At 39.5% G+C, this 66,462-nt stretch overlaps 1 protein-coding gene across 3 annotated transcripts; it reads left to right on the forward strand.

Annotated features, from left to right (window-relative positions):
• The first annotated feature begins 19,836 nt into the window (after window positions 1–19,836).
• Window positions 19,837–38,086, forward strand: SLC17A2 (solute carrier family 17 member 2). 3 transcript variants are annotated; one of them, XM_055263893.2, is made up of 12 exons: window positions 19,837–20,251; window positions 24,686–24,796; window positions 26,653–26,864; window positions 29,465–29,698; window positions 29,784–29,871; window positions 32,281–32,367; window positions 33,763–33,881; window positions 34,004–34,165; window positions 34,984–35,116; window positions 35,206–35,353; window positions 36,169–36,259; window positions 37,389–38,086. In XM_055263893.2, the coding sequence occupies exons 2-12, from the start codon at window positions 24,769–24,771 to the stop codon at window positions 37,521–37,523; spliced, it is 1,437 nt and encodes a 478-aa protein (XP_055119868.2). In that variant the 5' UTR covers window positions 19,837–20,251; window positions 24,686–24,768; the 3' UTR covers window positions 37,524–38,086. The 3 variants fall into 3 exon arrangements, with proteins under 3 accessions (XP_055119868.2, XP_055119869.2, XP_055119870.2); XM_055263894.2 differs by lacking the exon at window positions 35,206–35,353; XM_055263895.2 differs by lacking the exons at window positions 19,837–20,251; window positions 35,206–35,353 and having other exon boundaries at window positions 36,169–36,294.
• The last annotated feature ends 28,376 nt before the right edge of the window (window positions 38,087–66,462 follow it).

Raw genomic sequence — 66,462 nt, forward strand, 5'->3', positions numbered from 1 at the left:
CAAATCAAACCCAAAGCAAGCAAGAGGAAAAGAAAAAATTTTAAAGCAGCCAAGAACAAAAGGCATATTATGTACAGAAGAACAAGTATATAGATCACATATTTCTCGTAGACACAATATAAGCAAAAAGACAGTGGAGCAAAATTATTTAGATTAGTGAAAGACCTACAATTCTGTACCAAGGAAAAAAACTCCCCCAAAATGAGGATGAAATAAGACAATTTAATACAGAGAAAAGAGGAAGGAATTTATCTAGTCATATGTGAGAGTTTTATGATACATTTTGTACTGTATATGTGGATGTTTTCTATTTCATTTAAAAAATCAACTGTGCAATTAAATAGTAGGTTGTCTTGCTTCTTTTTGATTGACACAGTCGTTAACTAAAATATTGTAGTATTTTTTTATCTCCCTGCCTAAAGGCAATAAACATCTAATCAGCAGACTAAAACAATAAAAAATATTTTTTAAAAGTCCTTTAGGCAGAATGATAAAAGTCCATTAGGCATATTGAAATTCCTATTTATACAAAGGAATAAACAGCACTAGAAATTGTAACTATGTGAGTAAATAGATAACATTTTTTCTCCATAAAAGGTGGTTGACTATTTTCACAAAAATAGTTAACAATGTAATGTGTGATTTATAGCATTTAAAAGTAAAATGGGCAGGGCACAAAGGCTCGTGCCTGTAATCCCAGCACTTTTGGAGGCCAAGGTGTGCAGATCACTTGAGGACAGGAGTTCGAGACCAGCCTGGCTAACATGGCAAAACCCCATCTCTACTAAAAATACAAAAATTAACCAGTTGTGGTGGTGCACGCCTGTAATCTCAGCTACTCTGGAGGCTGAGGCACAAGAATCACTTGAACCCAGGAGGCGGAGGTTGCAGTGAGGCAAAATTATACCACTGTGCTCCAGCCTAGGCAACAGAGCTAGACTCTGTCACACACACACACACACAAAAATAAAGTGTATGACAACAACAGTGCAAAAGAAGTGGAAATGAAAATAATATTATTTTATATAAGTGGTATAATTTTAGATGAACTGTGATAAATTAATGATGTATACTTTAAACCCTAAGGCAACCACTGAAATTACAAAACAAAGAATTATGGCTAAGAAGCCACAAAAAGAAATAAAATAGAATTAGAAAAAATATTTAAGTTGTTCAACAAATGGGAAAAAAAAGAGGAAAAAGAGAAAAAAGAACAGATGGGACAAATGGGAAAGTAATAGCAAGATGATAGACTTAACTCTACCAATATAAATTATCACACTTAAGGTAAATGATTTAAATACTCCAATTCAAAAGCCAGAGGTTGTCAGATTGAATTAAAAAAACAAAACAACAACAACAACAGAAAAAACAAAGGGCCACTGTATGCTGCCTACAAAAAATTCACTTTAATATAAAGACACAAACAGTCTAGAACACCATCACTTTTAACCTTATTTATTCAAACCTCCTAACTGATCCCTATTTATTTATTTATTTATTTATTTTTGAGACAGAGTCTGGCTCTGTTGCCCAGGCAGACCCTATAGACCCTGCTACTAAGGAGGCTACTAAGGCGGCTACTAAGGAGTGCAGTGGCACCATCTAGGCTCACTGCAACCTCCACCTCTCGGATTCAAGCGATTCTCCTGCCTCAGGCCTCCCGAGTAGCTGGGGCTACAGGCGCATGCCACCATGCCCGGCTAATTATTATATTTTTAGTAGAGACGGGGTTTTGCCATTTTGGCCAGGCTGGTCTCAAACGCCTGACCTCAGCCTCCCAAAGTGCTGGGATTAGAGGCGTGAGCCACAGCACCCAGCTCCTCTTCGTTTATTCTTGCTACGTTTCCTCCAATCCATTTTGTGCATTTGATGATTTTGCCAGTAACTTCTTCATTGTTCTGGTAAAATTACTTATGGGTCACTGAGGACTGGGATGTTCTTTCTTCTAGAGGAGGTTTGTGTCTGCTTTTGCCAGGAAGCTGGGGTACCACCAGTCAAGTATTCCTTTAAACTCAATTGATGAATCGAGACTTTTTTTTTTTTTTTTTTTTTTTTTTACACAGAGTTGTACTCTGTCACCCAGGCTGGAGTGCAGTGGTGTGAACATGGCTCACTGCAGCCTCAACCTACTGAGCTCAAGCAATCCTTCTGCCTCACCATTCTGTATAGCTAGGACTACAGGTGTGTGTCACCATGCCCGACTAATTTTTAAAATTTTTTTTTAGAGATGGGGCTCACTTTGTTGCCCAGGCCGGTCTCGAACTCCTGGGCTCAAGTGATCCTCCACCTTGGTCTCCCAAAGTGCTGGGGTTACAGGCATGAGCCCCTGTGGCTAGCCAAGACTTTTTATTTTTAGCCTAAATGTGTATAAAAGTTCGCTTATAGTTACAACTTATCAGGATTGAGGATCTCTCTCTCTCTCTCTCTCTGTCTCTCCCCGCCTCTCTCACATCCCTTGCTCTACTGAGAAGCAGAGCAAATATTCTAGCAGTTTCCAGAGAGTAGGATGGGATTACTTCTAGTTTACTTTTATCATCCTTTGGGATCTCAGTATTACTGGGAGAACATAAGTATCTCTTATTAGAAATACCACCTTTGTAGAATCTGGACTTTGATTTTAGACTTTATTTGTTTTCTACTATAAGCAATTTAAGTTACAGATCTCTCTACACACTGTTTAAGTTGCATCCCATGAATTTCGATATGCTTTATTTTCATTATTATATAGTACAATGTATTTTATAATTTTTTGTGATTTGTTTGGAGAGATTGATTAATTAGAATGATGTTGTTTAATTTCCAAATATCTGTGTTTTTTTCCTACATTTCTTATTTTTATTGATTTCAAATTTATTTCCACTGTAGTCAGATATAATAATTCGTTTATTTTTATTATTTTCATTTTTTTAGAGACAGAGCTTTTCTGTGTTGCCCAGGTTTGTCCCAAACTCCTAGTCCCAAGCACTTCTCCTGCCTCAGCCACCCAAAGTGCTGGGATTACAGGCACGAGCCACCTGTGCACAACCAATAATTCATTTAAAAAGTGGGCAAGTGAACTGAACAGACATTTCTCAAAAGAAGGCATGCAATTGGCCAACAAATATATGAAAGAATGCTCAACATCACTGTGTTAGTCTGTTTTCATGCTGCTAATAAAGACTTACCTGAGACTGGGGAATTTACAAGAGAAAGAGGTTTAATGGACTTACAGTTCCACATGGCTGGAGAGATCTCACAATCATGGTGGAAGGCAAGAAGGAGCAAGTCACATCTTACATGGATGGCAGCAGGCAAAGAGAGAGCTTATGCAGGGAAACTCCTGTTTTTAAAACCATCAGATCTCGTGAGACTCATTCACTATCACAAGAACAGCGTAGGAAAGACCCACCCCACAATTCAGTCACCTCCCACTGGGTTCCTCCCAGGACACACGGGAATTGTGGGAGTTACAATTCAAGATGAGATTTGGGTGGGGACACAGCCAAACCATATAAATAACTAATCATCAGGGAAATGCAAATCAAAAACACAATAAGGTATCATCTCACCCCAGTTAGAATGACTATTGTCAAAAAAACAAAAAATAACAAATGCTGGTGAGGATGTACAGAAGAGGGGACTCTTATACCCTACTGATGGAAATGTCAATTAGCATAGCCATTATGGAAAATAGTATGGAAGTGAGGTAGGTTACATAGGGTGGTCATAGCCTCCCTTGAAAGGAAACAAGAAACTTGTCAAATTGATGGAGAGAACAAATGTCTTGACATTACACAAACTGCATCTGGGGCTAGTGGTTAGAATATCCTCAATCAAGGAGGTAGAAGAGCAGGAGGGAAAATCCCTAAGTTCGTGCAAGTGCAGAAACCCACAAGCTGTGTTCTCAGGTTGACATATACTCATTTTAATAGTAAGAACACACCCTTGGGTAGAGAATTAAAATGCTAATAATACATGTGATGTATGTACTAGCATGTATGGCAATATTGCATGCACATTCAAGAGACCACCCAAAACATGTTTAATAACAATCCTGTTCCCACCCCCTCATGGATAATTATGTAGGACTCCCATAATGGGAGTTTCTTCAGCGTCAATTGGTGCTGAAGTAGCCAACTCTGACTCTGCTATCAGCGTGTACTTTCACTTTGCAATAAACTCCTTTGCCTACTTTTACTTTGGACTGGCTTTCAAATTCTTTTGTGCAGGGAATACAAGAATCTGAACCAGCCCACTGACAACAGAGGTTTCTCAGAAACCTAAAAATAGATCTACCAGATGAGGCAGAAAATCTGCTACTAGGTATTTATCCAAAGGAAAGGAAATCAATATACAAAGAGACACCTACATCCCCATGTTTATTGCATCACTCTTCACAAGAGCTGATATATAGAGTCAATCCTAAATGTTCATTAACAGACAGATGGATAGAAAATGTGGCATATATACACGATGAAATACTATTTGGCCATGAGAAGAATGCAATCTTGTCATTTGTGGCAACATAGAGGAACCTGGAGAACATTATGTTAAGTAAGATAAGCTAGTATTGGAAAGATAAATATTACATGTTATCACTCATATGTGAAAGTTGAGAAAAATTTTTAGCTCATGGATTTAGAGAATAGAACTGTGGGTACTGGAAACTGGGAAGGGTAGCAAGGAGGGGAGGATAGGGAGAGGTTGATTAATGGTGACAAAATTACAGCTAGATTGTAGAAATGAGTTCTGGTGTTCTGCACCATTGTAGGGTGCATGTGGTTAACCCTAATTTATTGTATATTTTCAAAAAGCTAGAAGAGAATTTCGAATACTCACAACAAAAGAAATGATAAATGTTTAAGGTGATAGATATGCTAATTACCCTGATTTGATTATTACACATTGTGTACACATATAAAAATATCACTCTTTATCCTGTATATATGTACAATTATTACATGTCAACTAAAAATAAAAGAAAAAAGAATATGATCTATCATGATGTATATATCATGTGTACTTGAGCAAAATGTGTATGCAGATTTTGTGTATAATGTTCTATAAATCAATTAGCTCAAGATAACAGATAAGATTGTTCAGATCTTCTGTGTCTTTACTGGTATTTTGTCTAGTTATTGCATCATTACCAAAAAAAGGGTGTTAAACTCTCCAAATGTGATTGTAGGATTGCCTATTTTTTCTTTTTTTTCCGTTTTTACTTTATGTATTTTGAAACTCTGTTATGACATTTTGCTATGTATTTTAAAACTTCGTTATGTATTTTGAAACTCTGTTGTTAGAATCATACATTTATGATTATTATGTTTTCTTGATGAATTGACCCTTTTTTGTTGTTGTTGTTTTTGTTTTTTCTGAGATGGAGTCTCACTCTGTTGCCCAGGCTGGAGTACAGTGGCACAATCTTGGTTCACTGCAACCTCCACCTCCTGGGTTCAAGCGAGTCTCCTGACTCAGCCTCCAAGTAGCTGGGATTACAGGCATGTGCCAGCATGCCTAACTAATTTTTGTATTTTTAGTAGAGACAGAGTTTCGCCACGTTGGCCAGGCTGGTCTCGAACCTCTGACCTCAAGTGATCTGCCCACCTCAGTATCTTTTTTTTTTTTGAGACAGAGTCTCACTCTGTCACCCAGGGTGGAATGCGGTGGTGTGATCTTGGCTGACTGCAACCTCCGCCTCCTGGGTTCAAGCAATTCTCATGCTTCATCCTCCCGAGTAGCTGGGATTACAGGCACATGCCATCACGACTGGCTAATTTTTGTATTTTTAGTAGAGATGGGGTTTTTCTATGTTGGCCAGGCTGGGAACTGACTCTTTTAACAATACAAAATATCACTCTGTCTCTGGTAACACTCTGTCTTAAACTCTATTTTAGCTGTTATTATTATAGCCATTTTAGTCTTTTTATGCTTTCTGTTTGCTTTTTAATATGTTTATTCTCAAGTTATCTGTGTTTTCATATTTAAGATGTTTCTCTTCTAGCCAACATGTTTGGTTCTTGCATTTTTAAGTCAATTCTAACGATCTTTGCCTTTCAATTGAAATCTTTACACCATTAACATCTAACATTAACATTTATTTTTCTTTCCATAGTACACTGGCTAGCATCTCCCATACAATATTGAACATAAAGTGTGATAACTGACATCCTTATTTCATTCCTATTCTGGGTGGAAAGGGCAGGGGTGGAGAAAGCATTCAACAATTTGCCATAATTATAATGCTTTTTGTTACACTGTTTTCTTCTGCATTAAAAAATATCATTACATTTTGCATGAATTATTAGGAGAAAATATTTTCCAATTTTCCTGGAAAATGCCATAACCGTGTCTCTCAATTTTGTTTCCGTCTTTCTTCCACATTTTACATAACCTACATAAGAGACACATTATCAAGTATATTTTACATGGCTTCTCAGTGTCTTCTCTGTCTGCTAACAGGTTTACCAATAGATGGCAGTCTTGTATTTCTGGTGGCTATGTCCATATTATTTTGCCTTTAAGACAGCGTAACTACTTCTTTCATCAGTATTAAAGACATGTACATTTGATCTGGTTCTTGTGGATGATTTTAAATGACTCAAGCTAATAATCCTAATTCTACCTAAACACTCCATTATTTTAAAATGTATTCCTTTATGCCCACAATAAACATTTATTGACATTAGGCTTGACTTTAGGCTTCTCTATGGCAGACATTAGGCTGGACCCTAGCCATATATCTATTGAGGGAAAAAAAATTATTTTCTATATAAGTTTCCAGAAAGCCAAGATGTGTTTTAAAAACAAAACAAAACAAAACATTACATTCTAAATGCTGTAACAAGATAAGAAAAAGTGTTGAGGCTGAGAGAAGAACAAAGCAGCAAGCAACTCTGGAAGAAAAACTGCTGCAGAGGTAATAACTGCTGAACCATGTTTTGGAGAAGGAAAAGGTCACCAAGAGAAGGAGGGGGTCCAGGGTGTCCAGAAAGATTGTATGCATAAAGATCAAGGGTAATAAAAAAAATTCCGTATTACGTAAATGTGACGTTCCAGGACCATGAGCTTGGAGAGCATGAAGTACAGGAGGAGGGTTGGTTTCAAATAAATCTGGGAATGAAACAGTGAAGCCTCTGGCAGAACTCACATCTCTTTCCTCTCCTCTCCCTTGCACATTCCCTTTATGGAGTAATTGCAGGGATGGGAAAAGTTCAAAACCACCACTGAGCCTGGGAAGTGCTAGGGTAAGGTGGAGAATGAACCTGCGTGGTTTGCTCATCCTTAACGAGGTTCTTCTAGGAGAGCCCTTCCCCATCAAATCTGCCTTCCTTGAAGGGGACCAGACAGCCTAAGCTCACCTCCCAAAGACCCCTTACTTGCTGAACTGAATCTGATTCTACCCAGACATGGCCTAAAACCCTTCCATAACTCTATAGCCAAATTCAATTTTAGACAGGCCTCATACCAACCTTTCTTCCTCTAAGTCTGCCACCCTAGGTAATTCTCAACAATCTCTACACACTTTAGGGCCATGCATATGCTACCAAATTTCCAGACCTACACCTGATGGAGCAGTGCTGTAATGATATGACCACTGGCCTTTGAACCAGACCCTTCTCTGTGGTTCCTATGCATCTCCAACCTGTTTTGAGCTCTGCTGCCAAGACATCTTTGGCAGTTTGTTGTGAAGTTTTAAAACTGAACTAATCTACAATACACCTAAACTGTACTCTTTAAAAATTCATTGTCATTCATATCATGAAAGATAAAGAAAGACCAGGAAACTGTTCCAGGTTAATAGAGACTAAAGAGATAACAATCAAATGCAATTTGTGATCCTGGTTTGAGGGGCATAAAGTGTTGTGAGAGACATGATTGGGACAGCTGGTAAAATTTGAATTTGAAATTAAAGATAAAGTATTGAGTAATATAGGAAGATGATATCTGCAACTTTCAAATGTTTCAGTAAGTATATATATATATAAAAAAGAGATATAAAGACATATAAATAAATAGATGGATAGGTAGAGAAAAAGCAAATGTATAATATTAACAATCTAGGTAAAAAGTATATGAGTGTTCTTTGTACTGTTTTTCTGTTTTTTTTTATGTTTGACATTATTTTAAAATAAGAAGGTTATTAGGTTTTTTGTTTGTTTGTTTTTTGTTTTTAGAGACAGCATCTTATTCTGTCACCCAGGCTGTAGCACAGTGGCCCGATCATTTCTCACTGCAGCCTCAACTTCCTGGGCTCCAGTAATTCCCCCTGCCTCAGTCTCATGAGTAGCTGGTACTTCAGGTGTGCACCACTGCACTCAGCTAATTTTTATTTTTTAAATTTTTGTAGAGATGGCGTGTTGCTATGTCACCCAGGCTAGTCTCAAACTCCTGCCCCCACTTCGGCCTCCCAAAGTGCTAGAATTATAGGCATGAGCCACTGCACCCAGCCCCAAATAAAAAAGTATTTTATTTTAATTAATTAATTAATTTTGAGTCAGAGTTTCACTCTTGTCACCCAGGCTGGAGTGCATTGGCATGATGTTGGCTCACTGCAAACTCCGCCTCCTGTGTTTAAGTGATTCTCTTGCCTCAGCCTCCCGAGTAGCTGAGATTACAGGCACCTGCCACCATGCCCAGTTAATTTTTATATTTTTAGTAGAGACGGGGTTTCAGCATGTTGGCCAAGCTTGTCTCAAACTCCTGACCCCAGGTGATCCACCCACCTCGGCCTCCGAAGGTGTTGATGAGCCACCACACCCGGTCTAAAAAGTATTTTAAAACCACAAGTCCCACTCTACCTTGTCCTACACTACCAGGGGCCAGGATCACCCCATGTCTTCTAGGCTATGAGATAGAGGAATCCAAGGAAGAAGATAAGCTACTTGGTTCCTCTATAGGGTCTTGTGTGTGCTCTCGTGTGCTCTCTCTCTCTCACACATACACACACACACACATGAATACCAGAGCTATCACTTTCCCAGTCTAGTACTCATCTCATCCCAAGGGTTTTGTGTTGTAGTGGTTTGCTCATTTGTTTGTTTCGTTTGTTTGCGTGGGTTATTCTTTTTCTCTTTTTGCAGCTGAAGGGAGAATTTCCAGGCCAGCCCTTTGGCCATCAGAGTTACAGTGCCTCTATTCAGGCCTCATAGAGAGAGCTGGGATTCAGTAGCGGGGGGCTTTTATCCAGTTCAAAATAATGCATTCTCACCAAGATGTACTTTGAAATAAAACAATACTAAAACACAAAATTTTATTTATGCTGAACATTGAATCACTTTTTTCTGTATTTTGTGTAGAAAGTTATACACACACAAACACATTTGCTCCTGCTTTGTTTATTGGCCCAGGGGTATGTTTGGTAATACTTCATCAGGCATGAGTAGTATGTCTTGGAAGGTGTGGTCTAAAGCCTAGACTCCTATCTGCTTCTTTCAGCATTCTCCAGTGTACCTGTCTTCTGTCTACCTTAGGATAGGGGTCTCCAGAACTTTCCACATTTAGAAGAGGGCAGCGGTTTTCTATGGAAAATACGAACTCTCATTCATCTCTATTCCTTCTTCTAGCTATGGTCCAGCCCAGCTGTTTGGAATAAAGTATCTATATGAAGTCTGTGAATGGTTCTCAGACTGGTTGAACATGAGAATCACCTGGGTACCTTCTAAAATTCTTATTACCCAGGGCATACCTCAGAATAAGTACCACAGGGTAGGGATAGGATTAGGGATCATGATCTCTGGAGTCTGGTTTAGGCACTAGTGCTGTTTAAAACTACGTTCGTGAGGCAGAGTTTGCAGTGAGCCAAGATGGCGCCACTGCACTCCAACCTGTGCGACAGAGTGAGACTCTGTCTCAACAAAACAAAACAAAAAAACCAACTACCCTTGTGATTTGAATGTCCATCCAAAATCGAGAACCATTAGGTAAGGCCAAGCTGTACAATTAAAGAGCAGTTTTCATTTGTCTGGTGTGGTGGCAGCTTTTTGATAAGGGAAGTATTGTTGCCATCCACATACCTGAGCCTCGCTCCTGAGAACACTGGTGTGTATGTTGCTAAAATTCCCCAGGTAATTCTGAGGTTCCTTCCTGGATAAAAACCACTGACCCTGGGAATGTACCCACTGCCAATCTCCTGTGTAAACCTTGGAAACTGGGAAGACTACAGTTGAAAATATTGGGCTTGAGATCCTGAAACAAATCTTGTATTTCATTAAGACTAACATTTCATACAGTGTAGCAAATCAAGGGAATTTTGGAGGCTGAGTTCTTTTGGAGCTTTTGCATTGAAATAGGTTCAGGCAGCAATAAGTTAAAACTACAACTTCAGCTAAAGGATTAAAAGACACGTGAGCTGGGTAGGATGAGGTCTAAGGCTGGGTGTGGCAGCTCACGCCTGTAATCCCAGCACTTTGGGAGACTGAGGCAGGTGGATCACTTGAGGTCAGGAGTTCAAAACCAGCCTGGCCAACATGGTGAAAACCCATCTCTACTACGAATACAAAAAAATTAGCTGGGCGAGGTGCCAGGCGCCTGTAATCCCAGCTACTGGGGAGGCTGAGGGAGGAGAATCACTTGAACTCAGGAGGCAGAGGTTGTAGTGAGCTGAGATCGCACCACTGCACTCCAGCCTGGGTGACAGAGCAAGACTCCATTTTAAAAAAAAAAAGAATTCAGACATATCCAGGCATCAAACAGATACCTGGGGCAGATGAATAGTCTTGAGATTCAAGTCACACATGAAATTTAGGTGGAAAATTACATTGGAGAAATTTGAGATTATGATGAATGGAAATTTTTCAAAGAGGAATTTCAGGCTCTGTTCTTGAGGGGATAGATGGACTTCCAACAGCAATAACACAGGATTAATGAGGACTTGGGATGTTACATAAATTAGAGATGTTACATGGACAAAGAGATAAAACTACTCTCTCTAAGAACATGGGACCAGAGATAGGCTCACTTCTATCCATCAGACATAACTAGCAGACTAAACGGTCTAAAAATAAAAATCATGCCCCACTCCTGCTTAAAACATTTTAATTACTCCCAGTCACTCTTCAGTTTTTCTACTGTGTTATCTTTAACTACGGGGTTGGTCTGGGTGTGCAACACAAGAAAGCCTGGCATATACATGGATTCAAGCCATGTACATGTATTCTTTCATGTACTAGTTCATGTATCCTTTTTCACATCTGTTTTTTCCTTCATTGAAGTCAATGGCTGATATTAGATTCTACTATTCATGTGTACTAGTTATATATTGTTACAAAACAAATTGGCAAAAACTTAGTGGCTTAAAGCAACGCACGTTTATTGTTACCTAAGGTGTGTGGATAGAAGTTCTGACATGGCTTAACTGGGTTCTCTGCTTCAAGCCTCAGGTGGCTTTAGTCCAGCTGTTGGCTGAGTCTGAATTCTCATCAGAGGCTTGATTGTGGAAATTTCCACTTCCAAGCTCCCTCAGGTTGTTGAAAAATTCAGTTCTTTGCACCCGTAGAAGTTTCTTGGTAGAGGCTGATTCAACTTCTAGAGGCTGTCTGCAGTTCCTGTCACCCAGGGTGGAGTGCAGTGGAGCAATCATAGCTCACTGCAGCCTTGACCTCCCGGAATCAAACTGTTCTCCCACCTCATCATCCTGAGTAGCTGGGACCACAAATGTGTGCCATCACACCTGCCTAAAAAACAAACAAACCAAAAAAAAAAAAAACCCCAAAAAACTCTGTAGAGACAAGCTGGTCTGGAACTCCTGTGCTCAAGCAATTCTCCTGCCTTAGCCTAAAAGTTCTGGGATTATAGGTATAAGCCACCATGCCTGGCCTATGGCAAGTCTTGAGCAGGACAAATAAGATGATTTATGCCTGTCTTCCATGGTATTCTAGGTTATTGTTGAGATGGTCCTCTATTGTCTTGTTCCATCTGTTGATTGGATAAAATGTTGTTCCTTCTGTTATTTTTCAACAGTAGCTTTTATGTGTCTCTCTTTATCTCAAAATTCTAACCAAAGAGCTGCTCTTTTCTTAGTGTACTTTACCTTTGGTTGATCCTTCTTAACCTCTTCTTGCCCTCTGGGGCCTGAGATGAGGGCTGTTATCAGATGTGAGTCTATGGGAAAGCAAGCAAGAGGTTCTTCAGCCTCCGTTCAGCCTTGAATGTCTAGGTAGAAGTCAGTCATGGCCCTTCCAATGTGGTGCAGACCAGATTATAGAGACAGGGGTCTCAGCCAAGGTCTTGTGGTCTAAGCCCTATAGAAATAATGAGTGTTTACTTACTTGGAGAACTCCCTTGGAATATCTTTTTTGTGAACCTGAGGCAACTTTTGGTGATTTCTTGACGTCTTGGGAATCTTGGTCTACAGCCATTTCAACTTGATTTCTTTTCACGTCAGTAGCATTTTGTGACCAGATAGTAAATAAGTTCTATGATGTTCACTCAGAGAAATACAATGACTTATGATGTGAAGCTTCTGTGGTTCAGCTGTTACTTCATCCTCATTCCCGCTTATCTGCATCTGTCTCCTGCTTGGGAACAAAAGTCTGGCTTCATTCTATGACCCCCACATTGAGTTTCTTAGTAGCACTTACTTTTCAATTAGGAGTGTCCTCACTTCTATCCATCAGACATAACTAGCAGACTAAACGGTCTAAAAATAAAAATCATGCCCCACTTCTGCTTAAAACATTTTAATTACTCCCAGTCACTCTTCAGTTTTTCTACTGGGTTATCTTTAACTACAGGGATGGTCTGGGTATGCAACACAAGAAAGCCTGGCATATACATGGATTCAAGTGTATGCCATGTGCATATATTCTTTCATGTATTCTTTTTCACATCTGTTTTTTCCTTCTAAAATTTATTTCCTTTTAAAAATGAAAATTTTGCATTTGACTAAATTTGTCAAATTTAGTCAAATTTGTTTAAAACCATTTTTAAAATGTTTCCTGAAGTTTTGAGTGAAGTTAGTACTTCAGAAAAACTGTTTTGTATTTTTCCTGTGACCTCAGTGCACTTCTGTGCATTTCCATTTCTGCGTCCACACACATTTGTTTTGAGGAAATATAGGAACCACAAGATAAAGTTCAAGCTCCTGGACATTGCATAAAAGGCCCTCATGACCTGGTCCTGTTGATTTCTTCCCTAGATTTCCCACTATTTCCTAAGTTGAGATTTTTGGTTTGGATGCTTTGTGTTTCCCTAAAATCAAAATAGGTTTTTGCCTTTTATGATTATACAGTAAATAAATGCTATTTGTGTGAAACTTTAAACAATACAAAAAAGACCTAAGGAAGAAAGTCAGATTCATCTAAAAATCCTTGTGGCCAGAATTAACTTAGTTATTATTTTCTCTAACTCTCTCTCTCAGTGTATATTTGGTGTGGGTATAGGGGTGTGTGTAGTGTGTGTGTATGTATATATCTGTTTCTATTCCTGTATGTGGATGTGCACAACACATCCTGCTTTGTACACTACAGTACTAGCATTTTTCTAATGTAATTCAATTTTGTTGAAAACATTTTAAAATAGCTTGTATATATATACACACACACACACATGCATGTATATACATATACACATACAGACAAAAATGTATCTACGTATATTCACACATGTATACACACTCACACATACATAGAGTTTTACATCCATAGTTTATAAATGTTGCTTTTTTTATGGTCACCTTTTTGCTAAGTCTCACCCTTTTTTTTTTTTTTTTTTTTTGAGACGGAGTTTTGCTCTCATTGCCCAGGCTTAGTGCAGTAGCGTGATTTCACCTCACTGCAACCTCCACCTCCCGGGTTCAAGCGGTTCTCCTGCCTTAGCCTCCTGAGTAGCCGGTACTACAGGCATGCACCACCATGACTGGCTAATTTTTGTAGTTTTTTTTATAGAAGCGAGGTTTCACCATGTTGGCCAGGCTGGTCTGGAACTCCTGACCTCAAGTGATCTGCCTGCCTCAGATTCCCAAAGTGCTGCGATTACAGATGTGAGCCACTGCGCCCGGCCAAGTCTTACACATTTTTTTTTTTTTTTTACCACTAAACTGTTTACCCAAACCTGATAACCCAAGTCAACAGCTATTATGGCTCACGCAGTCTTATGTAAACAAAGATACAAATATGTAGAATTTTCTTGATTAATATTCAGAGAAAAATGGAGTCCCTTTATATGTACTTAGTATCTGCTTTACTCATTTAAAAATATATTACATTATATAAAAGTATCCAGGTCATATGTTATAGATGTGATTCATTCTTTTTAACTGTGTTATTTTTCTGCAATGACTATGTATCGCAATGTACCCAGCCTTCCACTGATGAAAATTTGGGCTATTTCCAGTTTGTCTTCCATTTTTCCTTCTTCCACTTGGATTTTTCACTCAGTGTGTTTATTAATTTAGGAAGAATCAATAGTTTTTATGGTATTACTTCTCCCATTCAAGAAAAGAGCATATGGTATAGTATAGTAGAGTACTTAGTTCAATTTAGCCAGATCCTGTTTTCTGCCCTTTAATAAAATTCTATCATTTTCTGCCTTTGAGTCACATTTTCCTTGTTCATATAATTCCTAAAAAAATGTATAGTTTTCATTCTTAGGGAACATTAAAAAAAAAAAAAACTTCTTTCTATTTCTATTCCTGTCTAGTTAATTCTACTATTGGGAAAAGTGACTGTTAAAAAAAATTCTCATCTTTCCAGTCAGTTCACCACATTTCCTTTATACCTTTGTACTTTAATCCCCAGTCATGTTGAACACTTCTTATTCCTCACACCAAGCCTCAACGGGTTTGCTCTTTCTGGAAGGTGCTTCCCCTACATTACTGACTTATTCATACCACACATGGAGACTGGCGCATCCCTGTTCTGCCTGGGAAGCCTTCCCCTGATACCCCTAGTTGGCAGGGGTCTTCATTTGTTCTTTTCTATTCACCTGTGCAAGTTTGTATTGTTCATGTTTGTCACCCTTCATCCTAGTTGTCTGTCTCTGTGTGTAGTCTCATTCAGTGGACTCTAAACTCTTATGAAGTCATGTCATGGGTCAGATCTTAATAAATTAATATTCTCGGAAGCTAATATCATGTCTAGAATACAGCAAATTTATAAAAAAAAAAAAATATGTTGGCTGGGCACAGTGGCTCAAGCCTGTAATCCCAGCACTTTGGGAGGCTGAGGCAGTAGGATCACATGAGGTCAGAAATTCAAGACCAGCCTGGCCAAAATGGTGAAACCTCATGTCTGCTAAAAATACAAAAATTAGCCGGGCGTGGTGGTGCACACTTGTAATCCCAGCTACTCAGGAGGCTGAAGCGGGAGGATCACTTGAACCTGGGAGGCAGAGATTGCAGTGAGCTGAGATCGTGCCACTGCACTCCAGCCTGGGTGACAGTGAGACTCCATCTCGAAATAATAATAATAAATAATAATTGTGTGGAGTTAAACAGCTTTGATTGGGAATAGCTGTTTCTTAAAAAATTACTATTATTTTTTAAGTTCCTGGGTACATGTACAGGATGTGCAGGTTTTTTACACAGGTACATGTGTGCCATGGTGATTTGCTGCACCTATCAACCTATCACCTAGGTATTAAGTACAGCAATGCATTAGGTCTTTTACCTAATGTTCTCCCCCAGCCCCACCCTATCCTCCCCCAACGGGCCCCAGTAAATGTTGTTCCCCTCCCTGTATCCATGTGTTCTGATTGTTCAACTCCCATTCATAAGTGAGAACATGTGGTGTTTGGTTTTCCGTTCCTGCCTTAGCGGTTAATGTCAGGCCAGAGAGGCTTAAATCTTTAAGGATCTCTGGTCTTTTCTTCTACATTACTCTTAATGTTTATAAATGTTACAAGTTCTTTAATTTCATTAAATGTGTACCTTATTGAGTTGATTTAACTGAGTTAACTTTGTTATATGAAAATCATGATTGGGAGTGAGGGGGTTAAAGCAGCTACGGAGATCTTGATTGTTGGTGGTGAAGCAATGCAAGAATTCATTCAGTAAACTAATGTTTATTAAGTGTATACTGTCTTAGTCTATTCAGACTGCTATAACAAAATATCATAAACTGGGTGACTTATAAACAACAAAAAATTTATTTCTTACAGTTCTGGAGGTGGGAAGTCTAGGATTAAGGCTCCAGCAAATTTAGTGTCCGGTGAGGATTTGCTTACTGGTTTACAGGTAGCCATCTTTTTGCTGAATCCTAACATGGCAGAAGGGTTGAATAAACTCCCTTGGGTTTCTTTTATAAGGACACTAATCCTAGTCATGAGGTTTCTGCTCTCATGGCATAACTTATACTGCCCAAAGGCCCCTCCTTCTAATATTATCACTGTGTGGGTTAGCATTTCAACATAAATTTTAAGAGGATCCAGACATTTGGATCACAGCACATGCCATAGGACATTGTGCCAGGAATTGTGGATACAGTGATTCTCAAAATTAACAAGATCCTTCTGGAGAGCTTGTAAAACCCAACTATAAAATTATGTTTTTTAAACAAATTGTGCAGTTTGAAGAATCTGCTCTGAATCTTACTCAGGGCATTTAATACTTTCAGCCACTCTTACCTTATTATATTAAATATTTACTCTTGTTTAGGGGATCCAGTCTCAGCTTTTTCTACCAAAACTAGTATCAGCTTGTGTCTGGAATTGGTGGGTTCTCGGTCTCACTGACTTCAAGAATGAAGCCACGGGCCCTTGCGGTGAGTGTTACAGTTTAAAGACGGTGTGTCTAGTTTGTTCCTTCTGATGTTCGGAGTTCCTTCTTTCTGGTGGGTTTGTGGTCTTGCTGACTCAGGAGAAAAGCTACGGACCTTCGCAGTGAGCGTAACAGCTCTTAAGGCAGCACGTCTGGAGTTGTTCATTCACTCTGGGTGGGCTCGTGCTCTTACTGGTTTCAGGAGTGGAGCTGCACATCTTCATGGTGATTGTTACAGCTCATAAAAGCAGTGTGGACTCAAAGACTGAAAGAAAAAAAGATCCCACAGTGGGGAACAGGACCCAACCGGGTTGCCACTGTTGGCTCGGGCAGCCTGCTTTTATTCTCTTATCTAGCCCCACCCACGTCCTGCTGATTGGTAGAGCCAAGTGGTCTGTTTTGACAGGGCGCTGATTGGTGTGTTCACACACCTTGAGCTAGATACAGAGTGCCGATTGGTGTGTTTACAATCCGTGAGCTAGACATAAAAGTTCCCCACATCTCCACCAGAGCAGCTGGACACAGAGTGTCGATTGGTGCAGTCGAGCTAGACACAGGGTGCTGATTGGCGTGTTTATAATCCGTGAGCTAGACATAAAGGTTCCCCACATCTCCACCAGACTCAGGAGCCCAGCTGGCTTCACCCAGTGAATCCTGCACCGGGGCAGCAGGCGGAGCTGCCTGTCAGTTCCTTGCCGTGCGCTCGCACTCCTCAGCCCTTGGGTGGTCGATGGGACTGGGCTCCGTGGAGCAGGGAGCGGCGCTCGTCGGGGAGGCTCCGGCGGCACAGGAGCCCAGGGAGGGGTGGGAGGCTCAGGCATGGTGGGCTGCAGGTCCCGAGCCCTGCCCCGCAGGAAGGCAGCCAAGGCCCGGCGAGAAATCCAGCGCAGCGCCAGTGGGCTGGCACTGCTGGGGGACCCACTACACCCTCTGCAGCCACGGGCTCGGGTGCTAAGTCCCTTATTGTCTGGGGCCGACAGGGCCGGCCGGGTGCTCCGAGTGCAGGGCCCGCCGAGCCCACGCCCACCCGGCACTCCAGCCGGCCCGCAAGCGCCGCACGCAGCCCCGGCTCCCGCTTGCGCCTCTCCCTCCACACCTCCCCGCAAGCTGAGGGAGCCGGCTCCCGCCTTGGCCAGCCCAGAAAGGGGCCCCACAGTGCAGTGGTGGGCTGAAGGGCTCCCCAAGTGCCGCCAAAGTGGGAGCTGAGGCAGAGGGGGCAGCGAGAGCGAGTGAGGACTGCCAGCACGCTGTCACCTCTCAAGCTCATGCTCTGCCTTGATGCAAATTAAGAAAATATCATAGCTTTTGGGTAAGTTAAGCCAAGAAAGTTCTCATTTCTTCTTTCTTTCTTTTTTTCTTTCTTTCTTTCTTTCTTTCTTTCTTTCTTTCTTTCTTTCTTTCTTTTCTTTCTTTTCTTTCTTTCTTTTCTTTCTTTTCTTTCTTTTCTTTTTCTTTCTCTCTCCCTCCCCTCCCCTCTTTCTTTTTTTCTTCTGAGATGGGGTCTTGCTGTGTTGCCTAGGCTGGAGTACAGTGGAGCAATCTCAGCTCACTGCAGCCTTGACCTCCAGGGCTCAAGCAATCCTGCCTCAGCCTCCTGAGTAGCTGGGACTATAGGCACGTGCCACAACATCAAGCTAATTTTTGCATTTTTTTGTGGAGACAGGATCTCCATATGTTGCTCAGGCTGGTCTTGAACTCGTGGGCTTATGCGATTCTCCTGCCTCAACCTCCCAAAGTGCTGGGATTACAGGCATGAGCCACTGCCCCTAGCCATTATAACTATTTTCATTGGCTTATCAGGCACATGATAACTATAATAAATCAGTCACCAGAATTTTTCATTAAAGAAAGGAAGGAATTGTTTCAACTCTTCCTGCTACCCCTCTGTCCCTCAAAAGGGTAGGCTGAATGTTGTCCTCCAAAACATCCATGTCCTAATCCCTGGAACCTGTAAATATATTACCTTATATGACAAAAGGGACTTTACATGTTTAATAAGTTAAGAATTTTGAGATGGGCAGATTTTCCTGAATTTTGCAGATGGGCCCTAGTGTAATCACAGGGGTCCTTATGAGAGAGGCAGAAGAGTCAGAATAAGAGAAAAATACTTGAAGATGTTACACTGCTGGCTTTAAGGTGGAGGAAGGGCCAAGAGCCAAAAAATGCAGTGGTCACTGCAAGCCAAAGAGAAAAACAAATGGATTTTCCCCTAAAGCCTCTGGAGAGGGCACAACCTTGCCAGTACCTTGATTTTGGCTCAGTGAAACCCATTTTGGACTTCTGACCTTTAGAACTGTAAATAAATAAATAATTGTGTGTGGTTTCAAGTCACCACAGTTGTGGTAATTTACTACAACAGAAATAAAATAGAATTAAATACAGAGATCTGAGGAGTTGAGTAGGATAAGCCTACTCCAGCAGGTTATTTCGGGAGTATGGTGAGACTCACTAGGATGGTGGAACTCAATTAAGGAAGTTTGACGCTGATAAGCCAGAGAGGGAAGGCTCTCACTTCATTTTATAAGGGTTGCGTCACATTAGGAAGATCCAATAGCAACCACAGTCTCAAAATTAATAATTACAAATACGACACAATTCCAAGAGTCGGGAGCCAAGCAGAAACTGGATTAGGGAAGACATGGATGATATGAAACAGGAAGGAGGGGTACAAGGCAGCTTCCTGGGAAGTTGCCAGGGCAGTCACAGTTCACATTCATTAGGCTGTGGGCACCAAATGCGTATGGAAAATCTAGCTGACTTAACTCCTGAAGAGGAATGAACACCTCATTTATTGAGGAGCTACTACCAATTAGAATATGTATTTCATTTGTTCAATAACCCCATGAGTACAGTATCACAATCCTTGCTTTACTAAAGCGGAAGCCAATTCAAAGAGGTTCAGTGACTTGTCCAAGCTCAGGGAAAACACTAGGAAGTGAATATGGGTCTGACTCCATCTCTGATTTCAGGAGCCCTGCCCTTTCTTCCACACCATGCCCCCTTGCTTTCAGAAAAAAAGGTCGGTTGACTGAATGGTTGTATGCACAGTTCAAAGCAGAAACACACGATGACATCTTTTGAGATACTCTAACAGTGAGAACTTGAAGTTAAAAATTAAGCGGCAAAACCAAACCGAGGCTTTCTGAGAAAGTGGGGCCAAACCTGTTGCTGTCTGACTGCCACGTGGCTTACTATTTATCCCTGTAAAACCCTGCAAAAGTATTTGAAAGGGAAGAAGGGACAGAAAACTCCCTCCTTTTCCAAGTTAGCCTTATAGTCTAGGGCTTAAAATACTGGTTTAATGGTGAAGGTAAGTGCTTTTCTTCTTTTTGGGTAGCAGGATAATTACTAACTTAACAAAGGTCCATTAAGGGGAGGGAACAGTTTTAGGAGAAGTCAGAGAAAAGACATTAACAGCAACATAAGGATCTCCATCTGGTAATATTGCCTAATTCCAAAATGAAGAGACTTTCTGAAAAAGATAACTGATTCAATGAAGACCCTAGGGCAAGGCTTGAGAAGCCACTGGTACCAATGGACACTGTGGACAATGGTCCTTTCTCCAAGGACGCTGTGAGTATTAACTGTGATGCTGTGATTAGTCGGACTGGGATTGGCTGTGGAATGAAATACTGATCAGAACTGAGAAGATTTGTGTGTGGGACTGTGGCTAACGAGTCTTTTCAGACTTCTATATGAATTTGAAATGGTCTCTCAGGAAAATGAGAACATGGCCGGGCACGGTGGCTCACGTCTGTAATCCCAGCACTTTGGGAGGCTGAGGCGGGCAGATCACTTGAGGTCAGGAGTTTGAGACCAGCCTGGCCAACACGGTGAAACCCTGTCTCCACTAAAAATAAAAAAATTAGCCGGGCATAGCAGCGCGTGCACCTATGCGCGTGCGTAGTGCACGTGCCAGCTATTCAGGAGGCTGAGGCAGGAGAATTGCTTGAACCCGGGAGGTAGAGGTTGCAGTAGTTGAGATCATACCACTGCACTCCAGCCTAGGTGACAGAGTAAGACTCTGTCTCAAAAAAGTAATAATAATAAAAGAAAAGGAGAACATGACCAAAGTTATGAATAAGACTGAAGGCAAGAAAATTGTATGTTTGTAGAGATCACCCAGCTTGTTGCCCTCACTGTACATCTAAGAAAAGGCACCCAGGGACATTGTGGTCAGCACCAATTTCTCAGAAAGATAGGCAGATGATGGGAGGGCCCTCAGTTTTTCTAACACTGAAGGAATTGCTTCTTCCTATGTTTTCTGGTGAACCCCTCCCCACTCATCTTGTGGATTCCAGGCCAGAAGAATCCACTTTAAAAAAGAAGCATTTAAAACCAATTTAACAACCAATCGAAGGCACTTTTATAGAAATATATTTCATTTGCTGTAGGCCTGTACTTACGGATCTGAGAGGGCCAGACTGCCAATATTGTGACTGTTTATTATTATTGCTGTTGCTAGTATCTAGAATATTATACAACGTATAACACTTTGCAATTTACAAGGCATGTCTCATACCTTTGTTTTCACTCCAAACTGCCCAGTGAAGTAACATTATCCCAATTCTTCCTATGAATCAGTGAAAGCCCTAAGAGTTTATGAAACTTTACCTGGTTTACTCAATTTGGGAATGTCAGAGCAGAATTCAGTCCTTGAATATCCTCCCACTGCAGGTTCATGCTCTTTGATCTAGGTGTAACATTTACTCTGAGTAAACTAGGACTCTGGGCTAACAGAGATGATGCAAGACAGGCTGGATATTAGGAGAATCTAAGAGCAATCTAACGACCATTATAATAAAATCATGAGTTCTAGACTTAAAAAAAGGGAAAAACCTGTTTTTTTGCTTATGCATATACCATAATATTTACATTATTGATTTTTTTCTCAAATTCAACCTATACTGTGTCAGGTAATTTTTTTTAATATAACATTTTCCTTTAACTTAATTTCAATTCATTTTTCTGTGTCTACTTACAACTTTGGCACTAGAATTCACAATTTTTTTTTAGAGGTATAGCTCCTTAAAGGGAAGGGTTCTGACACTGTTACATGCTCTCAGTTGTTTACAAATAGGCTAATAATTATTCCAGTGTCTCCAAGTACATATCAACCATGCCAGTTTTCAGCCTCCATAATTTAATTAGCTTCTGTGCTTATTTTGGAAAAACATTTCCCATTACTATGAAAGACCTCAGTTTAGGATGGTTTGGTATGTTAGCCTGATTTCTGCATTTGTCTCGTGCAAAGGAAAATAGGAAATGAAGAACTGAAATTACCTATTGATACAAAATCAAAGTAGCATTTGAAACCATAAAACTTGAGTAGGGCTTTTCATCCTTTCTCATTAGATAGCAACAGAGAATGGGAAGAAAAACTAAAGTGATGGGTTTGTGATACAATTCCAGTAGCATAAAGAGCAAGGAGAAGTAGTTTTGTTGTGCTCATGTTTAATATTCAAAACTCAACTCAAAAGTATTTTGCATTATCAAATTTCCTTCTAGAATAAATGATTAAAACGATTTAAAATGTACAAATTCTCCTTTATAATACCTCAAAATGGAGCTACCCCATTGAGTTTAAAGCTTGTGCTTAAAATATTATGAAAATAAAAGGGAAGTTGTATTAATAGGTAGAACAAGCAGCAGTCTAGGCATTAGGGGATCTGGTGCTGGCTCTGTGCATCATGTGGTTTCAGGCAACTTTTCAAATTTTCTGTACACAAATTTTCTTATCAATAAAATGAACAGTTGGGCCAGAGGATCTCTGAGTCTCTTTCAGCTTTCAGTGTTTATAAGATTGGAGAAGTTGGTGGGAAAGCTTTAAGTGGAGTGTAAATAATTGCAGCTGCATATACAGTTAAAGAGTTGCCTTCAGCCAAGCCATGGGATCTTGCATAAAAAGTGAAATCAAATAGAAAACGGCCAAACCCTGGGTTTGACCACAGATGACTTCAGCTAGGATCTGAGTGTAGAGCAATGAGCTGAACACCTGATATCCAGATGTTAGCAAGACTTGGAGGCCTTCTAAGGCAGCGCAACAACCAGTATCTGTCCTGGTGCTGACCTGATCTTACTAGCAATTGGGCCTCCATTTGGGTCCGTTGTACAAAACAACAACAACAACAACAATAAAACCCCCAAACACCCAAAATTCAAAATTTAGTTCGAGAGATATTATTCCCAGAATTCTAGAGATATTTGGAAAGCAGAAAACTATACTTGCCATGCTGATGAAGTCCAATTATTGCTCTTTTAAATACATTTAGCTACTTCTAAATATAAAATGAGTATCTACTAATTATTTACAAAATCACTTGGTAAATATAGAAAATCACAAAGAATGAAGTGACCATCCTGTTTTGTAAGCCAGAAATAGTCATCACTGGCACTTGTGTGAATCAGTTTCTATTCCAGATATGGAATAATCAGTATATGGATGTGCACAGCGTATCCTGCTTTGTACACTAGAGTACTAGCATTTTTCTAATGTAATTCAATATTGTTGAAAACATTTTAAAATAGCTTCCATCACAATAATCTATCTAATTGACTTGCCAGACTCTCATTATTAGGTTAATTTATCTCTAACATTATGCAGTCATGATATCCAAAAACAAAGGATCCAAACTGTATCCAAAAACAAAGGATATTTTTGGACACAATTTTTCATCTATGCCTTTCTTTATAATCCTTTGTCCTAAGGTCACAGATTATGAATATCTTTAAAGTATGGACAAGTCTTTTAAATTTTGTGTGCAAAACCAGTGCAAAGCCTTGAATGATTAAATATAAGTTTGATACATGTGTTTTTTTGTTTACTTGTTTTGAGACGGATTCCTGCTCTGTCCCCCAGGCTGTAGTGCAGTGGCACGATCTTGGCTCACTGCAACCTTTGCCTCTTGGGTTCAAGCAATTATCTTGCCTCAGCCTCCTTAGTAGCAGGGTCTACAGGTGTGTGCCATCACACCCGGCTAATTTTTGTATTTTTAGTAGAGACGGGGTTTCACCATGTTGGCCAGGATGGTCTCAAACACCTGACCTCAAGTGATCCGCCCACCTCAGTCTCCCAAAGTGCTGGGATTACAGGTGTGAGCCACTGCACCTGGCCGATACATGTGTTTTTAAAGTCATAGAAATTTCAAATGTCTTGAAGGGTTTTAAACAATTTAAAAAATAAAGTCATAGAAGCTTCAATTTAGGAATGAATGGAAAATTGATGATATTCTTAGGATATGGATTTTTCCTAAAAGAAACAAATGTATGCATCCCCAAAGATAATTTGATTAGTGTACAAATATTAAATTAAACATGTCCATATTTAGAGCCATGAATTCTCTTTGCCTGTCACAATAGCTGGATTTATTCACAATTGTAGTAAGAAGTTCCTGTTCATTATAATTTTCTAGGTGACATGAAGACTTTATCAGTCCAATCAAGTGTCCACATTGTGTGGGACTTGGGAATAACATTAACCTTTAAATGTAATACATATTAGTGTTATGTAATGTCATCCTTCATGTTCGAAGGCATATGGAACATTGTTCTGCTGGTACAGAGGGGAGAGAAACACCATCAGAATGAAAGGAAAGACCACTCTGGAACCTTCCTCCTTAGCTCTTGAGCTTAGTTTAATTGTCCTGTCTTATGGTCTGCTACAAGCAATACTACTCTTCACCTTTGCATGCTTCTCTGTGGTTTGATAAAGTACATGCAATTTTTCATTTAATTCTTCCAGCTGTACTCAGAAAGGAGCTTTATCTTTATTGAACAGATGAGGAAATGATTAGAGAATTTAAATGACTAGCTCTAGGTCACACAGCTGGAACTTATAGCCAGATTTCCTTTTAACAATCCTGTAACCAAAAGCATACCAGTAGTGCCCTATAAAATGTAAGTTATAGAGCTGTGTTGGGTCAAAACTTTTACTGATGCTAAGAGGAGGCAACATTAACAAGGGGAAATTATTTGTGTATTATGTTTTGGATTATGTTCTCTCCATAGATAAAAGACTGTCGTAGTAAAAGAGATTCAGGGCACAGGGAAACTCCACCACAAAGCGTGGTACCATTTCCCACAGAAGCTAAATGGACGGGAAGCCTGCCACCAGGAAAGGTAAAGCCACTGCTCTTGTTTGCAGGCTATGTTAATAAGCTGAAGCTTATTCCGACACATTTACACATCTCTGCATCACACTGCCCCTTTGTAAAGATACTCCCAGTGTAACATTGGAGCCAGCTCCAGCCCCTGATCCTGTTGCTTTTTCCTTAGCCCCACGAAGTCATCTGTGAGAAATTAAGCCAAATAAGCAATAAATCCTGGGATCTAGGGAGTGGAATAAGTTTTGGGAAAGTCTTTTTTTTTTTTTTGACTGAGTCTTGCTCTGTCTCCCAGGCTGGAGCGCAGTGGCGCGATCTCGGCTCACTGCAACCTCTGCCTCCCGGGTTCAAGCAATTCTCCTGCCTCAGCCTCCCGAGTAGCTTGGACCACAGGCACGCACCACCATGCCCAGCTGAGTTTTTGTATTTTTAGTAGAGATGGGGTTTCACCATGTTAGCCAGGATGGTCTTGATCTCCTGACCTCGTGATCCACTGGCCTTGGCCTCCCAAAGTGTTGGGATTACAGGCATGAGCCACCATGTCTGGCCCGGGAAAGTCATTTTAAACCAACCTATATATGAATCCCTACTATAATATTCTCACCAAGCGGCTGGCTCTTTCTCCTGAGCTTGGAAACCCCCAGTAAAATGAAAATAATTATTTCCCAGACCACCACTCTTATCTGTGAGCTTTTTTGGCCATTAAAAATTATTTCTTCCATTATATTTTTATCTGTCTTCACAGGTTTTCTCTTTCTTTTGTTTTAGTGCTTTTCTTCAAATAAGCAGGAAAAATCCAATCTATCATGCACATGGGAACCCTTTCAATATTGGTCTGTGGTTGTTCCACTTTATGGGGATGCTTTTAAAGAAAAAATTTGTCCTTTCAATATATTGAATATCTTCCAGCACCACATCACCTACAAGCTTTGTAAAAATAGTTCTACATATTAATTTTTTTTTTTTTTTTGAGACTGAGTCTCATTCTGTCACCCAGGCTGGAGTGCAGTGACATGATCTTGGCTCATTGCAACCTCTGCCTCCTGGGTTCAAGTGATTCTCCTGACTCAGCCTCCTGAGTAGCTGGGATTACAGGCATGCAACACCATGCCTGGGTAATTTTTGTATTTTTAGTAGAGATGGGGTTTCACCATGTTGACCAGGCTGGTCTCAAACTCCTGACCTCAAGTGATCCACCTGCCTTAGCCTCCCAAAATGCTGGGACTACAGGCGTGAGCCACTGCGCCCCACGTAATTTTTTTTATTTTTAAGTTGAACATATGTGAAGGCAGGACCTAGTGACACATAGCAAAAACATTTCCAAGTAGACATTACACTAGGGAATTAGTCAAAGTGCTCATTTAAAGTACGATCTCTCAAATGTATTAAAAGAGAATCCTTGGATGTGCAATACCTTAATTCAAAGGCAGCTCATTATGTATAAACTCAAGCTTTGTGATAAACAAATGTGCATAACAGATGGGACTATTGACTTACAGCCCAGAGAATTTTACTGATGCTGAGAAGGTTATGTGACTGGCTCTGCCACTGTCATCCCCATTCACTTCATTTTGGAGCAATATGACATAAATGCCTTACATGTGGGTTTTCTCTATTTATCATGTGTTTCCTACCCCCTTGAAAGATGGCCATATTTGCTTTACTTGGTTATAAGATCCCATATTCACTGTCTCGAAGCCAACCAAATAATTTGACAAAGTGGGTTTGTAGTGCTGGCTATTTTGGTGGAAAAAAAAGACAATGAGACTTCATGATGTCATCCAAAGTTCTATCAGATCGAGCTGTGAGAGAAAGGAAAAGAAAGGGGTCTCAGTCAGGATGCTCATTGCATACATCTGTGTTGTTGTCTAGGTCCAGATTTCTGTTCATTACGCTATGGGCTGGCTCTTATCATGCACTTCTCAAACTTCACCATGATAACCCAGCGTGTGAGTCTGAGCATTGCGATCATCGCCATGGTGAACACCACTCAGCAGCATGGTCTATCTAATGCCTCCACTGAGGGGCCTGTTGCAGACGCCTTCAATAACTCCAGCATATCCATCAAGGAATTTGATACAAAGGTAAGTATGATGGAAAATAGGGCTCTTTGTTGAGAGGAAAAAACTTTGAAAGGAAGGCGTAGATCTTGATTCTGTGGAGTATAGAAGTATACATTTCCAATGACAAATTAAAACTGACTGGAACTATTTTTCTTTGAGACATTGCTTACTTCTATAATAAAAATAAGATTTCATTGAGGTTATTATGATTATAAGGTGGGGGAACTGTAGAGTTAAATGTGAAAAATTTAAAAATGGAACAGTTTATGTGATGTCTTCAGTGAAAAACTAGGTATTACCTGGGCACATTCTTATAGGTTACTCAATCCTATACAGTTCTCTGCCTTTTTTATTGTTTCTGAGCAATTTTATAACCCTGTAAATTCTATATAACAAATAGAAATGCAAACGATTCTTGTCCATAGCTTTGCAAATAAATTTTGCCAAGAGAAAAATCAGTTAAAACTTTTCTCCACTCACCTTCCAGTTGAATCAGCCAATTTTGCTGTTTGTTTGTTTGTTTGTTTGTTTTCTGAGATAGAGTCTCTGTCATTCAGGCTGGAGTGCAGTGGCATGATCTCAGCTCACTGCAGCCTCCGCCTCCTGGGTTCAAGAGATTTTCCTGTCTCAGCCTCCCGAGTAGCTGGGACTAAGGGGGCGTGCCACCACGGCTGGCTAATTTTTGTATTTTTAGTAGAGACAGGGTTTCACTAGGCTGGTCTTGAACTCCTGGCCTCAGGTGATCCACCCGCCTCAGCCTCCCAAAGTGTTGGGATTACAGGTGTGAGCCACAGCACCAGGCTCTGCTGTATATTTAAAGTCTACTTCAGCATTGCTTCCTGCTTGTGTTATGTGTGATTCTTTCAGTTTTCCTTTGAACCAGTTATAACATCTTACTTACTCCATTAATCAATGAGTTAAATAAAATCTTTGTTGTATGTTTATTTTACATTTATATGAAAACCATGAATTTACCTAATTAAAAAAATTATCCTTTAAATTATCTTGTACTGTACATTTCCCATGTCATCCCTATAATTCATGATTAATGATTTTATTACATTGGACCCAGCTTATTTACAATGAGTACATAAATTTATTGTCTCCAGTCTTTCCTCCATTATCCCGTCTACATATCCACACTGAGTAGATTCACTACTCAGGAATCTTGGATACCTTCGAGTTGCCAAACATGCAGTGTTCACTGGACAAGCTGTGTTCCTCCAGAATTTGGGCCTACTTCTCAGCACACTCACATCTGCTATCAATGACCCATGGAAAGTTTTTGCCTTGAGCAAGCCAGAGTCCCTGTTAGTTTCTTCCAAATGCTACAAGTTCACTTTTGCTATTTTTTCCGATGAGATAAAATTTTCCTTTTTGACTTTCTACAAATCATAGTCATTTTTCAAGGGATAGCTCAAATATTGCTTCCTTTCTGGGACCTTCCCGAATTATTCTTTTCTCCTCTCAAAGTCGCTGTTTTATTTATGTTCATCTTCAAATCTTGATTCTCACATGAATCATATACCTTGTATTATTTATAGTTTTTTTGAGTGGGTAAAATATTTCATATTTTATATTCTTTGGCTCTCTGCTTTATAGCATGATGCCAGATATTTAGAGGCCTTATTGCATTTATTGTTTATTTTATTTTAAAATCTATTTTATTTATTTATTTATTTTATTATTTTATTTATTTATTTTAAAATCTGTTTATTTTTAGGTAAATATTCAGGTAATGTAATTTATATAATTATTTAGGCATTTTAGGTAGTTATTTAAAAATAATTCAAATTATTTATTGAGTTATATCAGAAGAATGTGATCTTATTCATTTGTAATATGTGTTTTAGGAACTCAATTCAGCCAGGGCAGACCATAATTCCCAAACTTCACTTTTCTTTTTAATTAGGCACTGATTTTGGTTAAGAGTTCAGTAATGTTTTGTGTGTGTGTTTTTTTTTTTTTTTTTTTTTTTGAGGCAGAGTCTTGCTCTGTCACCCAGGCTGGAGTACAGTGGCGCGATCTCCACTCACTGCAAGCTCCACCTCCCGGGTTCACGCCATTCTCCTGCCTCAGCCTCTCTGAGTAGCTGGGACTACAGGCGTCCGCCACCATGCCCGGCTAATTTTTTTTTTGTATTTTTAGTAGAGACGGAGTTTTACCGTGGTCTCGATCCCCTGACCTCGTGATCCGCCCGCCTCGGCCTCCCAAAGTGCTGGGATTACAAGCGTGAGCCACTGCGCCCGGCTTGTGTGTGTTTTTTAAAAATTCTTTGATATAAGAGTCAACATGTTACTCAACTTTTACTAGAAGCAAAACAGAGGAAGCGCTTTCACAGATGAAATATCTCTCAATGTTTTCTTCCATTTACTTCTTCCTATTATTCATCTATATAATCATTTTCTTTACCTCTTTTCTTCATTTCTTCTGTTTTTCTCTCCTTCTAAGACAAGCAAATTAGGAGTATAATTGGTTGTTTGGGAAGGTAGGAAGAATATAGAGAGAAACAAAAATCAATATTTTATACTAGGGTCTCACCAACCTCAAGCAACTCTGACTGTAAAGTAGATTTTCATAACAGGACTTCTTGACAAAGAGTTTTCCTATTTTTCCCCCAGGCCTCTGTGTATCAATGGAGCCCAGAAACTCAGGGTATCATCTTTAGCTCCATCAACTATGGGATAATACTGACTCTGATCCCAAGTGGATATTTAGCAGGGATATTTGGAGCAAAAAAAATGCTTGGTGCTGGTTTGCTGATCTCTTCCCTTCTCACCCTCTTTACACCATTGGCTGCTGACTTCGGAGTGATTTTGGTCATTGTGGTTCGGACAGTCCAGGGCATGGCCCAGGTATCCAGATACTTTCTCATTCTGGGTGGGATCCAGATTCCTGAATTCTACAAAATATCAAAGGTCTTAATGATTTTCATTTCAGGGAATGGCATGGACAGGTCAGTTTACTATTTGGGCAAAGTGGGCTCCTCCACTTGAACGAAGCAAGCTCACCACCATTGCAGGATCAGGTAAGTGTGCACACATGGGTCATAGCTTTGTAATCTGTTCCATCCCACTGTGTCTTATCTTTTATGAATCAAATGGTTTGGGGAAGAGGGAGAAAAAGTACTACTGAAAAATTCAACAATATAAGACACTTGCATCACAAATAAGAAAGATGCATCTGTGCAGTAAAGACATTGAGGCTTAGAAATAGAAAAAACCATTGTGAGCTAGGTTTCAGCTCAGCAAAGCCTTAGTAGGCAGAAAAGCCTTGTAGGAAAAAGTTTAAACCTTTAAGAATTGCATAAATGGAAAAAGATCAAGTAAACTATATATACACCATCTTAGCAATGATTTTGAAGTGAGAATTAAGGCTACCACAGCTCCAGGTGGTAAGGAGAGAAATCAGGCTGGAAGAGTTTGAAGTTTCTGTATTATTCTAAGCTCTTTACTATTCTATTATGAGCTCATTAATTCTCACAACAACCCTCTCATGTAAGCACCATTTTAAATTCTTATTTTACAGAGAAGGGAGTTAAGGAAGGTGGAGATTAAGAAAATTGCCCAAATACAAATAGCCAGCAGGTGGTAGGTCTGAGATTTAAGCCCATGCAGATTTTAGCCCCAGAGCAGACACTCTCAATCACTATGCTAGACTACCTTTCCATGGTATGTGATCCTACTAAGGCCTCTACAGCTTTATCATTGCTGTTCTCCCCAGCCTGTCATGCTGAGAGTATATACCCGAAGAGCAGAACTAAGATTCCATCCAGTTTCTCACTCCTAGGTCCACTACACAGCTGCATCCTGCAGACTTTTACCTCAAGCAACCCTCCTGTGTTCTTGCTTCCTTCCATCATAGTTGTAACCATCTCCTCTATTTGCAAATACTATCTGCTGATCTCTCTCTTCTAGACTGGTTTCTTTCAACCTTCTTCCCACCAAAACCAAGTTAGCTTGCTAAAATAAAGATGGGGCATTTTTACTCACCTGCTTGAGAATTTTCAATGTGTTCCTTCATGCTTATAAAGACTGACCTCTTTATTGCATGGATACAAAAGTTCTCAGCCTTCTGGCCCCAACCTTGTTCCACTCCACTCCCCTGTACAAGTATGGCTCTAGTGGCACTGGACATTGGCTCCTCCCCACATAGATCGGCACTGCACTTCCCTCTGGCTCTGCTTCCATTAGTTTATATGCCTGGAAAGTTCTTTGCCCCTGTTCCTTGTGCCAAAATTCCATCTATCCTATTGCATAGCTTATGTAAAAACTTCCTAAATCTTTTTTTTTTTTTTTTTTTTTTTGAGACGGAGTCTCACTCTTTCGCCCAGGCCAGACTGCAGTTGCGCTATCTCTGCTCACTGCAAGCTCTGCCTCCCTGGTTCACGCCATTCTCCTGCCTCAGCCTCCCGAGTAGCTGGGACTACAGGCGCCTACCACCATGCCCGGCTAATTTTTTGTATTTTTAGTAGAGACGGGGTTTCACCGTGTTGGCCAGGATGGTCTCGATCTCCTGACCTCGTGATCCGCCCGCCTCGGCCTCCCAAAGTGCTGGGATTACAGGCGTGAGCCACCGTGCCCGGCCAAAACTTCCTAAATCTTATAATTATTATCAATTTATCCTCAGATATACTTCCACATACATTGTAGTTTTATTATCATATTTATATTTTACATCATTTTTTTCAAATTGCAGATTGGGACCCATTAAGTGAGTCATAACATCCATTGAGCGAGTTAAAATCATTATTTTAAAAAATGAATAGAATAGAATAGAAATTGTTGGAGTGCATTGGACATGGTAAAGTTAAATATCGATTCATGAAACCATTGTTTGAGGCATATGTGTGTAGTTGTATATACAAGTGTTTATGTATATTGGTGTGTGTGTTATGTTACCCTGTAAAATGCATTTCTTACTATGGGTCTCTGTGAATTATGTTTCTTATTGTTTTTTAATGTAGACTTCCAAAGCCTACATGGCATTTCACTAGTGACAATCAATTTTATTCACATTTTTCTCTCCAATTGGACCAGAAGCTCTTTGAGGGCAGAGGCTGTATCTTACCAATTTTTGTTAAGTCTTTCATTTCCTGCCCCTAGCCTCATATTAGATCATGCAAGAATGCAACTGTAATCACAAGAAAATACTAATGGGCTATGATAGCAGAGAGTTACTGTGACAAACTAAGGGATTTGGATTTGGTCACATTGGTGTTGAGGAGCCACTGAAGAATCAGAGAGTGTGTTACTATTATTTATTAATTTTAATTATATCATTTTACTTTATTGGGAAAATCTGTGAGCAGAAATAAATACTCTCATTGCCCAATAATTCTAAGTCTGCCACCTCACTGTTGGGACAATGTTTAGGGAGGCCATGAAGTCTCAGCCTTTGATATTTTCATAAGTGTTTTTCTCCCTCTTTCCTTTAGGGTCAGCATTTGGATCTTTCATCATCCTCTGTGTGGGGGGACTAATCTCACAGGCCTTGAGCTGGCCTTTTATCTTCTACATCTTTGGTGAGTCACTTTCTCTTAAATCCTAACGCCTCCATTTCCCGAGCATCCATTTTGGCACCTACATCACCCACATTCTTCCTATATGAAAGAAAATATCCTTTATCAAATGGAAGATGATAAAAAATGTCAACGGTTGGTATCATTTTTAATCTAGTCACACAACTTGATTAACACCTTCCTGGTGGTTCTGGGAAGCAACACACACAAGGTAGAGGAGTTGACTATTCACATGGCACCGACTTGTGATGCAGTCTTGTCCTTCCATATCAAGCATCTTCTGCAGAATCTCTACTACCACATCTGAAGTGCCTGCTATATGCAGTTAAGATGTCAAAGACAGTGAAGTACATTTTCAATGTGTCTTCATATTTCATTATAATTATTACTTCTGCCCAAGATGCCTTTCACCTGTTCTCTACCAAGTTAATCTTGCAAAGCTCAATTCAAATGTCCCCTTCCCCATGGGCCCTTCCAGGGCTTACTCTATCAGATTCTGGCATTCTCTCCTTTATGATATTTCCTCTCTAGGTTATGTTGGTGTGTAATTATTTATTTCTCGTTTTCTTTCCACTAGACTGTGAAATGCTTGAGGCAAGGAATCCATTCTATTTTTTCATCACTTGGGTGTCATCATGGTGCCTGATTTTTAGCTTTAAAATAAAAGAATCAGTGAATCCAGTAATTAGAGGGAATTTAAAGAAAACTAGTCCTCAGAATCTTTTAACATAGAATGTTCTTCAAATAACAAATTCCAATAATAAGACAATTTTCTACACTTGATTTTGTTTTTATAGCCAAATGGTGTCATTAAATATAGTCCTGGCCTGAATGGCTTTCTCATTAATGATGCTAATTATTTTGGTTTGTACATGTTAACCAGGTATTGTACAGAAATATTTCTTTTGGGAATCCATAATGGATGTATGGCTTGAATACAAATAATACTGTCTCTTGTATGTGCATTGGAAATTTTTCCCTGCCGCATGATTTCATGGAAGGTTGTTTCGTGTATGTATGACTGCAATCCTGACTATTCAGGTCTTCCACAACAAGACAACTTATGTGTGCATTAAGAATTTGCTGCCTAAAATACATAACACTGTAATCATTGGAGGCTTTACAGTAATTAATCAGCTATGCAACGGCATGCTCATGTTATCTCCAGAGGGCTCTGACATTGACAAATGGTGGCTTTCTATTTGAGACGTAATATCTAAAAAGCTTTAACAGGTTTGTAGAAGGATTGAAAGAAAGAATGGGAACATTTAGGTCTTTATGGTAGAATAAGCATTAATTGATTAGTGTGTAGAAGGGAGAGGCATGCCACTTCAGAGGAAACTCCCTTCCCCCAGTAAAGAAATCTACCTAAAAACTAATTTTATCCCTTCTTCCCAGGTAGCACTGGCTGTGTCTGCTGTCTCCTATGGTTCACAGTGATTTATGATGACCCCATGCATCACCCGTGCATAAGTGTTAGGGAAAAGGAGCACATCGTGTCCTCACTGGCTCAACAGGTACAGTGCACACCTTGTAACTGTGGCCCATGCAGAGGCCTCTAGGGCAAGGTGTGGATCTCCTCTGAGAGGCACCATCTTGGCTGCTCTAATACTCAAGCTGATTAGGTATTTCTTTTTAGCCCAGTACTCCTGGACGAGCTGTACCCGTAAAGGCGATGGTCACATGCCTACCACTTTGGGCCATTTTCCTGGGTTTTTTCAGCCATTTCTGGCTGTGCACCATCATCCTAACATACCTACCAACGTACATCAGTACTCTGCTCCATGTTAACATCAGAGATGTGAGTTTACTTCCTATACTTCTATGAAAATGATAATGGTAATAAGGAGAAACAGTTCTGTGTTACCTATTACATTCTGGCTTTACATATAACCATTAATTTAACCTTCACAATGACCTTGAGAGAAGCATTGTTATAATTCCCTTTTCACAGATGTGGAAACGGGACACTTAGAGGTGAGATAACTTGCCCCAGGTTGCACAATACTAAGTGGTAGAGCTACTGCAGCATCCGTATTCTTAACCACTATGCTATACTACCACACCAGCTGATTCCAAAGCTTCTTTTAGAAATAATATTGCTGGGCCAGGCGCGGTGGCTCATGCCTGTAATCCCAGCACTTTGGGAGGCCGAGGCAGGCAGATCATGAGGTCAGGAATTCAAGACCAGCCTGACCAATATGGTTTACTAAATATCATCTACTAAAAATACAAAAATTAGCCAGACATGGTGGCAGGCACCTGTAATCCCAGCTATTCAGGAGGCTGAGACAGGAGAATTGCTTGAACCCGGGAGGTGGAGGTTGCATTGAGCCAAGATCATGCCACTGCACTCCAGCCTGGGCGACAGAGTGAGACTCCGTCTCAAAAAAAAAAAAAACCCGAGAAATTAATATTGCTTTTATCTGGAGCCCAGAGTGATGCAGCTTCTGGCTGTCTTATCTGAGACAGTGTTCTTTTAGTGTGAAAAAGGATGGCAATTTTCCCCCAAACAACCTACAGTATCATGGGGGTAAGTTAATGGCTGGTTTGTGTAACTGAAAAATTTTGGTGCTAATGTATCTCTATAACTACTCTGTATAAACTTCCTTCCTTCAGAGTGGAGTTCTGTCCTCCCTGCCTTTTATTGCTGCTGCAAGCTGTACAATTCTAGGAGGTCAGCTGGCAGATTTCCTTTTGTCCAGGAATCTTCTCAGATTGATCACTGTGCGAAAGCTCTTTTCATCTCTTGGTAAGGATAAGCGTGTGGGCCCATTTAACCAATCCCTTTTCTGCACATGGTCTCAGAGGGTTCCCTGACAGCATGTCCTCATTGCCCAGGGCTCCTCCTTCCATCAATATGTGCTGTGGCCCTGCCCTTTGTGGCCTCCAGTTACGTGATAACCATTATTTTGCTGATACTTATTCCTGGGACCAGTAACCTATGTGACTCAGGGTTTATCATCAACACCTTAGATATCGCTCCCAGGTAAGAGCTCTACCTGTTTTTTCCCCTCCTCCAGACCCTTCCAGAGGTGTTAGACCTCAGTGGTTGCTGTGAAACTCTTTAATGTTACTGACATGCACTAATGGCAGAATGACAAATAACTACAAATGTCTGTCTGTGGCCATTTTTAGAACAACAAATGTGGCATTTTTAGAACAACAATTTCCAATCTTCGCCAGTAATCATTTTGATAAAAAGCTTCCCAAGCTTCCCTAACAGAGATTGAACTGTGTATGCTGGGAAAAGGCCCACACACAGGTGATTTGGAAAAGTTTCCATGGTGTTGTTCATATTAGCTACCACATATATATATATATACAGTCACAATAAGCCAGCTCCTGTGCCAAGACTTGCCATATATCAACACATCTAATCCTCACAGTTATATTAGGTAGGTCCTATTGTTATCCCCATTTTATAAGGGAGAAGGCTGAGGCACAAGGAAGTTAAATGGTGTGACTACGGTCACATAAAGGCAGAGCCAGGATTTGGACCCGGGGAGTTTGGCTTTGGAGTCTGTGTCCTGCCCGTTGCACAAACTGGCTTCTACACTGAGCAGCCGGGGTAAAGAAACGTGGTTCCTAGAAAGACTGCATTGCTCCCTGGTTATTGACTCAGTAGATTGGTAATTTCGGGTTTGGCAAATAGACATTGCCCTGAATGTCTTTAGGTGAATGAAAAACTGCATTAAGCAAAATGACTTTGCCATTAGAGATGAATTGTGTCAAAGTTGAGTTGCTGCAGAAGCTGTAAGTGGCTTTCTATATAAAATCATTTATAAAATCATCTTCCCACAGATATGCAAGTTTCCTCATGGGAATCTCAAGGGGATTTGGGCTCATCGCAGGAATCATCTCTTCCACTGCCACTGGATTCCTCATCAGTCAGGTTGGGCCAGTTTATTGAACATCTTCAAGTCGCAGGTATTGTTTTAGGTGTTGGAGATACACATGGTGCTCTCAAGATCTGGATGGCAACACAATTACTCTATTTACATGAACCTCTAAATCAGACTCTGGTAGGTCAAATTTCCCAGGGGAAGAAAAATATAAGCTTATTTTCTCAAGATGAATTGATCTTAGATTGATTAAAATGAGCTGTTCTGGTGCAGAAGACAGCACGTATGACTTCCTAGAGGTACACGAGCATGAAACAGTTCTTAGTTATGACCAGAATGAATAACACATGTCAAGGAATAGCAAGAGATGAAGACAGAGGGGCAGAAGAAGATCATGAAGAATATGTTCAGACTAATCCAATTTTTAAAAAATCACAAAAGGGAAACAAAGTGTCCCTAGGCCAGTTTAAAGATAATTTAATGGCTGAAAAGAGATTGGCTGTGAGACATTGCAAAGAGGCTTGCTCTGTGTTTGGAAATGTAGGCTGGTGAGGAAGATGAAAAGACAGGTCCAGGCAGGGATGGAAGGACTGACAAGAACCAACTTACAAAGAGAAGTTTTGTTTTTTACTACATTTCTATGTGATCAAGTTCCCAGGTTAATATTTGACTAAACTGCTAGGAATCCACTGTGACTATAATGCTGGAAATGACTTAGTAGGGCTTTCTGAGGAGGGTCACACGGAAGACCAAACAGAACTCGTATTGGATTGAGATGGGTTGTAGTGATAGATGTCAACAGCCAATACAAAATCAAAAAAAACCAAAACAAACAGCAACAACAACAACAACAAAGAAACAGAGAAGACACAAACACGATGCCACAATGCCATTTTAGGCATAATTTTAAATGAGTAATATTATATGTTGAAATCCAAATTTTCAGAAAAACATTAGTGTATTTTATTTTTGTTTAAAGAAATAACCATCTCAACTGAGAACCCCATGTGCATTTTGGCCATTTTGTTTCCAATAGTTTCATCAACTTCCTTAAGCTACTGCACATTGTTCCTTATATTCCTTGTGATCAACATTGCAATACACAATTTGGAGGGCTACTAGAACTGGTGTAGAAGGAATTTGTGAGATTGATCATTTTTCTCTGTTTTTTACATCTAGGATTTTGAGTCTGGTTGGAGGAATGTCTTTTTCCTGTCTGCTGCAGTCAATATGTTTGGCCTGGTATTTTACCTCACATTTGGACAAGCAGAACTTCAAGACTGGGCCAAAGAGAGGACCCTCACCCGCCTCTGAGGACAAAAAGTTACAAACTTAAATGTGGTACTGAGCATGAACTTTCTAAACATTTTTTACTTATCTTCATATTCTTGACCATAGACTCAGCAGTTCTTAACTCTGACTGTGTGTTAGTCTTCCCTGGGGAGCCTTTATAAGATACTGATGCCTGGGACCCACTCCAGAGATTCTGAATGAATTGGTCTGGGGTGGAACCCAGATACCACTAATTTTTAGATACTCCTTAGAGGTTTCTAGCATGCGCCCGGGGTTGACAACAGGTGAACAAACTTGAAAAGTCAATTCATGTGGCCTTTGAATTTTCCTCATTGGAAAGTACTAAATAAATAAAAATTCATGTGAAAATGATCACTGATAAATATCTTTGTGGTGGGGCAGGTTATTGGATACAGACAAGATCTGCTTGGAATTGTAGCCATATGTTACAGATCTCAGCACCGATCAGAACTGTAAAGCTATAATCCCCAGAATTAAAGTTTTTATTATTTTTTATACATTGCAAGACATGGACGTTTATTTATGTGGTTAAATTCTATTAAAATTTACATGCTAAAATAAAATAGACCATTTTCAAATTATTTAGATCCAGATATTTCCATCAGATTAAACAGATATTTATCCTAGCCCAATTGCAAGATATTAATGACGAGAAAATGACCAATAAAAGATTAAATAAATGAGGTTAACTTAGAAATCAAGGACAGAGAAGATAGAATTGGAAAGCTTGTATTGTGAGAAGAATGGATGTGAAGGAAGGCAATGTAGACACTTCCAGAAGGCATAGCAATATAGTTTAGACCATATAATGAAAATTAGAGAGAGATGACAGAGACACCTTCAAGTGAAATGACAATTTATATGGGGGAGAAAAATATTGAAGATATAACAAGATGAGAAAAAGCATAGAAATGTATCACATACAAGGCATAGAAATGTATCACATACAAGAGAAGTTCCTTTTGAGCGTAGAAAAAGATGATTTAACCTTCTTCATGTTTTTCTTACTTTCCCAAGATACTCAGATAGGCAGCGTCAACTCTAACAGGAATTAATTTGGCTCCTAACACTTAAGACATATCCTTTAGTTTGTCTCCTCACACAGAGCTGATTCTGGTTTTGCCACAGCATGTCTAGAGAAGAAGTTCCCACCATATTTTAAATCCTATTAAAAAACTGCTAGGACAAGAAACTTGGGCTAATTCAGCAGATGAAGAGAGTCTCCTAATGCAAACCAATGAGTATTTTTGAGCAGGTTTTTCAGAAAAACAGAGTGTCAGGCCCTGAGGTGATACTAAGATGAGAACATTGATTTTGCCTTCATGGTATTGACAATATAAAGAGGAAGAGAGGTTTGCAGAAAACTAAAAGAAGAAGTAGAAGAAAAAAGAAAGACATAGTATAATAGGTAGTCAAATTATGTACAGAAAAAAGAGAAAAAAAGACCAAAAAAGGGTGGGGGGCAGACAACCCAACTAAAAAATGGGCCAATGACTTGAACAGGGACTTCATAAAAGAGAAAATGGAAGTGGCTCCTTAACATATAAAAAGATGTTTAACTTCATTAGTCATTACAGAAATGAAAATCAAAACTACAATGAAATACCACTATAAAATTAACTAATGGATAAAATGAAAGGAGATGGAAAACAAAATGTTGCCAAGCATGTGGGGCAACTGGAACTTTCATACGTTATGAATGTGAACTTTGGAAAGCTGCTCGGCAATATCTCCTAAAGCTAAATGTACAATTCCAGTGACTCAGACATTTTACTTAGAAATGCACATATACATCCATAAAACATGTACAACAATGTTCATATGAGCACTATCTGTAATAGCCTGAACAGGAAGTTGTCTGTTAAGAGAAGAATGAGTAAATAAACCATGGTCTATTTATATAGCAATGAGAATTAACAGACTCCAATATACAATAGATGAATGGGTCTCATAAACACAATATTGATTAAAGGAAGACAAAACGCACATTCTTTTAAAGGTTTATAAAATACTCTTTAAAAATAGCTACAACCAATCTGTCCTGTTAAAAATCAGTGAGCGATTTCCCTTGGGCAGGGATGGGGATCGTGGCTGGATGGATGGCACTTAAGAAGTGCTCCTGGGATACTAGAAATATTTCACTTTTTGACTTGGATGTGTGCTTACTTTGTGAATATTGTACATTTATGATTTGTGCACTTTTATGTATGTAGAAAATAAAACAGAAAGCAAATCCAAAGTATCATCCTTTTGAGAGCTTGTGCTCTGTTTGACTTCGTTTTGACCAATGGAGCAGTTGGGAAGGGGTCTTGGTCCTCTGCTTTTTTTTTTTTTTTTTTGAGACAGAGTCTCACTGTGTCGCCCAGGCTGGAGTGCAGTGGCTCGACCTTGGCTCACTGCAAGCTTCGCCTCCCGGGTTCACGCCATTCTCCTGCCTCAGCCTCCCGAGTAGCTGGGACTACACGCGCCCGCCACCACGCCTGGCTAATTTTTTGTATTTCTTAGTAGAGTCGGGGTTTCACCATGTTAGCCAGGATGGTCTCGATCTCCTGACGTCGTGATCCACCCGCCTCGGCCTCCCAAAGTGCTGGGATTACAGGCGTGAGCCACCGCGCCCGGTCCCTGGTCCTCTGCTTTCATGTTCTTCTTGGTCCTCTTTCTCTTCCTCTTTTGTTGGAACTTCCAGTATCAGAGCAGGAACTAAGGCAATGGGACAATCGATGCTGTCAGCTTTTGGATCAAACTGCAAGTTCTCAAAACAGCAAAATTAATGAGCTCAGGCTTCGAAGAAACCATGACCCTGAAAGCATCAGTTGCTTCCAATTGCATCAGTTGCCACGGGTGATACGAACAATGATGACTCAGCATGCCTAGGTTTTTGCAGCAGCTTCTCTGATTGATTCCTGACAGATGACTTGGTGTGTCAGACTTTCAGGGTATGTTTCCTTATGTGATGGTTTGAGGAGGAGTTACCATTCACATTCCTAATGGCTTCAGAATAGATGCAATTGTGAACTGCTAGGAAACATTTCTAACTCATCTCCCCTCCCTATCCCTAAAGGTTTGTTTCTAACATTAATAGTCATGAAAATTAATTCACTTTTCTCAAATAGCTTATTGTCTTCTATCTAATGATGAGATGACTTGCTTTTTCTCCTTGACTGTTAAATATTATGAATTATATTAATGTATTTCTTAATGTTGAGCTTTCCCTTGAATATTCTTTTGATGTACAACAGAATTTGATTCACTAATAGTTTATTTAGGACTTTGGCTGATGTACTGATATATGAGATTGGCTCTGTATGCATACATGTGTTTTGTGTATCTTTTTTGTGTCTGGATATGGAGCTTATGCTGATTTCAAAAACAAGAAAGGAGAACTTTCCTTTTTCCTCATTACTCTGAAAAAGATTGACTAGAATGGAATTTTTATAATTGCTATTGCTATTTGAAAGCTTGAAAGCATTGGTTTGTAAAAATTATGCAGGCTGAAAGCCATTTTGAGGAGACTTCTTCAATAACTTTCTCAATTTCCTTCAGTTATTGGTCTTTTGAGGGGTTCTATATTTTTCTTTGATCAATTTTGACCATTCATGTTATCTTGGAGGATCATCTATTTTACACACTATTTAAAGTATATTCGCAAAAATTCAACTGTTTTATCAGACTATCTTTTTAATAATATATTCATTTTATCTATATCTGAGGTTTTAACTTCTTTGTACTTCTGATCCAGTTGCATGTGTGCTTTCTTTCTCCTTCATTAGACTACTTAGTCATTTACTAATTTTAAGAATAGCTTGTCTTTTATTTATTTATCTATTTATTTATTTATTTTTGAGACAGAGTCTCACTCTTGTCACCCAGGCTGGAGTGCAGTGGCGCGATCTCGGCTCACTACAACCTCCGCCTCCCGGGTTCAAGTGATTCTCCTGCCTCAGACTCCCGAGTAGCTGGGATTACAGTCATGCACCACCATGTCTGGCTAATTTTTGTATTTTTAGTAGAGATGGGGTTTTGCCATGTTGGCCAAGCTGGTCTCAAACTCTTGACCTTAGATGATCCACCCCTCATGGCCTCCCAAAGTGCTGGGATTACAGGCATGAGCCACGGCGCCCAGCCCTGCCTGTCTTTTTATTTTATAATCGATTAGCATTATCTTTTTTTTTTTTTTTCAAGCTTATGTCCTATTTCCCTTTGCTTTACTTCATATAAATTTTGTTTTGGATAGTTTATTTATTTTTCATTTATTTTTATTTAATTATGAAACAGGTTAAAGCTTACAGGAAAATTGCTCCTCTAAGTCCACTTTTGTGGGCAGATTACATTTTGCTGTGTTGTGCTCCCAAATTCATTGTTCTTTTAATGCTTTATTTCTCAAGTTAATAACCTATATAGTAAAAAAGTGGCTGTTGACTCTCAGCTTTGTTTTTTTTTTTTTTTTGTAGATACAGGGATCTTGCTGTGTTGTTCAGGCTAGTCTGAAACTCCTGGCTTCAAGGGATCCTCCTGCCTTGGCCTCCCAAAATGCTGGGATGACAGACATGAGCCACCATGCCCAGCCATGTCTCTCTCCTTATATATAATAAGAAAACAGACACACTGAGGCATCCTATCACCTCACTCTTGGTTTCATTACTGTTCTCTGGAAGTTTTGCTCTGACTTTTGCAGTTAATGTATTAATTTTGCATTGAGTAGTTTCCATACAAGAATTATAGCATTTGCATTCTATTGGGTATTATACTTGTCACTGTTATTTGAACATAATTTGAGGGCTGAAACCAAGGTGAGGCAAGTGAGGTGCCCAGGGAGCAATATTTAAGGAGGCATCCTTTCTCAGGCTCATGCAAGAACAGAATTGGCACATGAGAGTGAGTGCCTCCTTAATTTTGAGTGCTGGACACTTCTTGCTCACTTAGCATACCCCTGGACAATGAAGTGTTTGTTTTTTTGTTTTGTTTTCTCATGTCCATCCTTTATCCTTCATCTCAAAACATTTCAATGGAGTATTTTTTGGAGCAGTACTTGGATGAGCCTCTGAGTCCCAGAGTAGCTAAGAATTTATTTCTTAATACTCTTTATGATCACTGTGGAGCCTTAATACATTGTAATATTAACTTAGCTGGGAATAGAAATTTTGTTTCACAATTTGTCTTATTCAGAACAGTATTGACTTCCTGCTAGTCTCTTCTGATGTCCAATATGAGGAAGTCTAGTTGGCCAGCTACTTTTTGTAGGAGACCTATGTTTAGGCTAGGTGCTATAGGATTCTCTTTACCCTGGAATTCCTTCACCAAGGTGTGCCAAGGTGTTAATCATTTTCCCTTGCTTTTTGGCTGGTGGTCTTAGAGTTTCCTTCGATTTTGTTTTATTTAGTGATTGTCCTCAATTTGTTGTGTTTTCTTTACGAAGAATCTCTCTTCTATGTATCTGTATGGTAAAACCTTGTTGCCCATCTTTCTGGTTTCAGCTGACTTTCATTTTTGGACCTTTTACTTTGCTTTCTCCGTGGACTTTTTGGTGGTGGAAGCAGGCAAACACTTTCCAAAGTCTTTCTCAATTTCCATCAATTTCAACTTATTTCCTAAAATTGCCTGAGAATGTGCCTATGTCCATGATATCTCTCCTCCCACTTTAGAAAGGAAAGGCATCCACACTTTATTTAGGTGCAATGCCTGAAGTGTAAACACTTTCTGGTTGTCAACAAAGGGGTACTTCCAAATATTGGTTTGGGGATAACCTGCTAATGATTAACACATTCACCCTGGCTCTTGGTTTGCCTGCTCCCTCTTTTTTTGTCTGCTGTGTGTATTTTTTTTTAATCACTGTGAATATGCAGAGTATTGTATGTTTTATTATAAGAGAGGCCTGGCCAGAGTGGGAATGTTCTGAATTCAGAATAACTGAAGCAGTACAGGATAGGAACTGGTTCTTTCAAATGAAGCTGGCATATTTTCCCAGAGCACCAAGTTTCAATATATATTTTAAAAACTTGATATGAATGATACAATAAAGTGGTTAAAACTTTTATTAAAATAAAATTATGTCATGAAATACTTACTCTAATTATAGTCACTCTTCATCTAATTTCATCTTATAACATTTAATGTTTCCCTTTATTTACAAAACAATTTATTTTTTGATGAAAAGTTTTAGAAATCAAGTTAAAAATATTCAAAGGAATGCCTAAAGTTTTCAAAATTCTTTTACATATTGTACAATCAAAAGAGTCTGAAGACCATTTACCTATCCAAATTGTTTATTTTTAAGCAGTATCCCTTCTAATATTTACTATTTATAATCCTTAAAAATTTGCCTTAGCACAGGAGAATTGCTTGAACCCAGGAGACGGAGGTCGCAGTGAGCCGACACAGTGCCACTGCCCTCCAGCCTCAGTGACAGAGTGAGACTGTCTCAAAAAAAAAAAAAAAAAAAGCCAAAAGCCAAAAACAAACAAACAAAAAATTTGCCTTAGCATTATTTGTTCATTAAAAACTTTCTTTAATACTACTAGTTTCCCTTTCCTCTCAGCCCATTGTCATATTTTGATTTTTATCACTTGCTTTGTAGGATATATGAGTTTTTTTTTTTTTTTTTTGGAGATGCAGTCTCCCTCTGTTGCCCATGCTGGAATGCAATGGCGCGATCTCGGCTCACTGCAGCCTCTGCCTCCTGGGTTCAAGCAATTCTCCTGCCTCAGCCTTCCAAGTAGCTGGGATTACAGGCACCCACTACCACGCCGGCTAATTTTTGTATTTCTGGTAGAGGCAGGGTATCACCATGTTGGCCAGGCTGGTCTCGAACTCCCGACCTCAAGTGATCCACCCTCCTTGGCCTCCCAAAGTGCTGTGATTACAGGCATGAGCCACCTGCCCAGCCAGAATATATATGTTTGTTTGTTTGTTTGTTTGTTTTTTGAGACGGAGTCTCGCTGTGTCCCCCGGGTTGGAGTGCAGTGGCACGATCTCAGCTTACTGCAAGCTCCGCCTCCTGGGTTCACGCCATTCTCCTGCCTCAGCCTCCCGAGTAGCTGGGACTACAGGCGCCCGCCAACACGCCCGGCTAATTTTTTGTATTTTTAGTAGAAACGGAGTTTCACCGTCTTAGCCAAGATGGTCTCGATCTCCTGACCTCGTGATCCGCCCGTCTCGGCCTTCCAAAGTGCTGGGATTACAGGCGTGAGCCACCACGCCCGGCCTATATGTTTGTTTTGAGTCCTTTAACAGTTATAAGAGTTTTAGGAATTCACTATTACTTTCTTGAGAAAATCTCTTTGAAAAGATGCCAATAATTTATAGCCAATTATATTGATTTCTCTTTCCATATTGAGAATTGTTTTTTAAAATTTGTATGTGTGAAGATTTTTGCACTGTAGTTAAAGAAACCACCTGTGTGTTGGTTAAGCCACAGGTACATTTATTCAAATAAATTGAGGTGGGGTTACTCTGAGGATCAAAGGAAAACCTGAAGAAACAGGCAGCCTCAAAAGGTCTTAGCTATAGCAACTTGCTCCATTGTTGAAATAAATAGGTTTGAACTTGTATTTTCCCTCTACTCAATATTTAAGGTCTCAGAAGATAATATAATTGGTGAAATTTAAGTAAAGTGCTCACTCTTTTGCTTTAACACACCCTACAGAGCTGGTAGGCAGAGCCTCAACAGACCCTTTTAGCTTCCGAAGGGAGTTCAGGACACCATGATTCACGACCACAGTACATCACACATAATTGAGAAAAGATAGTTCCGCCAAATAAAGTTGAAATGCTGACAAGGAGGAGTAAGAAATCTTGGAAATAGGTTTACATAAAATTTATGTTTTCCTTTTTTATTATTATGGAATAGGGCCAGTACTACTTAAGCCAACCATCTGCCAAAATAAAGTGAGAATCGTTTCTTTTGGGGACTCCTCTTTGTAGCTCCTAGTGCCACTAACAATTCTTAGGACCTGAGCTATAAGCCAGGTGATTTCAGTTAATATGATCAATTACTTCATTTAAATGGCTCTAATGTGCAGAGGGAACGGAGCCCATCAGCATTCCCTGCAGGGAACTGCAATGGCTTTTATCAACTTGAACAGCTAGCTTTCAACTGTTTTGAAACCACTTTCAGGGTGGTCATGTAGTTGCTTTTTTGAAATCAGAAGATGGTCCTGCCTCTTTTAATATGTGACTCTTCAGATTGAGAAAGTGCTCGCTAGTCTTAAGAGTGAATTACCCTCAGTGGTCCAGCATTTATGAACCCACATCTAACCCTATCCGCTGGGGGAGCTATCAGAGAAATTGGTGCCATGGACATAAGAGGAAGGCACAGAGAAGCAGGGAGGACCGCATTATGAAAATCAGTGGACAGCATCATTATTTACAATTTTGTAATCACCCAGGAGCTTGAAAATCCAGGCCAATCTGGCACCATGAGCTCTAATTTTTGTTGGAGTTCTTGGAACCAATTCTGACGAATGACTGTTTAGCCATTTTGGAGTGTGGCATACGTGGCTGCCGGCACACAGAGGTTGGATGTAAATGGGCCTTTGCCCTCTGTTATGAACATAGACAGAAACTAAACTGTGTCAAATAGGTTCCAAATGGTGGCCTGAATACTATTTACAACTAAGGTACAATGAAATTAAGTCTTTTCCTCTTTTGCAGATACCATCATTATTCATATATTTCTTCAAAGTTAACTATTTGTATTGGGTAATTTTTAACAGAAATGTAATAATTGCTTCTCAAGTTTAGTTTTTAGTCTTAAGGCTGATGCTCTCCATGCCCTTCCAAAAAGAGGTATGTTGCTTTTATTATATCCTGGCCTTCAGATGGGATTATTCCATTTTTTTCTTTGTTAATATATACTTTGAGCCACTTTTTTGTGGCTCTGGGTGAGCTGCTATAGGTACAATGACAAGTGATACCTGTGTAGTCCCTGTCACAAAAGTGGATAGCCTAAGTGGGGACTTTTACCTCCACTCCAAATACATGTATCACACACCTGCCATATGCCAGGCACCACTCTAGGTGCTAGGGATACAGCAGTAAACAGACAAATGCAACCCCTGCCCATGTGAAAGAGAATAAGACAATAAATAATTAAAGTGCATGTTATATGGAGGTGGCAAATGCTAAAAAGAAAAATTAAGCAGGCAAGAGGACTCATTGAAAAGATGACATTTGGGTAAAGGCCCTTGTATATATGTTCTATTGGTTTTATTTCTCTGGAGAGCCCTGACTAATACACAATGACCTTGAGAAGTTCCTGGCTTTTGATTTATCATACTATTCAGAGTGCTGAGAGCCTTCTTAGTGTGTATTCAGTGTTTTAAGAGAGCTTGTGGATGAATAATAAATAGGACACATTTATCCAAACTTAAGCCTTGCTTTAGTTAAAAGGGCTCCTCTTACAAGGTAGAAGGTTATTATTTGGCATTTAAATCCAAATGAAGGCTAATAAGACTAATTAATTAAAAGTTTTTAAATCACAACTGGGCACAAAATAAATGGAACTGCCATGCTCGCCAAGTGTGCATGAGTGGTATGCATGGGAGACAGCACGAGGCTAATCCCACTTATCTTGCAGGTTGCTCCATTTTTCTCCTAAAATCAGTAAGACACAAGCTGGTCAGATTATCAAGAGCCCTAGTTAAACACAGCAGTAGCATTTGGAAGGGGTTGCTCTCAGCAGGCAGTGCCTGACCACACCAGGAGATGAACAGGCCCTGTATCTGAAGCCATCATGCCTAGTTATGGTCCCCCATGTTCATGATGCCTGAAAGGGAGGTCCCCTGCACCCTAGAAAGCTGGGTGGGTTCTACTGTCTGCTTTATGGCTAAAAACCCTCTTCTTTGGATCTGGACTTTACCTCTATCTGATATTTTTTTTTCTGATATATGATTTGGCACTGAGTCTGTCACTGCTGCTAACTCAGCAGTTCTAGGGTCATTGCCCCATTGCCTCACAGAAGAATTTCATAGCTTCCAGCATCCTCTCTCCTTCACTATACTTTGATTTCAGCATTGCTATTTTTCTTCTTGGGTGTTGCAGCTCTCTCTCTCCTTCCCACATCTTGTTGGTTTTCTGCTAACTCCTGCTTTTTTTTTTTTTTTTTTGAGACGGAGTCTCGTTCTGTCACCCAGGCTGGAGTGCAGTGGCGCAATCTCGGCTCACTGCAACCTCCACCTCCCGGGTTCAAGCTATTCTCCTGCCTCAGCCTCCCAAGTAGCTGGGACTACAGGCGCTCACCACCACGCCCCACTAATTTTTGTATTTTTAGTATTGCTGTCATCAATCCACATGTCCAGAAGCACCTAGAAACTCTAATTCTTTGTGGGTATCAAACCCTAGGAATCTTTCCTCTAATCACAATATATAATCCCTGATTCCCAAACATGGTCTTTTCATATACATTTTCCACTGTACATACTTTCCGACCTGGAAAACTCTTACACAAACACGCCCTCCCCTAGGAAGCCTTTATAAATGTTACCAGGAAGAATCAGTCACCGAATAGTGTCCTTGTCACATCTTAGGTTCTACACCTTTACTTGTTCTATCTGAATGCAATCTCCCAGAGGGTGTAATCATTTTTTTTTTTTTTTTTTTGAGATGGAGTCTTGCTCTGTTGCCCAGACTGGAGCGCAGTGGCATGATCTCGGCTCACAGCAACCTCTGCCTCCTGGGTTCAAGCGATTCTCCTGCCTCAGCCTCCTCAGTAGCTGGGATTATAGGTGTGAGCCACCATGTCCAGCCCCATCTTTTTCTTTTAGTTTAGTTCTTAACAAATAGTCTGACACAAAGTGGATATAACAATATTTTGAATGATGAATAACTAAATGAATATTTCCAGATTCCCTGGTGCTCTCAAAGTTTTATGTTACAAAAGAAAAACAAGTCTAAAATGCCTGCCTCAAATTTTTATCTGATACTATGATTTCAAACCAAATAAAAAACAAGTGGGGTAAAAACTGACACAGGAAATACATATAACTGAAAAATTTTGGTGTGTTAGTATGATAATACTAGGTCATTTTTTCTGTTTCCCCAAATTCATTTTATATAGCAATAAAAAGAAACAAGTAAATGTATATTAATTTAATTTAAAAGAAGTAGTCTACCATCCCTTCTGTTAAAAAGAAAAAAGTATTTTAAAAAATTGTCTCTGGAAGGATGCACAGGGAACATTACTCTGGTTTCTTCCAAGAGGGAAATGAGGAACTAGAGAGCATGGCTAAGTGGGGTTTTGCTTTTGTTTTTGTTTGTCTATCTGTTAGCTTTTTATTATTTTCTTTTGTAGGTTTGAATTTCAAACCACATAAATCTGTTACATGCTCATAATAATAAGTTTAAAATAAAACTTTTGGCTGGGTGCAGTGACTTACACCTGTAATCCCAGCGCTTTGGGAAGCTGAGGTGGGAGGATACTTGAGGCCAGGAGTTTGAGATCAGCCTGGGCAACATAGTGAGACCCTGCCTCTGTAGAAATAAACAAACAAAAATTAGCTGGATATGGTGGTGCATGCTTGTACTCCTAGCTACTTGGGAGGCTGAGGCAGGAGGATCCCTTGAGTCCAGGAGTTTGAGGCTGCAGTGAGCTATAATCACCCCACTGCACTATAGCCTGGGCAATAAGGTGAGAACTTGTCTCAAAAAAAAAAAAAAAAAAGAAACAAATAAATAAATATAAACAAAACTTTTGTTTCAAAATATGTAATATTTAGCACTAAAGAATTCTGAATTGTAGAGCTAAAAAGTACTTAAAATATAGTTAATAACTATTGTCTCATTTAAAAGAATTTTTATCAAAGTATAATTTGTATCCAGAAAATTATCCATATCAGCAAGGTAAACTTTCTCGAAATGACATATCCATATAATTAGCTCCCAGGTAATTAGCAGGTAGCCTCTACTCAGGTTGAGTATTCCTAATCTAAAAATTGGAAATTCAAAATGCTCCAAAATCTGCAACTTTTTGAATGCTAACATGACTCTCAAAGGCACGCTCATGGAGTATTTCAGATTTGGGATTTTTGGATTTGAGATACTCAGTATAATGCAAACGTTCCAAATCTGAAAAAAATCTGAAATGCTTCTGGTTCCAAGCATTTTGGATAAGGGATACTCAACTTGTGTTAGCTAATAAGACCCTTCATGGTCTCTTCTAGACCTCAGCTCCTTCAAGGTAACCTCTATCCTGACTTCTAATAGCGTGAAGTTTTCTGTTTTAGAATAATCTGGATTTTCAGGAAAGTTGCAAAGATAGTACAAAGATAGTACAGGAGAGTTCCCATGTATCTTTCACCTAGCTTTCCCCCATTGTTAGGATTTTACATTATTATGATACACTTGTCAAATATAAGAAACTTACATTGATACATGAAACTCTATTAACCAAACCCTAGACTTTATGTGGATTTCACCACTTTTTCCACTAATATTTTCTTTCTGTTCCAGGGTCCAATCTGGAATACCACACTGCATTTACTTGTCCTATCTCCCTAGTGTTTTTTTGTCTGTGACAATGTCTCAGTCTTTTCTTGCTTTTCATGACCTTAACAGTCCTGAAGATCATTTGCTTTTTTTTCATAATTACACTAGTGTTATAGATTTTTTGAAATAATACCACAAAGGCAAAGGGCCCTTCTTGTCACATCATTTTAGGGAGTACATGATATTCACATGACATCACTGACATTAACCTTCATCATTTGGTTTAGGTAATGTTTCAGGTTTCTCTACTGCAAAGTGATTTTTTTTCCCTTATTTTAGCCCACACTGAACTCACCAATTTTGTTTTCTCCCATGAATAATACTTTTGTTATTATAGCTAAAACTTCATTGCCAAATCTTAGATCATGTAAATTTTCTTCTATATTTTATTCTAAAAGCTTGACTGATATATTACATCTAGTCCTTTGGTTTATTTTTAGTTACTTTTGTATAAGGTGTGAGAGATGTCTCCAGGTTCATTTATTAACACATTGTGGTGTTCCAGTACTATTTGTTGCTAAGACTATCTTTTTTCCATTGATTACCTTTGCCTTAGTTGACAATATTTTTGTTGGTTTATTTCTAGACTCTTTATCTCATTCCACTGATTTGTGTCTATCTTTTTGATGATACTATACTGTGTTGATTACAGTAAGCTTTGAAATAGTTCATTTTATGTGTCAACTTGACTGAGTCAGGGGATAACCAGCTATCTGGTTAAACATTACTTCTGGCTGTGTTTGTGAGGGTATTTCTGGATGAGATTAGCCTTTGAATAGGTGATCCTAGTAAAGTAAACTGTCTTTCCCAGTGTGGATGGCATTATGCCACCTGATATTCAGGGTCCGAATAGAAGAAAAGGCAGAGGAATGGGGAATTTGGGCCTTTTTTTCTGCCTCACTGCTTGAGCTGGGACATCTCATCTGGTCTCCTGCCCTTGAACTGGGATTTACATCATCAGTTCCTCTGGTTCTCAGGCCTTCAGATTCAGACTGAATCACACCACCAGCTTTCCTGGGTCTCCACCTTGCAGATGACAGATCATGGGACTCCTCACCTTCCATAAATGCATGAGCCAATTCAGTCTATGTCCTTGAGAACTGCCCCACTGCAGATTAAGGCTTTTTTCCACTAGGTGAAATAAAGAAGCTTGTTAGGCAGATTTCCCTTTATCCAGTCCCCTCTCCTCTTTAAGTTACAACACATTGGCTACACCTAAGTGCAGGGGTGAGGATGAGGGTATAGTCCTCTTGTTTGCTGAGAAGAGAACTGTATTGGGAAAGCTCTAGAAGTGTTTGATACATACATAAACAAGGCATGGTTTTTGCACATAATTTCACGTTACATTTTTCCCAGAAAAAAAAAAGGAATGTATAGGCATCACATAATTGTACTAACTGGAGTCATTCTTCCTGATTATCAAAGGTAAACAGAGTTACTCCTATACCAAGATGTCACAGAGAAGTACTTTTGGAACACAAGGAATTCTCTGGGAGTCCTTATTACTCTCAAGCCCAGTGAAAAAGTTAAAAACTATAGCACCTTCATATAAGCAGGATCACTAATTACCAGGCTCATTTAGGAATTTGCCTTACCAAGTAAAACATAAGGGCAGCTGAGGTGCTGACTGAAGACAAATGGAGCATAGAATAAGAGTAGTAAAGAATGCCATAAATACTGTCATGTATCCATTGACAAAAGGAGCTATAAAGCTTTTAGGTATTTTCACACTTGCTCTGTTACATAAATGTGTGTGTGTGTGTGATCGTTTATTTTTTTCCTTCTTTCCCACTAAGATGTATTAATACTGATTAACACTATAAGTTAAGCTTATAGGATAGGATATCAAAAAATGATTGTGACCGAGCTCAAAAGAACATTACTCAGAGATGGATACAGTGAATTTCAGATGTTTGTATTCTACTTGAGAGCTACAGACAATAAAAAAGTAAAAGCATATATAGTTTATCAGATAGTTATGCATAAGAAATGTAAAGAAACCAGATAATTACCATCATTGAAGAAAAGCAAGGCCTTAACATGTGAGTTAAGTAGTAAATTAGCTGAACTCATGAACTGGAAATACTGGTTTAGACAGCTCAAAAGTAAGGCAGTGATATAATGATGACATCAAAGATCGAAGCTCGCTCTACTTCTTGAGTCCACCAATGATTTGTATGCAGATATTTTCTTCCCCTCTCTTGAGGAAGGATTATATTTCCTTTTTTCATTAATATCAAAATTGTTCACGTGGTTTAATTTGACTACTGTAATTTGAGCCAAAATGATGTGTCATTTCCAGTCAAAAACTTTTTCAATGCTCTCTCTTTTCCGTCATGAGACTTATTATGTTCTAGATGGAAGCTGTCCTATCAACCCAGTGCTATTGTAGAATGTCCATTGTCCATTGCATATGTAGAATGAAGGAGGTTCTAGTAAACTATTGAGATTTTGGGGATTATTTGCTACTGCAGCATAACCTACCCTGTTCTGACTGATTAAAGAAAAATTAGTACTAGAAGTCAAATGCTACCATAAGAGAAACAAACAAATGAACAAACAAAAGTCCAAATGCCTGTAGTGTTGGCTTCAGGACTTATCAGGAGGCAAAGGAAAAAAAAAAATTTAAAGGCTAGAAGCATAACCTTTGAAATACATTAAACTTTTGCCTAAAGCAACTTGGAAAGCTGATAATATATCTAATGAGCTTCTTGCTTTGGGTGAAGTGGTTGAGATATTGGCTGTTAGTAGTGTGCCTTTGTTACTATTGATTGCATTGGACAGTGTTCTCCAAAAATATAGGAGGCCCAAAAATAATTGGCCAGTTTCAGAATATCTAGACTTTTAGGTTTGGAAGAAAAAAACTTCATCTTAATTGAGAAATGACTTAAGAAACAAAAAACTTGTTAAAAGTCATTCTCATGACAAGAACTAAAGTCAAAACAATGAGGGAACCATGTTCAACCATGTTCATGTTTGTTGTTTAAACCTCTGAATTAAGATAGTATCTAGTAAATACTTTTGATTCAACAAAATGGCTCAGAAAAATGAGACAACGAACATGGCTTTCCCGTGGGAATCTGATAGGCTTGAAGTGCCCAAAATTAAGTTGAGAGAAAGATTTGAAGAGAGAAGAGCACATCTTCAAATTAATTGGGAAGGGAGGGGTGGCAAGTAAAGTTAGCATGCAAAGTTGGTTGTAAACAAGGCAATGAAAAGGGCCTTGAGAGTTGTACAAATCAGCCTGGACTAAAGGAGACCGTAACTTCAGGACTCAAAAAATATATTGGTTTACTCTGGTATACCAATTTTTAAATTTTATTTATTTTTAAATTTTTTGGCAGAAGATGGACTGTGAAAGATGCTCAGTTCCTAAGATGGGGCATATCCAATGTCCTCTTCAAATATGGCCAAAAGGAATAATGGAAAAGAAAAGATTTCCCAGAAGGTGGAGCCAAAGGCTGTGGAAAACAATGAGCTATTTTGAGGATGTAGAACTACGGACTAAGCAAGGAATTAGTCAGTACACCTCCAGTGTAGAAAAACTTTGCAATATCTGCCCTGGATGATTTCATAATTTCCTCCAACAAGTGAGTATTGTCTGTTTCCTATTTTTGTAGCTATCCTATTCCTGTTCCACTGTTGTACATGCGGTTGCACGGTAGAGTAGAGGTGGGCCAGACTTGTCATTTTATTGGTTTCAGAACAAAAGGACTCAAATCCAGACTTATGCAGAGATTATTATGAGATCCTGCACTTCAGTGCTGATGCTGTGACTGGATAGGACTTTTGGGTTTTCTTTCTTGGAGTGGGAGAGGGGCACCCATTGAATATATTTTGTGTGTGGAAAGGAGCATGAACCGAATATTTGTGATCGGAAGTTTGGATTGTGATGAATTGTATTTTTAATTACAAATATCTCTGCCTTTCCTTTTGGGATGGTGATACTTTCCTAGGCAATTGGCATCAGGCATATCTATATGACTTACTTTGGTCAATAAAATGTGAATAGAAGCCACATGAGTCACATCCACAATAAACTTTTACCATTAGTTCATGGCTCACCAATTATTTATTTTCTCTCCATAATGCAACCATCCATCTTCCACATAGAATCTACCTTATTGACCTAGATCCTGACAGGAAGAGGACATGGAGAAGGGCTACAGCCAATCTCAATGAATGTAGTGTGAATAAGATATACACCTTTATTTTTGTAAGCTACTGAGATTTTCAGTTTATCTGTCACCTCTAGGCTAATATACCTATGCCCAGTCTTTTGGCTTCCCTTCTCATTCTTTTGTTTCATAATCACTGGATGCATATCCAGAGTTCACATCAACTCTCAAATCAGAAAATGCTTATGTGTTCCTGACCAGAAATGGGCATCAAGACCACATTAGTGGCAAGGAGGCTTGAAAACTGAGCTTTTTGCTTTTAGAGTTCTTTTTAAAGTAAATACAGGTGAATAAAGAAGTAGGGATCTTAAAATGGAGTTTGGCACAGCCAACAAAGAATGTGAAACATGCCACACTACCCTTGAAAACTAATTGGCTGTTAGTTGTCTGCATCCAGTTTGTGCCCCATCCTCATTGAAATACAGTTTATACTGCATCATCTTCACTGCCCCCATGATTTTTTCATGGACCAATGACAGCAGAATTATTTTAGTTTTTTGTTAAGGCAGTACTCCACTTCTGGTACCAATTTCTGAACTAGTCAGAGTGAGCTAGACTATACAGTGTTAACAAATAAACTGTACAAAATCTCAGTGGTTTAAGAAAGCAAATATTTATTTCCTACTGGCATCACCATCCAATGCAGGCTGTTCAGTGGAGGCACACAAGGTGACTTCAAAGGATGATGGGAATGAGCAGGCCAGTAGCTCAGGAAAAGAAAAATGTGTTTGTCAACATATAAGACTGTCTTTTCCACAAGAGGTAAAAGACTCATAACAGTGCCTGCCATGTTATCTAACAGCTTTGCTCCTCAGTTTCCTCATCTGTCATGTGGGATGATAATTGCTCTGGCCTCAGAGGTTTGTTGGGAGAGTTAATAAATGAGTTAATATATGTAAAGCACTCTTAACAGGGTGTTCACCATATTCAATGCTATATGTTTTATATTATTGATTTTATATTATTGATTTATATTATTGATTTCTTTCTTTGCTATTAACAATGTAGCAATAAATATTCTTGCATATACTTCAGCCCACACCAGTGCAAATGTAACTACAGGTGAAAATCTCTTGGTTTAATTTGTGGGTCAAAAGTATCTGTGTCTGTGTTTAAATATTAATGGGCACTTCTAAATTGCTCTTCACAGAGGGCTGCAACAAATTACACATCTATCAGTAATTTATTTCATTGCTCATTTCCTTGTATTCTTACTAACAATGTGTTATAAAACTTTTAGATTTCTGAAATCCAAATGGTGAAAATATTATTTTCTTTTACTATACATTAACTTAAGTGTCTTTCTGTGAGTTGTAAAATTTTTCAGTCTTTGTCTATATGTCTTTATTTTACTCTCATCCTATAATTATAGTTTAGCAGTGCATAGAATTCTAGATTGAAAAATGTTTTGCCACAGCATTTTCAGGATATTTTTCCATTATTATGGCTTCTATTGTTGCTAATGATAAAAATTATAAATGTAATTCATGATACAAATTAAAGGAGAAAAGTACCATATGCATCTACTAGTTGCTAAATGGGTAGATGCTAATATTTTATATTTATTTTTAATTAAAGCCTGTTAGTAACATGGCAGAAATATATGTCAAAGAAAAGTGTGTATTATATCTGAGAAATTCAAGTCTACTATTATCACTATTTTAAATCACCACTTCAGACTATTATATAATGTATTTAGAGAAGAAGTTTAATTACTGAAACAGAGTAAAATAATTGTATGATTTGTGGAGGACAGTGGCTCTTCTGTGGCACCCTGGCAACTTTGCAGATCTGCACATAGGCCACACAGGCAAGACTCAGTTGCACTCTGATCCATTATGGTAGAATGCCCTGTGATCCTCCCAGAATCCCCTGTATGGCAGAATTCCCTGTAATATATCATATTATAATTATAATTATATTATATTTATATGTGAAGAGGCAGTTTTGTGAGTAATTGTCACAAGGCCACTTATCATCAGCCTCCCCAACTAGATGGAAGTTACTTATATTGTGGGAGGCTGCTGCGAGGTAGTTTCTCATCTATCACTTCTCTGGTTCCAGTGAGGCATAGGACTTTCTACATCTGCCCTTTGGGTAGATGCAAGCTATAAAATTGCATGGCCGTAGTGTGGAGTTGGCTCCTCAATGACAGAACAGCCCACCTCTTGTGTCATTTGTCATTTGGCCCTTCCAGTTTCATGTCTTCTTTTGGAACTAGGCAAACAGGGATGTAACATCATGTTGATTTTGTTTTTGCTATTTGTTTAAATAATAAACTGTGCTATGTACTGAATGTTTGCTCTCTCCAAATTCAGATATTGAAACCTCGACCTCAATTGTGATAGAATTAGGAGGTGAGGCTTTTGGGAGGTAAATGGGCCATGATAATGGAGAGCTCATGAATGGGATTAGCATCCTTATAAAACAAGAGAGAGCTTGCTTTCTCTCTCTTTTACTGCTCTCTGCCATGTGGGGATACAGGGAGAAGAGGGCCATTTGCAAGTCAGGAAGTAGGTCCTCAGCAGACACTGGATCTCCTGGTACCTTGATCTTGGATTTCTCAGCCTCTGGAACTGTGAGAAATAAATTTCTATTTTTTAAGCCTATAGTAATTTTTCATGGCAGCCCAAAGTGATTAAGACAAACTGTCTAACATTTGGATTCATTGTCTCCTTCCTGGCTAAATATGTAAAAATGTGGCAAGCTAGCCTAGCAGCTGCCCCTGTGCTGCTGCTTGGAAACTACTTACCTGCTTGACAGATTACTGCCTACCTGGAAAATCCTAGAGAAAACCTGGAAAACTGAAATGATAACATTTAGCAAAGCAGCCAAATACAATATTATAACACAAATATCAGTAGCATTCATTCAGAAAAGCAGTTAAAAATATAATGTAACAGTCTCGTATTATATTTATACACAGATATGTTAATAAGCAAGAAAAATAACTTAAAATAAGCTCCATGAAATATATAAAGCTCCATGAAGAACACCATAAAGCTTTACAGAAGTACATAAAGAGTTTGCATACCTCAAAGCATTTAGCTTCTTAAATGGCAAATCACAAGTCTATACAAATGTCTATCATCTATATTAATCTAAAAATTCAATGCAATTCTGATAGAACTGTCTTCAGAAGTTGAAAAACAAAATGTTTGTACAGTTCAATTGGAATCAAAGATGATTCCAATAGTTTCAAAGGGCAGTTCCCCTACTGTGGCCAAAAATATGTTAAAACTAAGACACAAGATCATGGCAATTGAAACCAGAAAAAAAATAAATCCAACGATTATACAACATGTGTCTAACCTCAATAATTAGATAAATTAATTCAGGCTATTCACATTAAAAGCAATGGGGCTGATAAGGTTTGGCTCTGTCCCCACCCAAATCTCACCTTGAATTGTAATAATCCCCACATGTCAAAGGTGGGGCCAGGTGAAGATAATTGAATCATGGGGTCAGTTTTCCCCATCCCCCATACTGTTCTCATGATAGTGAAGAGGTCCCATGAGATTTGATGTTTTTGGAAGTGGGAATTCCCCTGCACAAGCTCTTTTTTGCCTGCTGCCATGTAAGATGTGCCTTTGCTTCTCATTTGCCTCCTGCCATGACTGTGAGGCCTCCCCAGCCATGCTGAATTGATGAATTATTAACACAACCAATAGATTATTAGCTAAAACACATTAACTATTACTAACTAGAACTGTAATTTTAAAAACCAAGGTAGTTCTGAAACTCTCTTTGTGAAACACTGTGAGTCCGTTAAACATCCTTCCTTTATAAATTACCCAGTCTCAGGTATGTCTTTATCAGCAGCATAAGAACAGACTGATACAGGGGCCTTCACTAAATCATGTGGTGAACTGAGACCATTTTTGGCCACATAGTAGGTTTTTTGAAACACAAGCATACAAGCATGTGCCATCCCTCATTAGGAAAAATCAGAAACAAAATAGACCTACTTTTTAATATTTAAGGTAGAAAGGAGAGAAGTTTTACCAAGTCAGTTACATAGGATCTTGAACAATTCACAAAGAGGTAATACAAAGAGCTATCCATCAGAAATATGAATACATGGAGGGGTGGAGCCAAGATGGCTGAATAGGAACAGCTCTGGTCTCCAGCTCCCAGCCCCAGCGACACAGAAGACGGGTGATTTCTGCATTTCTGCTTGAGGTACCGGTTTCATCTCACTAGGGAGTGCCTAACAGTGGGTTCAGGACAGTCGGTGAAGCGCACTGTGCGCGAGCCGAGGCAGGGCGAGGCATTGCCTCACTCGGGAAGCGCAAGGGGTCAGGGAGTTCCCTTTCCTAGTCAAAGAAAGGGGAAACAGACGGCACCTGGAATATCGGGTCAGTCCCGTCCTAATACTGCGCTTTTCCAATGGGCCTGGAAAACGGCACACTGGGAGATTGTGTCCTGCACCTGGCTCGGAGGGTCCTATGCCCACAGAGTCTTGCTGATTGCTAGCACAGCAGTCTGAGATCACGCTGCAAGGCGGCAACGAGGCTGGGGGAGGGGCGCCCGCCATTGCCCAGGCTTGCTTAGGTAAACAAAGCAGCCAGGAAGCTCGAACTGGGTGGAGCCCACCACAGCTCAAGGAGGCCTGCCTGCCTCTGTAGGCTCCACCTCTGGGGGCAGGGCACAGACAACCAAAAACTCAGCGAGAACCTCCACAGCCTTAAATGTCCCTGTCTGACTGACAGCTTTGAAGAGAGTAGTGGTTCTCCCAGCACGCAGCTGGAGATCTGAGAACCGACAGACTGCCTCTTAAAGTGGGTCCCTCACCCCTGAGCAGCCTAACTGGGAGGCACCCCCCCAGTAGGGACAGACTGACACCTCATTCAACCGGGTACTCCTCTGAGACAAAACTTTCAGAGGAACTATCAGACAGCTGAATTTGTGGTCTCACGAAAATCCGCTGTTCTGCAGCCACCGGTGCTGACACCCAGCCAAACAGGGTCTGGAGTGGACCTCTAGTAAACTCCAACAGACCTGCAGCTCAGGGTCTTGTCTGGTAGAAGGAAAATTAACAAACAGAAAGGACATCCACACCAAAAACCCATCTGTACATCACCATCATCAAAGACAAAAAGTAGACAAAACCACAAAGATGGGGAAAAAACAGACCAAAAAAACTGGAAACTCTAAAAAACAGAGCACCTCTCCTCCTCCAAAGGAACGCAGTTCCTCGCCAGCAACGGAACAAAGCTGGATGGAGGATGACTTTGATGAGTTGAGAGAAGAAGGCTTCAGATGATCAAACTACTCTGAGCTACGAGAGGAAATTCAAAACAATAGCAAAGAAGTTAAAAACTTTGAAAAAAAATTAGAAGAATGGGTAACTAGAATAACCAATGGAGAGAAGGGCTTAAAGGAGATGATGGAGCTGAAAGCCAAGTTTCGAGAACTACGCGAAGAATGCAGAAGCCTCAGTAGCAGATGCGATCAACTGGAAGAAAGGGTATTGCTGATAGAAGATGAAATGAATGAAATGAAGAGAGAAGGGAAGTTTAGAGAAAAAAGAATAAAAAGAAATGAACAAAGCCTCCAAGAAATTTGGGACTATGTGAAAAGACCAAACCTACGTCTGATTGGTGTACCTGAAAATGATGGGGAGAATGGAACCAAGATGGAAAACACTCTGCAAGATATTATCCAGGAGAACTTCCCCAATCTAGCAAGGCAGGCCAGCATTCAGATTCAGGAAATACAGAGAACGCCACAAAGATACTCCTCGAGAAGGGCAACTCCAAGACACATAATTGTCAGATTCACCAAAGTTGAAATGAAGGAAAAAATGTTAAGGGCAGCCAGAGAGAAAGGTCGGGTTACCCACAAAGGGAAGCCCATCAGACTAACAGCTGATCTCTCAGCAGAAACTCTACAAGCCAGAAGAGAGTGGGGGCCGATATTCAACATTCTTAAAGAAAAGAATTTTCAACCCAGAATTTCCTATCCCGCCAAACTAAGCTTCATAAGTGAAGGAGAAATAAAATACTTTACAGACAAGCAAACACTGAGTGATTTTGTCACCACCAGGCCTGCCCTAAAAGAGCTCCTGAAGGAAGCACTAAACATGGAAAGGAACAACCGGTACCAGCCCCTGCAAAAACATGCCAAATTGTAAAGACCATCGAGGCTAGGAAGAAACTATAGCAACTAACGAGCAAAATAACCAACTAACATCATAATGACAGGATCAGATTCACACATAACAATATTCACGTTAAATGTAAATGGGCTAAATGCTCCAATCAAAAGACACAGACTGGCAAACTGGATAAGGAGTCAGGACCCATCAGTGTGCTGTATTCAGGAAACCCATCTCACGTGCAGAGACACACATAGACTCAAAATAAAGGGATGGAGGAAGATCTATCAAGCAACTGGAAAACAAAAAAAGGCAGGGGTTGCAATCCTAGTCTCTGATAAAATAGACTTTAAACCAACAAAGATCAAAAGAGACAAAGAAGGCCATTACATAATGGTAAAGGGATCAATTCAACAAGAAGAGCTAACTATCCTAAATATATATGCACCCAACACAGGAGCATCCAGATTCATAAAGCAAGTCCTCAGTGACCTACAAAGGGACTTAAACTCCCACACAATAATAATGGGAGATTTTAACACCCCACTGTCAGCATTAGACAGATCAACGAGACAGAAAGTTAACAAGGATATCCAGGAATTGAACTCAGCTCTACATAAAGTGGACCTCATAGACATCTACAGAACTCTCCACCCCAAATCAACAGAATACACATTTTTTTCAGCACCACACCACACCTATTCCAAAATTGACCACATAGTTGGAAGTAAAGCTCTTCTCAGCAAATGTAAAAGAACAGAGATTATAACAAACTGTCTCTCAGACCACAGTGCAATCAAACTAGAACTCAGGATTAAGAAACTCAGTCAAAACCGCTCAACTACATGGAAACTGAACAACCTGCTCCTGAATGACTATTGAGTACATAATGAAATGAAGGCAGAAATAAAGATGTTCTTTGAAACCAACGAGAACAAAGACACAACATACCAGAATCTCTGGGACACGTTCAAAGCAGTGTGTAGAGGGAAATTTATAGCACTAAATGCCCACAAGAGAAAGCAGGAAAGATCCAAAATTGACACCCTAACATCACAATTAAAAGAACTAGAAAAGAAAGAGCAAACACATTCAAAAGCTAGCAGAAGGCTAGAAATAACTAAAATCAGAGCAGAACTGAAGAAAATAGAGACACAAAAAACCCTTCAAAAAATTAATGAATCCAGGAGCTGGTTTTTTGAAAAGATCAACAAAATTGATGGACCGCTAGCAAGACTAATAAAGAAGAAAAGAGAGAAGAATCAAATAGATGCAATAAAAAACGAAAAAGGGGATATCACCACCGATCCCACAGAAATACAATCTACCATCAGAGAATACTACAAACACCTCTATGCAAATAAACTAGAAAATCTAGAAGAAATGGATAAATTCCTCGACAAATACACCCTCCCAAGACTAAACCAGGAAGAAGTTGAATCTCTGAATAGACCAATAACAGGTTCTGAAATTGTGGCAATAATCAATAGCTTACCAACCAAAAAGAGTCCAGGACCTGATGGATTCACAGCTGAATTCTACCAGAGGTACAAGGAGGAACTGGTACCATTCCTTCTGAAACTATTCCAATCGATAGAAAAAGAGGGAATCCTCCCTAACACATTTTACGAAGCCAGCATCGTCCTGATACCAAAACCTGGCAGAGACATAACCAAAAAAGAGAATTTCAGACCAATATCCTTGATGAACATTGATGCAAAAATCCTCAATAAAATACTGGCAAACCGAATCCAGCAGCACATCAAAAAGCTTATCCACCATGATCAAGTGGGCTTCATCCCTGGGATGCAAGGCTGGTTCAACATACGCAAATCGATAAATGCAATCCAGCATATAAACAGAACCAAAGACAAAAACCACATGATTATCTCAATAGATGCAGAAAAGGCCTTTGACAAAATTCAACAACGCTTCATGCTAAAAACTCTCAATAAATTAGGTATTGATGGGACGTATCTCAAAATAATAAGAGCTATCTACAACAAACCCACAGCCAATATCATACTGAATGGGCAAAAACTGGAAGCATTCCCTCTGAAAACTGGCACAAGACAGGGATGCCCTCTCTCACCGCTCCTATTCAACATAGTGCTGGAAGTTCTGGCCAGAGCAATCAGGCAGGAGAAGGAAATAAAGGGTATTCAATTAGGAAAAGAGGAAGTCAAATTGTCCCTGTTTGCAGATGACATGATTGTATATCTAGAAAACCCCATTGTCTCAGCCCAAAATCTCCTTAAGCTGATTAGCAACTTCAGCAAAGTCTCAGGATACAAAATTAATGTCCAAAAATCACAAGCATTCTTGTACACCAATAACAGACAAACAGAGAGCCAAATCATGAGTGAACTCCCATTCACAATTGCTTCAAAGAGAATAAAATACCTAGGAATCCAACTTACAAGGGATGTGAAGGACCTCTTCAAGGAGAACTACAAACCACTGCTCAATGAAATAAAAGAGGATACAAACAAATGGAAGAACATTCCATGCTCATGGGTTGGAAGAATCAATATCGTGAAAATGGCCATACTGCCCAAGGTAATTTATAGATTCAATGCCATCCCCATCAACCTACCAATGACTTTCTTCACAGAATTGGAAAAAACTACTTTAAAGTTCATATGGAACCAAAAAAGAGCCCGCATCGCCAAGTCAATCCTAAGCCAAAAGAACAAAGCTGGAGGCATCACACTACCTGACTTTAAACTATACTACAAGGCTACAGTAACCAAAACAGCATGGTACTGGTACCACAACAGAGACATAGATCAATGGAACAGAACAGAGCCCTCAGAAATGATGCCGCATATCTACAACTATCTGATCTTTGACAAACCTGACAAAAACAAGAAATGGGGAAAGGATTCCCTATTTAATAAATGGTGCTGGGAAAACTGGCTAGCCATATGTAGAAAGCTGCAACTGGATCCCTTCCTTACACCTTATACAAAAATTAATTCAAGATGGATTAAAGACTTATATGTTAGACCTAAAACCATTAAAATCCTACAAGAAAACCTAGGCAATACCATTCAGGACATAGGCGTGGGCAAGGACTTCATGTCTAAAACACCAAAAGCAATGGCAACAAAAGCCAAAATCGACAAATGGGATCTCATTAAACTAAAGAGCTTCTGCACAGCAAAAGAAACTATCATCAGAGTGAACAGGCAACGTACAAAATGGGAGAAAATTTTTGCAACCTACTCATCTGACAAAGGGCTAATATCCAGAATCTACAATGAACTCAAACAAATTTACAAGAAAAAAACAAACAACCCCATCAAAAAGTGGGCAGAGGACATGAACAGACACTTCTCAAAAGAAGACATTTATGCAGCCAAAAAACACATGAAGAAATGCTCCTCATCACTGGCCATCAGAGAAATGCAAATCAAAACCACAGTGAGATACCATCTCACACCAGTTAGAATGGCCATCATTAAAAAATCAGGAAACAACAGGTGCTGGAGAGGATGTGGAGAAATAGGAACACTTTTACACTGTTGGTGGGACTGTAAACTAGTTCAACCATTGTGGAAGTCAGTGTGGCGATTCCTCAGGGATCTAGAACTAGAAATACCATTTGACCCAGCCATCCCATTACTGGGTATATACCCAAAGGACTATAAATCATGCTGCTATAAAGACACATGCACACATATGTTTATTGCGGCACTATTCACAATAGCAAGAGTTGGAACCAACCCAAATGTCCAACAACGATAGACTGGATTAAGAAAATGTGGCACATATACACCATGGAATACTATGCAGCCATAAAAAATGATGAGTTCGTGTCCTTTGTAGGGACATGGATGAAACTGGAGAACATCATTCTCAGTAAACTATCGCAAGGACAAAAAAACCAAACACCGCATGTTCTCACTCATAGGTGGGAATTGAACAATGAGAACTCATGGACACAGGAAGGGGAACATCACACTCCGGGGACTGTTGTGGGGTGGGGGGAGGGGGGAGGGACAGCATTAGGAGATACACCTAATGCTAAATGACGAGTTAATGGGTGCAGGAAATCAACATGGCACATGGATACATATGTAACAAAGCTGCACATTGTGCACATGTACCCTAAAACCCTAAAGTATAATAAAAAAAAAAAAGAAATATGAATACATTAAGAGGTAGCTATTAACAGAAAATGTTGATGGCTGTGAACAGAGCCTTTGTCTTATGCTCTTTGAATCCTCAACAGCAGCTTATTTGGATAGAGTTGGTGTAGTTGATAATGGCCTTGATGTCCTCAGATATAGCATGCCTAGTCAATTCCCTGGGTAGGAGCAGGTGCACAGATCATTAGCTCTCTCTGGAGTCGATAGTGCAGTATCTGTTACAATGAGCCTAGAGGGAGTCTTGTCCTACTGTGTGCTTGACGATATGTTGCCTTGGATGAAATGCCCATGTTGGAGCACACTTGTTTCAAGACCTTGTTAAAGTAGATGGAGTAGTTCTCTGTAGGGCATCTCTCATGCTAATCTTCTGAGTTTTGGTAAAAGTTAGAATTGTTTTTGGAGACGGCAAACAAATGTTCTTAAAGTCATTTATGGTATAGCAAACTACTTAAAGGAAGATCCAGGCATAGTAGATTCAGCCTCCCACTACTTAGAGATAAAAAGACTGGCAGCCAGTACCAAGTAGGAACTATTTATAGTTGCCATATTCAAAGAAAGCATAGGGACAACCCAATCTCTCAGTGGACGAAAAATATATAATGCATGTAAATGAGTTGATCAAATTCCACTCTGATTTAATAGTGTTCATATTTGGCATGAACCACTCAGAAAGCAACACCAGACAGCCTAGTACCTGAGTGTGGCCTGTACCAAGAGTACTTTGAAAAGATTCTTCTTACAGCACCTAAATTTTGTAGGTTTCAGCTTCAACTACTTGAGAGAAACTAACCTCCTCAACCTAAGTCTATGAGAAATGACACTGGTCAAGTTTGGGTCATAAATCCAGCCACATACAATCAACTGCTGTCAGAAGCTGCCTTTTCGAGTCAACCCTAGCTTGAGCAGGAATTATCCGACCTGGAAAAGAAGAGTGATCCCGGAAAACATGACACTTAGACTGAGGGACCAATGTCTCCAGGACTGATTCAAAATCTTAGTAAATTGGAAAAATTATTTTAAAAATTATGGAGAAGGAGTTGGACTAGCAAATTAGGAAACAGATTAAACCAAGATACCATAAGAGGTTGAGAACATTATGAAGATGATACTTAAACTTCAAACAGAGCACGAAATGATATTTAAAGACTTTAATGAAAAAGCAAAGGAACAGAAGCTGTCACGTCATAAGTGGTACATTAGAGCATATGCACACAGTACTCTATAATCTTGAAAACAAACCACTAAAGAAAACAAACCACATAAGAAAACATGTTAAAGTTGAGAGAAATTTAAAATTTCTCCCCCACCCCCTGCTGTGTTAATGTACTAGTTGATTGGATGATTCACAATCCATGAATTATTAATTACTAACACAACCGATAGATTATTAGCAAAAACACATTAACTAGAACTCTGATTTTAAAAACCAAGGTACTTCTGAAACTGTCTTTGGTATATGATGTTCAAGTCTGATAAAAGGAACTCACTGGCAGCTAGTGTACTTGGTGTTGGCCAATAGTGTGCTTGGCCAGCTCCCCAGGCAGTAGGAAGCATTTGGCCTTTTGAACTGCCTGGAGGTATGGTCAATCATCTGTTACAATGGGCCAAGTGGGAGGCCTTACCAGTGATCCACTCAAGGATGCCATTGCAAAAGGAATTTATGATTCACATGGCCTTGGATCAGATGCCAGTGTATCTGTTTCAACATCCTACAAGATTACTAGTTGTTCACTTAGAGTCTCCCAGCAGCTGAGCTTCTATTTCTCTCGTCTTTCTTGATCTTAACCCTGGCATCTTGTTGGAAATATTCTGATGCAATGGAGCTTCCAAGTTTGCTATATTTCTGTTCTATGGAACAGAAAATCTCACAGGCCAAATAAAGATGATAGATATGCATGGTTGGTTAAATAAATTTAAAATCCACTGCAAGAAGCAAGGGAAAAAGATAGCGTAATTTTACATACTTAGAATAGGGAGCAAGCAAGATGGGAGGACCATAGTGTTGACCTGGGAGTACAGAATGTGCC

This window comes from Symphalangus syndactylus, chromosome 23, assembly GCF_028878055.3.
Source record: "Symphalangus syndactylus isolate Jambi chromosome 23, NHGRI_mSymSyn1-v2.1_pri, whole genome shotgun sequence".
Lineage (NCBI taxonomy): Eukaryota > Metazoa > Chordata > Mammalia > Primates > Hylobatidae > Symphalangus > Symphalangus syndactylus.

What these genes read in the sequence shown, in the direction of transcription:
- SLC17A2 (XM_055263893.2), top strand. Translation starts at nt 24,769, where the DNA reads ATGGACGGGAAGCCTGCCACCAGGAAAG. An exon ending in GAAGCCTGCCACCAGGAAAG is followed by an intron (nt 24,797 to 26,652) that starts GTAAAGCCACTG and finishes GTTGTTGTCTAG; the next exon opens with GTCCAGATTTCTGTTCATTA. An exon ending in CAGTCCAGGGCATGGCCCAG is followed by an intron (nt 29,699 to 29,783) that starts GTATCCAGATAC and finishes TTTTCATTTCAG; the next exon opens with GGAATGGCATGGACAGGTCA.